Raw genomic sequence first — 72,089 nt, 5'->3', positions numbered from 1 at the left:
GAAGACAAAAGAAAACTTATGCAAGCAAGCGACCCAGAGGGCTATAAAAAGCTCACCTAAACCAGCACTGGCAGAGAACCCACTACCCTGAGGACCCTTACACCCACCAGCCTTGCCCTGGGAACTGGACCAGACACTGGAGGACGCTCCAGAACTACAAACTCTGTGGGACACCGGAGGCCATACATCATCAGACAAGTCCCATCATCCATGTTGCGGAGCATTAAGAGTGGCTGGATCCCTCACCTTTTCTTTCTTCCTTTCTCTTTGCTCTTTTCTTCTCTCCTTCTCTTTTTCTCTTCCTATATCCCTATTTCTTTGCCTCTCCTCCTGTGAGTGGTGTAATAACATAAGGCTCACAACCCTACCTGCGCTGCAAACTCCTTTATGTAAATCCCTTCTCTGTTAAGCTATTCACTAATTAGACCTAAGTAAGGTAAATCTTTCTGCCGCTGAATCATCTATAAATTGGGCCACGTTGCAAATTGCTTTTTTTTTTTTTATAGACCTTAAGTACTGTGTGTACTGTTTTCCAATTGGGGGGACCCACAAATCTGAGTCACCTCTCCCTCCCCCCAACTCATGGCTCTGGGCAGGACACGACATCGTTTTGGGATAGCAAGTAGGGTCCCCTTCTCTTAGAAGGTCCACTAGGAGTCACCAACCTCATAAAAAGAGGCGGGGGGAGCTGGGAAAGGATCTCTCAGCTATACAAGCCAGGAGAGATCCAGGGGGTACCAACTCTCTACCTTGTATATATCTGTGATATATCTGTGCTCGGCTGCTTCCCCAGTTTTGGGAAACAGGGAGTACCAGCTCTCTACCTCGTGGAAAGAGGCGAGGAGAGTTTGGAGGTGACCTCTCAACATTTTTGCTGAGAGAGGTTCAAGGAGTAGCGAGCCATGGCTGATAGTAATTGGCATGACCGAAAAGCAGTGGCGGAAAGAATTACTAAACTTGCTAAAGAGAAAAAGCTGTGGTGAGGGAAGTGAAAAGCCATAGTATGTGCTGTGCTGGGTGCGGCCCTGGTGGCAGCTCAGAGGTCCAGGCACCTGGACAAACAAACCGAGCAAAAAATGATAAAGGTCCTACAGGACCAGTTTGTAGAATGCACTAACAGTCAGCAGTTCCTTGCAACTCTGTCAGATGCATGAGACCGAGAAAAAAATCTTATGGCCTGAATTGGAAGAATATGTGCGGGGCTCAAATGACCAGATCGAACTTGACTCTGTTCTGGACAGTGACCCTGGATTTACCAGCTCAGCACAAATGGCTGAAAAACAAGGTTTTAAACCCTTGTACCCAGATAAAGAATTGGAAATTAGCCGGGGAGCACGCTCTGCTGCTGCTGGAGCAGTGCTGAACTTTGTCGGGATTTTCAAGATTGTGTTTGTATATTTTGTATTATATTCTCTATTTTATTAGTAGCATTAGTAAAACATTTTTAATATTTTCCAACTCTCTTCTCTCTGTCCTTCTTTCCCTTCCAATCACCTTTATTTAGTGGGGAGGGGGGATTAAAGGGGGGGGTTGGGGGGAAGAGGGGGTTAACTAAACATCTGCCATGGTTTATTGTCACCCTGCAATCAAACCTTGACAATATGTTTGGAGTATTTCATTAATGGGGGGGGGATGTTAGTAATAGAATCAATTTTACAAGATGTTCCCTTCTGGAACAGGTGCAAAACTGATCTATGCAATGCAAAACTGATTTATCCTTTGCATATTGTGTTTTACCTAATAAGGGATTTGAGTATATTCTTATCTTATCAACCTAGCATTTATCTTAGCCCAAATATGCCTAGAATGAGAAGAAATATACACAGTATCTCTGGAAATTAAGCTAGTCAGCAGTTATGCAATTATAGAGTAGTGCGCATGTGCAGTACCCAAAGGTGAAAAGGACAGAAGCGATGAAGACTACTTATTTCATCCTGAAGACCCCCTGAAAGACCACCAGAGGACACTGCGCATGATCAAAGTAATTCCAAGGTGTTGCAATCGATGTTGCAATAAATGTTGAGTAACTATTACATATTCTAATGATCCTAAATGAATATATGAATATGTATGTGAATGGACTGTATAAATACTGTGCAACTTAAACTGACCGCTGAAGCCAGCTTTGGGTGCGAACCCCTGGTTTCCCAGCGCTGAAATAAAGCACCGCATATAACTACACCCGTGGTTATGTGTCCTGATTGCTAACAGGGACACCGAATTCAGCTTTCAGAAGAGGAAGCACAAGGGTATTGGGGGCCTGGAGTGTTTCTGACAACTAATGATCACAGAAAGCCATGGTCATTAACTCAACGAGCTGCCTATTGGGTGGGGGGGCTGGACCCTTTAGAAAGGGGAGACCCAGTGTGCATTGAAACCCTACCTGTGCCGCAAACTCCTTTATGTAAATCCCTTCTCTGTTAAGCTATTCACTAATTAGACCTAAGTAAGGTAAATCTTTCTGCCGCTGAATCATCTATAAATTGGGCCACGCTGCAAAATAAAAGGTGTTTTTTTTTTTTTTTTTTTTTTTTGGACCTTAAGTACTGTGTGTACTGTTTTCTAATTGGGGGGGACCCACAAATCTGAGTCACCTTTTCCCCCCATACTCACAGCTCTGGGCAGGACGCGATAAATACTCAACCAGTAGTGAAGCTGAGCACATATCCCGGAGGCACACACAGTGGACCTACACCGAATACTGATAATGCTGGTCACACAGATTGCCACAGACAAGGCGCTGTTGTTGACATCACCCACATATAAGATTCACATAAAAGAAGCACAGCCGGTCAGGTCCCCTTCCACCTCTTTGGCTGGTAGGGATATAAATTCTCTAGTGAAAGCACAGTCACACATGTTACTGTCTAGATTCACAAGCGCATGCACTTTTTTAGATTCCCCCAAATACCAGCATGGACCCTTCTGTCCTCTCAGTATTTCTGCCTGCATCTTGGCCCTTTTTTAACCCTGCACCACCTGGTATATAAGGTGGGGTGTCTGGCGTCACTGGAGGATCAGGATATGGGGGTAGGACTGGTGCAGTAACATGAGGTATTAAGCTTGGGTAGAGAGATTTAGGTGCTGTAGCTGAAGTTTTAGAAGGATCCTTACTTTTATTTTTGTCTAATTTTATCCTTTCAATTTTTTCTTTCATTTTTGCGTTACTGTCTTTTAAGCTAGCTGTAATAGATTTATGCTGATGATTGCTCACCTCCTCACTCCACAAAAACAAAGCATCCATTTCTCTCAGGTTTATTGCCTTCCAGGTAATGGCAAAGTGTCGAGGGTTAAGATTGTGGGGTGACAATCAAACCCTGGCAGATGTATTGTTAACCTCCTCTTCCCCCCCACTTCCCCCTTTTGCCCCTCCCTCTCCCCCCTTCCCACTTAGGACAGGCGATCGGGAGGGAAAAAGGACAGAGAGAAGAGAGTTGGAAAAATTAAAGATGTTTTACTAATGCTACTAATAAGAATAGAGAAAATAATACAAAATATACAAAACCAATCTTGTAAGTGTCAGCAACTGCAGAGCCAGCACCCAAAGTCCTGGATTAGACTCTGTAGCCAACTGGAGCTGGATTCAGTCTCTCACTAGGCCTCAGTTCGCAGGGACAACCAGCAAGGTCCTCTCCTAATGTCAGCCATGAGGAAAAAGGGAAGGAAAAGGCAAAAAAGGGCAAAGGGACGAGATCCTTGTGTTCTCCCACTTTTATATGAAGTATTCACGTGAATGGAATGTTATACACCATTGGTCAGTTTCTTGGTCACTGGTTTCTCCTTGCCCCTCTCGCGAGATGTCCATCCATGCTTATCAATAAGTTAGCATTCCATTTCTAGGTTTACCAAAACATGTATCTGATTCTCCAGGAAAATGCAGCTAATATAAAGGCTTGAGCTGACAGGCAAAATTCACTAAAAGAGAAACTTGTTTTTTAACAAAACCAGGACGCAAGCTTTTAGGATCCAGACAGGAGGAACCTTGATCCATTTTCCCAATTAGTTTTCAACTTTTCTCAGGGAGTATCAAGCTAAGGCCTATGTATTGCAAAGGGATGCAAGGAGAGCTTCAACTTTATCCCCTCAAAACCTGAGTCCAAACATGAGACAATTTGTTGTCACCCACAGAGATTGCGCTGGAGCTCGATCCAAGCTTTCAGAAGTCTCAAACCCAGAAGACATGGTATGGGAGAAAATCACTGTCCTGGTTTTGTTAAAAACAAAACCGGTTCTCTTTTAGTGATTTTTCCTTTCAGCTAAGTGCCTTCTAAGTAACTGTACTTTTCTGAGGTTTTTGCCTGCATATTTTTCCTCGGATGCTGTACTCAGTGCTGATAAGAAGACCAACGGAATGCTGAAGAAGCTCATGTTTAGATTTATTACTATGTTAGCCAAGGAAGATTGATAAGATTTCGCATGTTCTGTCATGAAAGGGGTGTGTTTGAGGAGGGGTGGATGGAACAGGTGACTAGAACTGACCCACGGAAGTATTCCATCCCATAATCATCATACCCTTATATAAGAGGGTGATCACGAGGGTCAAGCTCTCTTCGACCATGGCCGGCATCTAGACAGGACCCTGTCTGTCTGCCTGTGATCCACAGGCCTCAGGCCCTGCATCCCTGCAACCAGTTTCTGGTTTGCTGTGCAGTCCCGCCCATGACTTCCAGGGGTCTGACCTACGCCTGCTGGAGCCACGTCAGCTCCGCACACCCAGATCCGCTGCCACTGGAGTGATACCAACTCCATATCGAGCATTCAAGATTGGATTTGTATATTTTGTATATATTCTCTATTTATTAGTAGCATTAGTAAAACCCTTTAAAACCTTCCAACTTGAAGTCTAAGTCTCTCTTCCTTCCTCCTTATCTTCCTTATTGTCCTTCCGATCTAAAGGAGAGGGTGGAGGGAGGGTAAAGGGGGTAACAGAGAGCGTCTGCCATGGTTTATTGCCGCCTTGCTTTAAATCTTGACAACCACATGTGAGATTTTGAAATTAGGATCTCTTACGTCTTGTGATCTCCCAACTGGTTCCACTCTGGTCACTTCTGCCACTGTGCAACATTCCTTCCCATTTCTGACATCAAACTGTTGGGGAATTTTTATGGTATCCCTTGAGGCAAATTAAACACATATTTGTGCTTAAATAATAATAATAAAAAAAATTAATAAACATTGATGGACTCCCTGCACCACCCACCTGGGTCACATCCGGGGTCTATTACTTTATCAGCACCTTCTATTTTGATGAGGTACCAAGAAGTTGAACATTCTAGAAGGACACATTTTAGGAACTCCTATTCCACACCGTAGCATGTTGTCTCACATTTAGATGGGAATATAGTTTTCCATCTGAGTATGCCCATAACATTCCTTGTGGGGCAGGGTACCATGCAGTATTACATTGGTAACTATCACATCTCTGGGTACCCAAGTACCCTGTAGGCCCCTATCCCACACCTTTTGGTGTTCCGGGCCATGGCTCAGTGGGAGCCATCACAGTTTTTTCCATTTTCCAGGTTCCACTGAACCTACTGTCTAAATTTTGGAAACGAAAGGAAGGATATCCCCAGGAAGTACACATATCCTGTATAAAGGTTCCAAGTTTGGGGATACACCATGTCTCAGTGGGATCAATGGAATTATTCTAGTGGAGAGCTTCAACATATTTCTCATCGACTGGGTGATTAGGATCCATGTCTCCATACGACATTTGTTTGATAGACCAAACCCACTCATATCTAGTTCAATTACAGTCAGTCAGCGAGGCATGCAGCGGTGGCAGCAGCTAGTTCATGCTGCTCAGCAACAGATCAGCTAGTTCCTGTGGCTGAGCGCTAGATCAGGGTGGACGCAGGGCTTCCTGGACGCAGGAAAATTCAAGGAAGAGGTGGCTCTGGCATTCCCGTCAAGAAGCGGCAGATCTCATGAGAGAGGCTGACGTGGAGGGGGCATTGCCAGGAGATTTAAATGACTCCTAGGGAGTGCAGGTGACCAGGAGCACAGTGAACAGGGCCAGCAAACAAGGGTGAGGCAGTTAGCACAGCATTTTGTGTGGAAGGGTGAGCGGGAAGGGTGAAGAAGCTCTGCCAGCTCAAGAGATTAGTTCAGTTAGTGGTTATCACCCTTGCAGGAGAAGCCTTACTATGGTAGTCACCCAGAGGAAAGGTAAGTCCCCTGCATTTGCATTTGCTATGAAGGAGGCAGCAACCCAGAAAGAGCTGCCATAGAAACATGCAGCCGTCCAGACCTCAGGCTGCAGGGAATGCCAGAGTCTCACACTGGCATGGAATGATAAGAGAGAACACCTGTGTGAGGTGTGACCAAGTGGATGACCTGCTCAGCCTGGTGGTAGAGCTAAAAGAGGAGATAGAAAGGCTGAGAAGCATCAGGGAGGTGGAGAAGGAAATAGATTGGTGGGATCAAGTCTCGGCTTCCCTGAGACATGAAAGGCCACCACCAAGTAACCAAGACCAAGAGAGTCAATTACCCTCCCCCTGCCTGACTGAAAATAGTAGGTCAAGGGAAAGGGGTGAATGGAAACAAATCCACACCCGAGGTAGCAGGCAAAACATCCCCACCCTCCCAGGTGCTTCTGTACAACAGGTACAAGGCTCTGAACATGGAAGGCCAATCAATGGCTGATGAAAATGCAGGACCATCTGCACCATCTACACCAGAGATACTCACAGGATCTGAAAGGCCTACCCCTGTATTACGACCACCTCCACAAGAAAGAAAAGGAGGATTATAATTGTGACTCCCTTCTGGGGGGTACAGAGGCTCACCTGTGACATACTATGGGAGGAGACAACAAACAGAGAGGGGGGACGTGAAGCAGGCTTTAAACTCATGAGCTTGGAGGGGAGGGTCCAAAGCGGTGATCCTCACACAATCACATCCAATTGGGGAATATGTCAGGCTAACCAGAGCAGCAACAAATATTCCTTAGCTGCCTCCCAAGACGAGAACCACCAACAACCACCTCAAGGGTACACATGGCCGTAGTGGATCTTTCTGCACCCCTCATGAGAAACCTGCATGCTTGATTACTTCTCTGAAGTGTCTATACACCAACACATGTAACATGAGGAATAAACAGGAAAAATTAGAGACCTAAGTGTGTTCACAGGGCCATGATTACATTGCTGTTACGGAGATGTGGTGGGACAGCTCACATGATTGGAATTACTGGAATGTTGTCATGGAAGGCTATGTACTTTTAAGGAAAGACAGGCCAGCAAGGCGAGGTGGAGGAGTTGCACTTTATGTGAGAGCGCAACTCAAATGTCTTGAACTTTGCTTAGGGAGGTATGATGAATGAGTTGAATCCTTATGGGTAAAAATTAAGGGACAAGCTAACAAGGGGGACACTGTTGTGGGTGTTTACTACAGGCCACCTGATCAGGAAGAGGAAGTTGATGAGGCTTTTGTATGGGAATAGTGCAAGAATGGCGAGGAGGATAATTATACACTCAAGCGACTGCAGCTGGGGTGCAGAAAAACACATAAATCACAAGTAGAACCTCCGTGTTTAGATAACAGGTCTGTGAAAAGGATTGTAAAGGCACCTTACCATACATCCTTGAGTTTCCTGCAGATCAAAGCAGTGTGGTAAACTGTGCCTGCGTGACTCCCTACATACAGGCCAAAATTAGCAGGCTTGTTAATCTTCAGCCAGGGCTGAATTCTGCAGTGCCTGCATCTCCACTTGTGTCACCTCTGCTCGGGAGCTTAACTGCTGTTTCAGAGATCCCCTGGTAGCGAGGTAACAAAAATAAATTTGTTTATTTGCAATTGCATTTGTGGTCTTTTGTTGTTCTTGTGACCTGCCTGCACCAGTTTTCACATTTGGCATGGTCGGCAGTTGCTAGAAACAGCCATGCTGTGGTTTTCAAAAATCTGGGGACAGAGGAAGCCTTGAGGGTGACTCCCCATATTCTGGGATTTCCCAGTACGGAGTGGTGGGCCCCCATGGCTGCTCTCCTGTCTGAATTGGCTCCACTGGAGGCATGGCCTGAGACGGATGATTAAGCGGTGTTTACCCTCCAAGTAATTGAAGCGGCTATGTTAAAGTTTCCATGGAGAGTGACGTCTCACAAATTAGCAGGGAGATTGGGATGGTTATTCGTTACCAGTCTTAGAACTCTTGACGGTGAAGCTGTTGCATTACAGAGTAAAATAATAAAATTGGAAAAGGAAGCTAGGATTTTACAGGATGCAAAGGTGATTGCGCAAGAAGTAATTACTGTTCAAACAGAGCATTGCAATGAGCTGCAAGAAAATGTAGACTCTTTGGTAGCGCATATTACTAAGAAACTGTCACGGTCCACTCGGTGATGGACTTGTGATGGTTTGTTTACCTTGATCTCAGAGCACAAAATTAAGGTGACCAAAAGGCCAAGGGGTTATGATTTAATCAGTGTTACTTTATTAATTTGCCCGTAAAGTAGCACGCGATAGAGAAAGAGAGAAAGAAAAAGAGAAGGGAAAAGAAACGGGGAAAAAGTAAAAGTAAAGATGAGAAGTGAGGTTGCGTTTATCACCAGTAGAGCTTCAGAGGCGTCCCTCTGGTCTCCAGTCCCGTAGAGTCCTGCCGGTCCTCTGTCGTGGTTCGGGATCCTCTGGTGGGAAGATCTCCACAGTATCCATTCGGGAGTCATCTCTTATGCTTCTTCACCCCCCCTCGCTCCCATTGTTTGAGGCCTGTCTCCACATTGATTTCACAACCCAGGTTGGTACTGCTCAGGCGCAAAAGATTCACGCTTTCTTTTGCCAACACTTATGTGTCCAGCATTCAGGGGTCTTTCTCTGGTCCATTGGGTGACCTCAGGACCCTTGGCAAGCTTCTGGGTGTGGTCCTTTTCATTGGCCATTGTTTGGGGGAGCAGGTGGGGGACAGGTGTGACTCAGGCTGCAGGTGAGAACACATCATCTGGACAGCAGCTATTGTCCCTTGGTCAAAGAGACCCTCATAACAATCACTTTCAGGAGGCAGGGGCTGGTTTGGTTGAAGCAGCAGGTGAAGTCCATACAGTAGCCATTGTAAGCAGCAGCCCCCCACCCCGTATCGGAGAAACCAGTGCAACACAATGCTTCTCCTCGGGCCTCTCTCCAAGTCATTGTCCATGTGTTCTTTCTGTCAGGGCCTCAGTTCTCTCAGTTCCTGATGGCAATGTTCAGGCAAATACTGCTCCATCTTTGGACCGACTCTTACAGAAACCAAGGGATAAATATGGAAAAAATGAGTTTTTGAGTTCTTAGGTTTGTACTCTCACCACAAAATGATCTTGGAATCCTGAGAAATGGGATGGAAATATTTGGAGTGACTCCTCAGACTCCAATATTGAGTTTGAATTTGATCCTGAGTTAAATGGCAGGGAGATGGTGAGAGTACAACCCCTCATACAAATGATGTGGCAGCAGGAACACGGAGATTGGGGGGGGTGTCAGATTGCGCATCCTTATGCTCTGAGCGAGTTAAGGACGTTTTTAGAGATCTCTCAGCAGAAGAGTGAGGAAGGAATGCTGGCATGGATTTTTCCAGCTTGGGATAGTGGAGGTGCATCTATGCATTTATTAGTAGATGAAAGATTTATTAAACCCTATAGCCACTGATGATCGGATACAACGAGGATATGCTCAGCTGCAAAATCTCAGAGGTCCTAACGGGGAAGATATTGTTGCACTTATGCTATATCAGTGGTTGTGTGCAGCAGTTTTAACAGGATATGCTGAACCTGTTGAATTGGTGTTGTCCCTTGGGAATTGGTGCACAAGGGAGGAAGATATTGATTTAGTGTGGCAGTTGGGGATGATTTATACATTGATTATGGGATCCAATCCAGACAGGGTGACAAGAAGTATTAAAATGCAGCTTTTGAGACGAGCACCTTCTGTGACAACCTTGAAGTATTCCCCCATCCCAGTTAATACAAAGGATGATGTTATGCCTTAAAAGATAGATGGCCAGAAAAGATAGACGGTTGTGGAGGCAGACACCCTTTCCCAAGGTTTTGTGAAACGAAACATAGATTTTTAAGATAGAGGCAATTAACAGTGTTGCTGTGAATGCCTCATGGCCTAATTGGGATGACAGAGATGAACCATTTGTCAGACAACCAATTACCAGAAGAAACCACAAACCAACAGCTACCCCTGATGGGCAAAACAACTCCCTTCTGGTCAGTACTGTGAACTTTCCCCTAGTTTAAAGACCCCAGACCCATTTCCAGAAGAGTATTCCTAATTAGCATGAAGAGTGAACAGAGGGAGGAAACGAGCTACCCTCTCCTATCTCGCATGTAAATGAACTGGGATAACCCACCTCACACGTGACATGAGGTGATGGCATGTACCGAAATCTTCAATGCGTCCACCCTCCTCCAGAGGTTGTAGTGGGTCTGATCAACCTGTGGAGCGGTGATATCTTACTCTCTCTCTCTCTGTGATATCTTAGTTTTCCTTCTCTCTCTCTTTTCCTTCTTCTTGAACATGTAAAGGTAATCATATCAATATCATTATCATTATAAGCTTTGATGGTAAAGTCTGGTTAAGTTTTGTGATATAATAATATACTTTTGCCAAGTCATTAATCACTGTAATTTGTATTCCACCAAGTGCTTTTAGTAAATTCATAAATGAAATGGACCTCTTGAGTGACTGTCTGTCTTTCACTTCTCATTACCACACAGAAATACCCAGAGTTAACTCACACCTGATCTCACCTGGTGGGACAGGATGCATGGCATGTTCAGAGTTGACTCATCCCTAATCTCACCTGGTGGGACGGGACACCTGCCTCACTAAAACCTGTGATTCTGCCAGCAGTGACAAATGCTATGGGTAATGAAGGCACTCTACCAAATATCTTGAAGGAAACTGGGGCTGTACTTTCAGAACCCTCTCTTTGGGTGGTGAATAAAGGAAAGTTGGCAAAACTGAAAGGAGTTATTGTGGGAGATTTGAGGGATTTTCTTGAGGTTGTTGTGTGGATGGATTTCTATTAGATGGAGATTTATTTCTGAACTAGCCAAAGGAATCTCAAGGCCAGCCCAAAGGCTGAAAAACAGCACCCTGAAAAACAGCAGTGAGACTCGGGTGTGTGGACAGCTTGTGAAAATGGACAACATCCAATCAGCTAATGCATGCTTGGAGCGTGGATGCATGATCACGAAATAACTGCATATATAAGGAGGATTGCTTCTGTAATAAATGGCTTCGCTTGAATTCATATTGGATTGTGTGGAGTCCATGATTTTTCGCCCTCGCAAGTGGTGATTCTGACACGATCCATAAGGAGAATTTAGGGAAGGGGGACGACTGCTGCGGGGAGCGAGCCCCATCTGGAACGGCTCGGCTGGACCGTGACCAGGACGCAGTCTGTGGGCTGCGTGACTCCTGATTGATCGCTATAGAAGCGACAGAGGAGGAATAAAGGATCCAATATCGTTGCAACGGACATCCAAAGAGGTGAGCAACTGGGGGCGAGAGGAGATGGGGCAGAATATTTTTAAAGAAGAAGAAGAAATACTGCAGCTCCTCCCGCATATTCTCTCTAAGAGAGGGGTGAAGTATGAGGAGAGTAACCTCAAAAGACTATTAATTTGAGGTAGAGGCAATGGGTTTCCTGCTGACTTGTTAGGAGCTTTTCAAATAGAGACTTGGGAAAAAGTGGGAACTGTGTTGTGGAAGGCAATCAGTCACAGTGAAAAATATATTCTCGGCCTTGTAACCGCCTGAAAACTGATAATTAATACAGTGAAGTAATTAAAACCTGAAAAGACTGTTATGAGCATTAGTGACTCAAAACTTAACTTGAACTTTGGGACAAAGTAGGGCAGAAATTATGGGATAAAGTCAACAATGGAGATAAAGAAGCTAAATCATTAGTATCAGAGTATCACAGTATCACAGTATGTTTGGGATTGGAAGGGACCTCAAAAGATCATCTAGTCCAATCCCCCTGCTGGAGCAGGAACGCCTAGGTAAGGTCGCACAGGAACATGTCCAGGTGGGTTTTGAATGTCTCCAGAGTAGGAGACTCCACAACCCCCCTGGGCAGCCTGTTCCAGTGCTCTGTCACCCTCACTGAGAAGAAGTTTCTTCTCAAATTTAAGTGGAACCTCTTGTGTTCCAGCTTGATCCCATTACCCGTTGCCCTATCGTTTGCCACCGAGAAGAGACTGGGTCCATCCTAGTGGCACTCACCCTTTATACATTTATAGACATTAATAAGGTCCCCGCTTAGTCTCCTCCAAACTAAAGAGACCCAGCTCCCTCAGCCACCACTCTCTGGCTTCTCTTTAAGCCAGTTTGCAACCCACCTCACTACTCTATTGTCTAGACAACATCTCCTCAATTTAGCTGTGAGGATGCTGTGACAGACTGTGTCAAAGGCTTTACTGAAGTCAAGGTAGACCACATCCACCGCTCTGCCATCATCCATCCACCTTGTTACATTCTCATAAAAGGCTATGAGGTTGGTCAAGCATGACTTACCCTTGGTAAAGCCATGCTGACTGCCCCTAATGACCCTCTTATCCCTGATATGCCTTGAGATGGCACCAAAGATAAGCTGTTCCATTACTTTCCCAGGGACACAGGTGAGGTTGACCGGTCTATAATTACCCGGGTCCTCCTTCTTGCCCTTTTTGAAGACTGGAGTGACATTTGCTTTCCTCCAATCCTCAGGCACCTCTCCCGTTTCCCAAGACTTGGCAAAAATGAGGGAGAGCGGTCTAGCAATGACTTCACCAGCTTCCTCAGCACCCACAGATGCATCCCATCTGGACCCATGGATTTATCACAGTATCACAGTATCACAGAATGTTTGGGATTGGAAGGGACCTCAAAAGATCATCTAGTCCAATCCCCCTGCTGGAGCAGGAACGCCTAGGTGAGGTCGCACAGGAATGTGTCCAGGCGGGCTTTGAATGTCTCCAGGGAAGGAGACTCCACAACCTCCCTGGGTAGCCTGTTCCAGTGCTCTGTTACCCTCACTGAGAAGAAGTTCTTTCTCAAATTTAAGTGGAACCTCTTGTGTTCCAGCTTGATCCCATTACTCCTTGTCCTATCATTGTTTGCCACTGAGAAGAGCCTGACTCCATCCTCGTGGCACTCACCCTTTATATATTTATAAACATTAATAAGATCACCCCTCAGTCTCCTCTTTAAACTAAAGAGCCCCAGCTCCCTCAGCCTTTCTTCATAAGGGAGATGCTCCACTCCCTTAATCATCTTTGTTGCCCTACGCTGGACCCTCTCCAGCAGTTCCCTGTCCTTCTTGAACTGAGGGGCCCAGAACTGAGCACAATATTCCAGATGGGGTCTCACCAGGGCAGAGTAGAGGGGAAGGAGGACCTCTCTCGATCTACTGACCACCCCCCTTGTAATACACCCAAGGATGCCATTGGCCTTCCTGGCCACAAGGGCACAGTGCTGGCTCATGGTCATCCTGTTGTCCACCAGGACCCCCAGGTCCCTTTCCCCTACACTGCTCTCTAATAGGTCATTCCCCAACCTATACTGGAACTTGGGATTGTTCCTGCCCAGATGCAGGACTCTACACTTTCCCTTGTTAAATTCCATCAGGTTATCCCCCGCCCAACTCTCCAGCCTGTCCAGGTCCCGCTGGATGGCAGCACAGCCTTCTGGTGTGTCAGCCACTCCTCCCAACTTAGTGTCATCAGCAAACTTGCTGATAGTACACTCAATTCCCTCGTCTAAATCATTAATGAATATATTGAATAATATTGGTCCTAGTACTGACCCCTGAGGCACTCCACTAGATACTGGCCTCCAACTGGACTCCGCACCATTGACCACCACTCTCTGGCTTCTCTCTTTAAGCCAGTTTGCAACCCACCTCACTACTCTATTGTCTAGACCACACCTCCTCAATTTAGCTGTGAGGATGCTGTGAGGGACTGTGTCAAAGGCTTTACTGAAGTCAAGGTAGACCACATCCACCGCTCTGCCATCATCCATCCACCTTGTTACATTCTCATAAAAGGCTATGAGGTTGGTCAAGCATGACTTACCCTTGGTAAAGCCATGCTGACTGCCCCTAATGACCCTCTTATCCCTGATGTGCCTTGAGATGACACCAAGGATAAGTTGTTCCATTACTTTCCCAGGGACAGAGGTGAGGCTGACCGGTCTATAATTACCCGGGTCCTCCTTCTTGCCCTTTTTGAAGACTGGAGTGACATTTGCTTTCCTCCAGTCCTCGGGCACCTCTCCCGTTTCCCAAGACTTGGCAAAAATGATGGAGAGTGGTCTAGCAATGACTTCAGCCAGCTCCCTCAGCACCCGCGGATGCATCCCATCTGGACCCATGGATTTATGGATGTCCACACTATTTAATTGCTCCCTAACCCAGTCCTCATCGACTAAAGCAAACTCCTCCATTGACCTGGCTTCATTCGGGGTCTCAGGGATACAGGGCTCCCCAGGACAGCCTCCAGCAGAGTAGACAGAGACAAAGAAGGCGTTCAGTAATTCTGCCTTCTCTGTATCTTCTGCCACCAGGGCACCCACCCCATTCATCAGTGGGCCTACATTGCCTCTGGTATTAGTTTTATCTGTTATGTATTTGAAAAAGTTCTTTTTGCTGTCCTTGACCCCTCTCGACAGCAGTAATTCAAAGGAGGCCTTGGCTATCCTAGCTGCCTTCCTACATCCTCTAACAGCAGCCTTATATTCCTCCCAAGTGGTCAGCCCCTGCTTCCATGACCTGTAAACTCTCCTCTTCTGCTTGAGCATACCCAACAGATCCCTATTCAACCACACAGGCCTCCTGGCTCCCTTCCTCGACTTCCTACGTGTGGGGATGCTCTGATCCTGAGTGTGGAAGAAGCAATCTCTGAATGCAATCCAGCTCTCTTGGGCCCCTTTTCCTTCAAGCAGTCTTGCCCATGGGATTTCCCCTAGCAATTGCTTGAAAAGGCCAAAGGTAGCCCTGCTAAAGTCCAGGGTTGCAATTCTACTTGCTATTCTGTTCCTGCCACACAAGATGCTGAACTCCACCATCTCGTGGTCACTGCAACCCAGACAGCCCTCAACCTTTACTGCTTCGACCAGACCCTCTTTGTTAGTGAGGATGAGATCCAGCAGTGCACCTCTCCTAGTCGGCTCCTCCACCATCTGCATGAGCAAGTTATCATCAATGCACTGGACTAACCTCCTGGACTGTGGCTGGCTGGCTGAGTAGTCCTTCCAGCAAACATCAGGGAAGTTAAAATCACCCACAACAACCAGGGCCTGTGACTGTGAGGCCACTCTCAGCTGCGCATAGAAGGCCTCATCAACTTCCTCAGCCTGATCTGGTTGCCTGTAATAGACACCTACAGCAGTATCACCCCTGCCAGCCTACCCCTTAATTCTGACCCATACACTCTCAACTCGCTCCTCATCCGCTCCTGGGCAGAATTTAGTACATTGTAGTTGCTCTCTCACATAGAGAGCAACTCCACCACCACGCCTGGTTGGCCTGTCTTTCCTGAAAAGGACATAGCCATCCATGACCACATTCCAGTCATGTGAACTGTCCCACCATGTTTCTGTAATTGTCACCAGATCATAATCTCCCGACTGAACATAGGATTCTAACTCCTTCTGCTTATTCCCCATGCTGCGTGCATTGGTGTACAGGCATTTCAGGGAGCGAGCAGAGCACACCAATTTCTCCCTAGGGGCACAGGAGGCCACCTGGTCCTCATCCATTTTAGAATGCTGCCCCACTGGGACAAGTCCAGCTACAACCCCATCCCTCTTTGAGCCTAGTTTAAAGCTCTCCAAATGAGCCCTGCTAATTCCTGCCCCAGCGTCCTTTTGCCCCTGCGAGATAAACCTTTCCTGTGTAACACTGTCCGGACTGGAGTCTTATAAAACCAGACATTATCAAAAAATCCAAAGCCCTGCCTGTAGCAACAGTCTTGGAGCAAACCATTTAGAGACTGAATTTTCCCATTCCATCCCACATCGTCACTTGAAGATGGAAGGAATGAAGAGAAGATCACTTGAGCCCCTGAGTCTTTCAACATCCTTCCCAAGACCTTGAAATCATTTTTCATTCCCCTCAGACTACGGGAAGCAGCTTCCTCCCCATCTGTCTAGAAGACCAGCAGCGGGTAGTAGTCTGTCGGGTGCACCAGTCTGGGGAGCTCTCTAGCGATATCCTTGATCCGGGCTCCAGGTAGACTACAGACTTCCCTAAGATGAGGGTCAACTCTGCATATTGGGCCCTCTGTTCCTTTCAGAAGGGAATTCCCTATTACAATCACCCTTCTTTCTTTCTTATCAGAGGCAGTCTTAAGTTGTGGAGTCAACCACCTCTTCTGATGTGATCTTGTAGGTAGACTTGGCACCACCTCCTCACCTACCTCTTCTTCAAGATTCAGGGCCTCAAACCTATTATGGAGGGGCACCTGGGGAGGCAAAGCAGGCAGGGAGGGGGGCTGCCCGTGATGCCGAACTGGAATACACTTCCAACCCTTGTCGTCTTTTAGGTCCCCTACCTCTGCCCGACAGCGACAAGGGTGGGGCTGTCTCAGGACTTCCGCCTCTGTCCGAGAGGGCAGGAGGTCCATCTCCTTTTGGGGGGTACCTCCCTGCTGCTAAGTGGAGAAAGGGGGCCTTTACTCCCCCTGCTCTGTCTTTTTTTTTTTTCCTGGAGTATTGTCATCCATCCTTGTTGTGGCACTGTGTTGCTTCTCGGCTTTGAATCAGGGGTTGTCGGTGTTGTTTCTTTTTGCTTCTGTCTTGTCTCCTAGGTTTTGGCACATCTGGGGAGAGAGCTCATCATTTTACCTCCTTGCTGAGGTTGGTCTTTTTCACACTGGTCAGCTTTTGGGGGTCAGAGTGCTCAGTGCTTCTCTGTGTCAGACTGGTACTAATTTGGGTGTGGAGTGGAGCCAGTTTGGTTTGATGTGGAGTTCGAACAGATTTGTTTTCAGGCTGGGCTGGAGATCCTGCCATCCCAGATGGGGGCGAGACGGAGGTTTTATTCCCCTCCGCCCTCCCCCTCCCATCAATGTTACTGCTAGAGAACTGTAATACTGCATGAAGGAGTCTGAGGGTTGAAATTTAAAGGCATTGCCAGTGGATTCATAGTTCTAATGAAGCTGGGAAATTAAACCAATTTTTTTTTTTTTTAATAGACTTATTCTGTGGTAACTAGTTGTAAGAGACTTCTTAGTAAATTCACCATGCTAGTTTTTGAGGTCATGGGAGAGAATGAAAGAAAGGCTATTTTTGAGACCAATAGAATGCCAAATTTGGAACAAAGTTTTAATACATGAATTCTTGTATTTGCCAGAAAACCCTATACCACTCTTGGGTCAAGATTTGTTAAGTAAATTGTAAGCTCAAATAATGTTTTCTGAGAATTCTGTTTAGTTGCATGTCTTACAAGAAGCTGCTTTGATGGTGCAGATCTGCTTGTGCAAGTGAGGAATCTCCCAGGATATTTCGAATGCTGTATTTCCACTAATATTAACAGCCAATGTTTTGATAAAGCAAATACTACACTGACAGATCTGAAAGAGGACTTCGATCCGGTAAGGGAAAACAATATCCAATAAATATGGTAGCCAAAATGGTGTTAGAAACTTTGAGGAAGAAATTTATGACAATCTTACAGGCTGACTGCATTCAGTCGGACTTGCAGATTTGTCTGTTTATAGCTACAACATAGAAACAACATGTGGCTATTGTGGGACAGTATGATGAGAATGCTAACAGACTGATATACCGATTGTTACTCTGATCAAGAAATGCAGGGAATGAATTTAAGTCTTAATAGGCTATGATCCTTTTGTCATACATGTACCATTTGTGAAACTTCATTTTCTTTTCTTTTTGCAATCCACATCCTTGTAAATTGTACTAGCTGATTTTTTTAACACCACAGCTTTTGACATGCTTAAATGTGAACTGATGCAGAACCTGCAAGTCTTTAACATCAGGTCACAGACCATATGTGTATCTGGTCTGATCTTACATACTCGCACAGTTTTTGTTGATGGTTCTGGGAGAAGTAGGGAAAACACCACAAAACCAATTGTCAAAAGCATTGTATGTGCTGAATCACTTATATCTAAGTGGTGCAGCCCAAATTTGCCCTGTGATGAAACACTTTGCAAGTATGACCCAAAACCATGCTAAATCAGAAAGAACCTACATTAGTTATGGTCAAATCACTAGTTAATGGTAAATGGAAAAGGCCACATCAATTGATAACCTGGGGAAATGGTTATGCTTGTGTCATTACAGGCTGAGGATTGAAGTGGATTCAACAAAGATTCAACAGATGCAGACGGACAGGAGGGAGATAAGTTGTGAGGACTGTTTCAGATGTAAACCATGGATCCTAATTCAGTGTTATGGATGCTCACAGACCTGGTGGTCTAGAAGCCCATTAGTAAGCAGGTGGTGTACCTTCTGTGGAGAACGGCAATTTGAGCAAACAGCAGGAGAGTCAAAAGGGTGGTATTACACTTAGATAGTCAATGCAAAAATTAGGTAAAATTATGAGACATTCCTACCATAGTATGTACTGCACTCCTTCTCCCTAGTCTAGCAGCTGGTAAAGCTTTAGGAGACATATCAAAGTTAAGCTATTGGTCTTTTAAACAGGCTAATCTAACTTCTGAGATACTAACTCATTTAATAGTAGATGTTGATGGTATTAGGCATGTTATACTTCAAAATCATGTTGCTATATGTTGGAATGATAAAGGACTCAGCATTCCGATTCAATGTGAATCACGCAAAGCCATTTATTACAGAAACAAGCCTCCTTATATATGCAACTATTCTCTAATCACGCGTCCACGCTCCAAGCATGGATTCGCTAAATGAGTATCACGGGCAGTCCACACGCTGGAGCCCCACCGATGATAGGTCCGATGACTCACGCCATACTGAGGTCCGGTTAATGAAGAAATGCCCCTCTTTCTCACAGCAGATTCTGTTCTCAGCTTCTCGAAGTGGCCTTGAGATTCCTTTGGGCCTGACTAATTCAACAACATATCTCCATCTAATGAAACCCCTCCACAGCTATAGATTTTTGTTGTTATCGTAAGGACATGGTTGTGATGAATTTAAGAGAAAGATGTTGCATTAACTTGTTTAATCATTCTGGATCTATTGATAGTACTTTAGACAATCTAAAACAGCATGCTAATAAGATTGTCATAGTAGAATTAAGGTTTGACAAATGGTTTAAAAGCTTGGAAATAGGTGGGTAGTTGTTTGTTCTTATTATGTAAGACTTAGCTACATTATATGTAACTGTAATCATTGTTGTTAATCATATGTTGTATGCTGCAGTGTATTTCAAAGATGATTCCGTGCATTGTAAACAAGGCCTGGCTGGTTCAAAAACAAAATGGGGGAATTGTGGGAGATTTGAGGGATTTTCTTGAGGTTGTTGTGTGGATGGGTTTCGATTAGATGGAGATTTATTTCTGAACTAGCCAAAGGAATCTCAAGGCCAGCCCGAAGGCTGAAAAACAGCACCCTGAAAAACAGCAGTGAGACTCGGACGTGTGGACAGCTCGTAAACATGGACAATATCCAATCAGCTGATGCATGCTTGGAGCGTGGACGCGTGATCAGGAAATAACTGCATATATAAGGAGGCTTTTTTCTGTAATAAATGGTTTCACTTGAATTCATATTGGATTGTGTGGAGTTCATGATCTTTCGCCCTCGCAAGTTATAGCATGGGTGATGAGCACACAAATGTGGAATTATTTTTTACAAGCTGGTATCCCACGATTAGAAATAGATCACACCATCAGAAATACTTTGCTACTTGCAAAAGTTAATGCTTATGCAAAAAAGCCAACCAGCCCTAACCCCACCACCAACATTGTACCCACCCTCCACCTCACCTGCCACCTCAATGCTAGACCAGTTTGCCTTTACCTGGCAACAAAAGGAATATACTTTCCAAGTATTGTCTCAGAAATACACACACAGTCCCTCCATTTGCCACCAAATGATAGTAGCTAATATAGCACTATGGTTGGGTATCGTTACTGTTTGCCATTATATTGATGATCTATTGATTATGGCAGTGTCACAAGAAGAAAACAAAGCAACTGATGAATTTCTGAAAGTGCGTTTACAGGCTGTGCAATTAATCTGACTAAAACGCAGGGCCCTAGTGCTATTGTACTATTTTTAGGAATAGTTTGGCATGGACAGCTTAGAGATATACCAGATAAGGTATAGCACACAGTCCAGTATTTTTCTGTACCAGCTGCAGTAAAACAATTACATGCCTTTTGGGGATTTTTAGGTCATTCAAGAACTTTTATCCCTGTATCTTCTGTGGAGGAGTGAAGGGTTAATAGCAGAGCACAACGAAGTTGATTCACTTGAGTCACAAAACAGTAGGGAAGTAGATAGTATGACCTCTGCCAAACTGCATGCTCAAGCTCTAAATGTGCATATAGCTTGTGGACACAGATCAGCTTATGCTGCACATGCATGGGACGATACTCACAATCAAACCCCTTTGCTATTATATACTTGTTAAACATGTGCACGTCATTGTGCTACTTGCACACAGTTATATTTAAGGTCATTATGTAGGCCATGGGGAAAGATGAAACGGGGTCAATGGGCCCTGAATACCTATTAGGTTGATTATATCAGCCCCCTACCCCTGTCTAGGGGATGGCAATATGTATGCACTGCTGCGGATACAGTGTCAGAACTAACTACAGGGGAAATGGAATTATGCACTGTGGCAATTGCACATCCTCCCCGCCCCCTTTCCTTCGATGTGGGAGGTGCATGCACATCCCCCTCTTCCCCATCACGTCCCGTTAACCAGGAGAGGGGAGAGGTACAGAGAAGCCGAGAAGCTTCTGGAATGCCCACAGCCAGATCTGACAAGACTATAAAAATGGGGCTCCTGCCAAGGATTCCCTTTGTGTGGTCCTCTCAGAGCCATGGGTCTGCTGCAGTCGAGAGCCTTCCCCTTAGACTGGGACGTCGTCTAAGGTAACCTCCCGGGACTGGGACTGCCTCATCTCCACGTGTGGGTGAGTGATAACTTACTAGATATTTTCCTTGCTGCATAAACAAGTGTAGGTCCTTTCCGGAGACAGGCAAGTATATTTCCTTGCCAGATAAGCAAGTGTATTTTCCTGGAGTCAGAGACGGCTCTGGTGTTGTTTTCTTGTGAGTGCGGGTAAGTGATAACTTGCTAGATATATCCTTGAATAATTCCTTGCCGGACAGGCAAGTGTATTCCTTGCTGGATAAGCAAGTGTATTCCTCACTGCATAAGCAAGTGTAATTCCTTGCCTAATTCAAGCGAGTGTAGTATCCTGAAGTCAGAGAGCTCTGGTTTTGTTTCTTGTGAGTGTGTGCATGCGCACTGTGGATCTCTGTTATTCTTATTTGCTGTACCCCAATAATTTCCTCAACTGATATACGAACCTGTATTTTATGTTACTGGAGTGCTAGCTAATTGTATAAACCATGTTTCTAGTTGGTTGTTTTGCTGGACTTTTCTGGACAGAATAAAAGTCTGTTTTGGACCTGGTTGTCTGCCTAAAACTAATTTCGGAGTCCCTCCGTAACATGCACACCAGTGGATTGTGAAGTGGGACTGCAGCCTATTGATCTAGATGTAAAAATTCATATACTAACTCCTGAGAATGCTGTGTGATATTTCTACCCTGACTTCTCTTATGTTACATCCTTTGCTCAAGTTCTTGTATTTCAGGTATCTTTGTTGAATATCTGTGCTTTATCTAGAGGAGATAGCATTGGAACAATGTTATTGGTGTCAGAGACACAACATCAAATTAAAATGCAATCTGAACAAACGCAGGCCATGGCTTTCCAGTCTGTGTGGGCATTTACCCCACACCACTTTGTTAAACCCAGAGTAATACTAGCTGAAGGAGCTGGAGCAACAGCATATGTATTACTGGAAGGCAACAACGCTCCTATTAATGAACTTACATTTGTCTTGGTGAACTTAGATTTGTTCAGCCTCTACTGTACCCAAATAATTTGCTTTTAATGTTTAGGAGAAATTAACAGCTGCAGATCTTTTAACAATGTGTTTCATTAGCATGACAACCCCTGTAGCTGTATTACAGAATTGTGCTATGCTAAGGGATTTTGACACTAAGATTTCTTATTGTTGTTTTCGCTGAGTAGGTAGTAGCTGTAAATGCTGCTTCGATTTTGAAGGCATGTGTTGCTTCAACAGAGATGATGAATCAGCCAGCATGGAAAATGACATTTCACATCTTTGGGACTCATGCAGCAAGTGAAACAATCTGGCTGAATGAGTCATTTAATTCCTTGACAAGATGAATGGGACACCTGATTTAAAGTATTATTGTAGAGATAGATACATTTTTCCCTTTTTCTGTATGTGTTTGTTGTGTGTCTCTGTAAATTGCTCTGTGTGACACCTCCCAAGCCCAAATGAACAACTCTGGCTTTGACAGCCCCAGCAGAAGCTGTGTCTTGAACAAGGGGGTGGAATGTCTAGGAATAGCACAAGAATGGCAAGGAGGACATTTGTAAATACGCTTAAGCAACTGCAGCTGGCATGAAGAAAAACACATAAATCACAAGTAGAACCTCCGTGTTTCGATAAAAGGCCCGTGAAAAGAGTCATAAGGGCACATTATTATACATCCTTGAGATTCCTGCAGGCAAAGATCAAAGCCGTGTGGTAAACTGTGACTGAGTGAATCCCTATATACAGGCAAAAATTAGCAGGCTGGTTGATCTTCAACCAGGGCTGAATTCTGCAGCGCCTGCATCTCTGCTTGTGTCACCTCTGCTCGGGGAGCTTAACTGTTATTTCAGAGATCCCCTGGTAGTGAGGTAACAAAAATAAATCTGCTTTTTTGAAATTGCATTTGTGGCCTCTTTTTGTTCTTGTGACCTGCCTGCGTTGGCTCACACAAAAAAGAATACAACAAAGACTATGATACAGGTATAATTTATGACTGCAACACGTTAACAGTCATAGTGTACTCTTTAAGAAGATATTGCACTATTCCACAAAGCTACTTAATAACATATATTATTTGCTAGCAACAAAATTTATCTAATTTCTGTATTAAATCGAGTACACTTTTTTTTTTCTCCTTTTCAGGTGACAGCCTGAAGTAAACCTTTGGTTTACTTTTCCAGTTGAAACTGAGGAATTTACACATACAGCTGTTTATGGGTATATTGTCTGGAAAAAAAAAGGGGGTTTAGGTCACAGGACATCAAAATAATTCCATTAATAAACTGGGTAATTTCTGAAGTTCTATTTTAAATTATTTGGTTTTATTTACTATACTATATAAAACTATAGTCATAGCTATATCAAACAGATTTTTTGCTTTTGGGTTTGACGTGTCATTTCTGATGAGCCTATAATTAAATAATCATTTTTGTAGTGAAAATTATTTTGTAGCGAAAAGAAGCTGCCGAATTAATGTATACTGTGATTAAGTTGCAAAGGATGTACCCATCCTTAATCAATAGACATGATTAATGCTTTCTAACTATCTGCCAAATGAAGGGATATTTTTCAAGTCTTAGATTCTCTTGCACGACAAGCTAGAGGCAGAAGATTAAGTGATATATTGTTTAGAAGCAGAGTACTTAGCTTATGTTTAACTAGAAATTAATAGGTGCACTGTAAGAAAGAAACTAAACAATTACTTATGTGAGCACTAATTGCGCTTGTTCGAAGAGCTGCCAACATGGAGGGGTCAATCAGCAGACACTGTGTACCCCCCAAAAGACACTGTGGTACCGGTAAAAGGACGCTAGATGGCAGCAAAGACCGTAAAATAACTAACTCTAGCTTATGTTTATGTAATAATTTCCTAGTAAAGGTATATTGTACGTTAAAAATTCTTAAAAATTGCAATTAATATGCAATAATTGTACAAATATAAGCAATGCAAGAACATGCAGTCGTTGGAGCACTCATGGAGGATGATCCCCAGAGCTACCCAGCGCTGTCAATAAAAGAATGCCACTTAACAGTATAATTGACTCTGCTGTTAATTTCTCCATTTCAGTAGCTCAGTCAAGAAGATCAAGGTTGGTAGTGAGTACTCGATTAACACTGATATTTCATTGTAAAGCCAGCTCTGATGTTTGCATCTGCAATTTAAGGTTTGCCATCAGACCAGTACATCTAGAATAAAACCATATAACTGATACCTTGAAATCAGTTAATTGAAGAAACTTCTAAAACCAGTGTTAAGGTTTTAAAAGCAAGTATCACCTTTATTGATGCACTGACACACTCATGGGGATCGTTCTGCCTAGGGGAGGCCCCAAAAAATACCCAGACACAGGTTATATCCACATAGATCATACATACTCATTACATTTCCAAGAAATCATTTGCATATGCATTACATTTCTTGTTATTCGGCTTGTAACCTGCTTTCACTGGTGTCACCACCTTATTTCTGAGAGCAAGGGCATTGTCTCCTACCCTCCTTCTTATCTTAACAAATACCATTCTTTTGACTTAACACCTAATAAGTACCTAAAACCTAACATCTGTGAACCTTATTCTCATTAACTTAGTAAATCACAGAATCACAGAATCACAGAATTGACTGGGTTGGAAAATACCTCAGAGATCATCAAGTCCAATACTTGGTCCAACTCCAGTCCATTTACTAGATCATGGCACTAAGTGCCGTGTTCAATCTCAGTTTAAAAACCTCCAGGAACGGTGAGTCCACCACCACCCTGGGCAGGCCATTCCAATGCCTGATCACTCTCTCCGTAAAGAATTTCTTTCTAATATCCAACCTAAATTTCCCCTGGCAGAGTTTAAGCCCATGCTCCCTTGTCCTATTGCTAACTGCCTGGGAGAAGAGACCAATCCCCACCTGGCTGTAACTTGCCTTCAGGTAGTTATAGAGAGTGATGAGGTCACCTCTAAGCCTCCTCTTCTCCAGACTAAACAACCCCAGCTCCCTCAGCCTCTTCCCATAGGTCTTGTGCTCAAGTCCCTTCACCAGTCTTGGTGCTCTTCTCTGGATCCGTTCCAGCACTTCAATATCTTTCCTGAACTGAGGGACCCAGAACTGAACACAATACTCCAGGTGCAGCCTCACCAATGCAGAGTACAGGGGAAGGATCACTTCCCTTGTCCTGCTGACCATGCTATTTTTGATACAGGACAGGATACCATTGGCCTTCTTGGCCACCTGGGCACACTGTTGGCTCATGTTGAGCTTCCTGTCCATTAGGACCCCCAGGTCCCTTTCTGCCTGACTGCTCTCCAGCCACTCTGTGCCCAGCCTGTAGCACTGCAGGGGGTTGTTGTGGCCAAAGTGCAGGACCCGGCACTTGGTCTTGTTGAACTTCATCCCATTGGAATCGGCCCATTTTTCCAGTCTATCCAGATCCCTCTGCAGAGCCCTCCTGCCTTCCAGCAGGTCGACACTCCCTCCCAACTTGGTGTCATCAGCAAATTTGCTGATGATGGTCTCAATCCCCTCATCTAAATCATCAATAAAGATGTTAAACGGGACTGGACCCAACACTGACCCCTGGGGGACACCACTAGTGACTGGTCGCCAGCTAGATGCAGCCCCATTCACCAGCACTCTCTGGGCTCAGCCCTCCAGCCCATTCTTAACCCAGCAGAGAGTGCACTTGTCCAAGCCATGGGCTACCAGCTTTTGCAGGAGTATATTATGGGAGATGGTGTCAAAGGCTTTGCTGAAGTCTAGATAGACCACGTCTACAGCTTTCCCCTCATCCACCAGGTGGGTCACCTGATCATAAAAGGAGATCAGGTTGGTCAGACAGGACCTGCCCCTCCTAAACCCATGCTGGCTGGGTCTGATCCCTTGTCCATCCTGAAGGTGCTGTGTGATTGCATTCAGGATGATCTGCTCCATAACCCTGCCAGGCACCAAGGTCAGGCTGACAGGTCTGTAGTTGCCAGGGTCAGCTTTATAGCCCTTTTTGTGGATTGGGGTAACATTCACCAATTTCCAATCATATGGGACCTCCCCAGTGAGCCAGGACTGTTGGAAGATGATTGAGAGCAGCTTGGTGAGCTCTTCCGCTAGCTCCCTCATCACCCTAGGATGGATCCCGTCTGGTCCCATAGACTTGTGAGGATCCAGATGGCTCAGTAAGTCACCAACTATTTCCTCCTGGAATACAAGGGGGCTATTTGGCTTCCTATCTCTGTCAACCACCTCCAGAGGCCAGCTGTCCTGAGGGCCACCTGTCTTACTGGTAAAAACTGAGGCAAAGTAGGTATTAAGTACCTCAGCTTTCTCCTCATCTTTGTTAACTGTATTTCCCTCAAAGTCCAACAGAGAATGGAGGTTTTCCTTGCCCCTCCTTTTGTTATTAACGTATTTAAAGAAGGACTTTTTATTATCCCTAACAGAACTGGCTAAATTAACTTCAAATTGCACTTTTGTTTCCCTGATTTTTTTTCTGCACGATCTAGCTATTTTCATAAATTCTTCGTAAGTAGCCAGCCCTTTTTTCCACAGTCCATAAATTCTCTTTTTATTTCTGATTTCCTTCAAAATCTCCCTGTTTAGCCAAGCCAGTTGTCTTCCCCTCCGGCTAGCTTTTCAGCACACTGGTATAGGCTGTTCCTGTGCACTCAAAACCTCCTGCTTGAAACATGTCCAACCCTCCTGGGCCCCCTTGTTTTTAGGCATTGTTTCCCAGGGTATGCTCTGAACTAGACTTCTGAATAGGCAAAAATCTGCCCTCCGGAAGTCCAGTGTAGAAGTTTTATTAATGGCTCTCCTTGCATCTCTGAGTATTGAAAATTCTATTATTTCATGGTTGCTATGCCCCAGGTGGCCTCCAACCAACCCTTCTCTGTTTGTAAACAGTAGGTCTAGCGGGGCCCTACCCCTGGTAGGCTCATTTACCAGCTGATGAAGGAAACTGTCCTCTATACACTCTAGGAAATTCCTAGACTACCTCTTCTGTGCAGTATTGAGCTCCCAGCAGATATCTGGTAGGTTAAAGTCACCCACAAGAACAAGGGCTGTCGATTTTGAGACATCTGCCAGCTGCTTGTAGAATAATTCATCTCCTTCATCATCCTGGTCGGGCGGTCTATAACAGACACCCACGAGGATGTCAGCCTTGTTGGACTTCCCCCTGATTCTGTCCACAGGCACTCAACCTTGTCACTGCCGACCTCAAGTTTAACAGTCAAGAGACTCTCTATACATATAAAGCCACCCCTCCACCTCTCTTACCCTGCCTGTGTTTTCTGAAGAGTTTGTAGCCACACAGCAGCACTCCAGTCATATGAGTCATCCCACCATGTTTCCCTGATGGCAAATATGTCATAGCTTTCCTGCTGCACGATGGCTTCCAGCTCCTCGCTTGTTGCCCATACTGCCTGCATTAGTGTACATGCACTTCAAGTGGGCTGCTGATTTCAGTCTTAATTCAGGCTTTCCATCCTTAGGCTGATCTTTGGAGAGCCCAGTTTCAATCCCTTCCCCCTTCAAACCTAGTTTAAAGCCCTCCTGATCAGCCCCACCAACTTATGGGCTATAGTCCTCTTGCTCTTCCTAGAAGGATGAAACCCATCTGATCTGAGGATACTAGGTACCATGGAGTTTGCCCCATGGTCAAAAAAACCAAAATTTTGATGGTGACACCAATCCTTTAGCTACCTGTTAATGACATGGGCTTTTCTACTCCTCTCTCTATTTAGCTCCTCATCCATCTCAGATAGCACAGGAACTGAGGCAAATATCACCTGTGCTCCTGTCCCATGAACTGAGCAACCCAGTGCTTTAAAGTCTTTTTTAATTGTCTTGGTACTACTTCTGTTAATGTCCTCACTGCCAGCTTGGACTACTAACAGAGGATAATAGTCTGAGGGCTGAATTAGCTCCGGAAGTCTTCTATTCATGTCCCTCACCCTGGCCCCAGGAAGGCAGAAGACCTCCCTGTGGGATGGGTCTGGGTGACATATAGGACCCTCTGTTCCCCTCAGAAGGGAGTCGCCGACTACAACCACCCTTCTTTGTTTTTTTCTTATAGCGGCAGTTGCAATCCTTTTTGTAGATGAGGTCCATCCAGAAGGCTCTCCAGGCAGATCTTCTTGGCTGTTCTCTGCCTGATTTTCTGGGTCCAGGGCCTCATATCTATTTGTTAAGGGCACCAAGGGTGGTGATGGTGTTCAAGAGAGGGTTCTTTTACCTCTCCGATCAGGGACCTGTTTCCATTCTCCCCCCATCAATTAGTTCTGCTCTATCTGCCTTATGGCAGGAGGGACAGGGCTTCACCATCTCCTGTTGCACACCCTTAGGGGTCAAAAGGGTTTGACTCCACCAGTCCATTTCCTCCTCACTCTCCCTAATGTACCTCAGTCTCTCCACCTCTTCCTTAAGCTCTGCCACTAGGCACAATAAGTCATTGACCTGGTCACATCGTACACAGGTGCCTCCCATACCATCCTCTGGTACCAATGCCAGGCACAGACACTCTGCACAGCCAGAAACCTGGGTGGCTGCATCTTTCTTGGAGAGTAGTGTCTGTGTAGACACACTCTTTGTATTAACAGCAGCAACAGTTTTCCTTTTTCTAGAAACCATTACTGCCTTTAGTTAAATAAAGACCACCCAAACAAAACCCCTGACAAACTCACCTACAAGAGCTGGTTGTGTCCTGCCTGCTTGCACTGCCACGCCCCAGTCTGTATCACCAGTAACAGGCGAGAGGTCTAACAGCAAGGAGGGACAGAACCTCTGCACCCTACTGCACGAGCTACCACAGTCGCTGCTGCAGCACAGTGTGGGTAGTGCTCACCTGCCTCATAAGCTGGTTCATCTCCCAGCGCCTGGTAGGCAGCGATGCGTCGCTACCCTCCTGGAGGTTTTTTCAAGGCAAAGGGGAGGGGGTGTGATCACCGTCACCGTGGTACACCCACGCCACATCAGCCACCTCTGCAAGGGCTGCCGGGGACTACCGGGTAGCGAAATCGAAAACGCGGCCTGAAACCCCTTTCTTTACCCTCTCCCACCTCTGTAGTGTCGAGACTTCACTCACAGCTCCGGCCGAGCTGGCTTCAGTCAGCTGATCCCAGGAACTGAGTGCTGGTCTGGAATTACAGCCGCTTTTAGATCTCCCGCGTCACCATGGTAACGCCCACGCCATGTCAGTCGCCTCTGCAAGGGCTGCCGGGACTTCCAGGTAGTGAAATGACAAGGTGCAATCAAAAGGAAATTTTATATAACACTGCAAGTAATAAATAAGTTACCCGTAACAAGAATACTGTGGAACAAAATACATCATAATAGTTGAAAGAAGAATTAATTACAAAGTTAGTATATAAACAGTAATGTATCTCAGGCAGAAGTAAACGACAATATGAAAGGAAAGAATTGTGGGCAGAGTTGTTAAAGAGAAACAACATTTACAGGTGGGAAAATGCATCCAAACACAGAGGATGATAATTTAATTATTTGAAGAGAACAAGCACAAGCTTTATGCATCTTAAATCCCACCAAAAAGTAGGGCACAAGAGATACTCAGTTTGTACATAGGTCTTTGGCTTGTCCTCTGGACAGAAGTGTATTTCACTGAGTAAAAAAGATCCCTCTACATCTTCATAATACCTAATTGCAATACAACAGCCACTCAGGCAAAGGATGCTTGCACAAACAGAAAAATTAGAAGAGTTTTCTCAATTTTTGAAGTGACATAAATTCATAAATACATACATTCAGAACTGTTTGGAAATTTAATGAGAAACAGATCACTTGCAAAACTTTGCTAGGGAAAAATTACCGAGTCTCTCAATAAGTAAACAGCACATCTGGCAGACTGAAAATTGACAGCAGAAAACCTAGGTATTAAAAACACACCTTATATTAATCTGGACATAACCAATTCATTCAGACACAGTACTGCTGCAAACTCTTAAGGTCTTTAACCCCACACCATCACAGAAACATGGTGGAATGACTCTCATAACTGGAGTGCTGCAATGGATGGCTATAAACTCTTCAGAAGGGATAGGCAAGGAAGGAGAGGAGGTGGGGTAGCCATGTATTTTAGGGAGCATTTTGATTGTCTGAAACTTGAGGAGGGTGATGATAGGGTTGAGGGTCGGTGGATGAGAATCAAGGGGAAAGACAAGAAGTCAGACATCCTGGGGGGAATATGTTACAGATCACCCAATGAGGATGAAGAGGCAGATGAAATATTTTGCAGGCGGCTGGGAGAAGTCACCTGATTGCTAGCCCTTGTTCTTATGGGGGACTTCAACCTACCAGATGTCTGCTGGAAAAAAAAAAAAAAAAAAAAAACAGCAGAGAGGAAGCAGTCTAGGAGGTTCCTGGAGTGCACGGAAGACAATTTCCTAACACAGTTGGTTAGTAAGCCTACTAGGGAAGGAGTCCCACTGCACTTGTCGTTTGTAAACAGAAAAGGACTCATGGGCAACACGTTGGTTGGAGGTCGCTATGGGTAGAGTGATCATGAAATGACTGAGTTTACTATCCTTGGAGAAGTTAGAAGGGTGGTCATCAGAACAGCTACTTTGGACTTCTGAAGGGCAGACGTAGACCTGTTCAGAAGGCTGGTTGGCAGAGTCCCTTGGGAAGCAGTCCTGAAAGACAAGGGAGTCCAGGAAGGTTGGTGTCTCTTTAAGAAGGTAATCTTAGAGGAGCAGGAGCAGGCTGTCCTCATGTGCCGAAAGGCCAACTGGCGGGGAAGAAGGCCGGCTGGCTGAATAGAGAACTGCGGCTGGAACTTAGGAATAAAAAGAGAATTTATAACCTTTGGAAGGAGGGGGAGGCTACTCAAGAGGAATACAAGAATTCTGTGAGGTTATGCAGGGACAAAATTAGAAGGGCCAAAGCCCAACTAGAGCTGAGCCAAGCTACCGCTGTGAAAGGCAACAAGAAATGTTTCTATAAATATATTAGCAACAAGAGGAGGGCTAAGGAGAGTCTTCATCCCCTGATGGATGCAGGGGGAAATATAGTGACAGAAGATGAGAGAAAGGCTGAGGTACTAAACACCTTCTTCGCCTCAGTCTTAATAGTCAGAACAGTTGTCCTCCAGGTACCCAGCCCCCTGAGCCAGAAGACACGGATGGGGAGCAGAATGAAGCCCAAATAATCCAAGGGGAAATGGTTAGCAACCTGCTACACCACTTGGATATCCACAAGTCTATGGGGCCAGATGGGATACACCCAAGAGTGCTGAGGGAGCTGGCGGAGGTGATCACTAAGCTACTTTTCATTATCCATCAGCAATCTTGGTTAACTGTGGAGGTCCTAGTTGACTGGAAATTGGCTAATGTGACACTCATCTACAAGAAGGGTCAGTCGGAGGACATGGGGAACTACAGACTTGTCAGTCTAACCTTGGTGCTGGGGAAGGTCATGGATCGGATGATCTTGAGTAACATCACACAGCACTTTCAAGAGAACTATATGATCAGGCCCAGTCAACATTGGCTTTATGAAAGGCGATGATATCCTTCGACTAAAAGGTGACCCACCTAGTAGATGAGGGAAAGGCTGTGGATGTTGTGTACTTAGATTTCAGTAAGGCCTTTGACACTGTATCCAACAGCATTCTCCTGGAGAAGCTGGCAGCTCATGGTCTGGATGGGTGTACTCTGAGATGGATAAAGAACTGGCTGGGAGGCTGGGCCCAAAGAGCTGTGGTGGATGGAGCCAAATCCAGTTGGCGGCCGGTCAGAAGTGGTTTTCCCCAGGGCTCAGTATTGAGGCCAGTTCTGTTTAGTCTCTATCAATGATCTGGATGAAGGGATTGAGTGCACTCTTACTAAGTTTGCAGATGACACCAAATTGGGTGGGTGTGTTGATCTGCTGGAGGGTAGGAAGGCCATACAGAGGGATCTGGACTGGCTGGATTGTTGGGTTGAGGCCAACTGTATGAGGTTTAACAAGGTCAAGTGCCGGGTCCTGCACTTGAGTCATAACAACCCCAGGCAACACTACAGGATTGGGGAAGAGTGGCTGGAAAGCTGCCTGGTGGAAAGGATCTGGGGGTGTTGATTGACAGCTAGCTGAATATGAGCCAGCAGTTTACCCAGGCAGCCAAGAAGGCCAACAGCATCCTGGTTTGTATCAGGAATAGTGTGACCAGCAGGACTAGAGGAGTGATTGTGCCACTGTACTTGGCACTGGTGAGGTCGCGCCTTGAATACTGTGTTCAGTTTTGGACTCCTCATCATAAGAAGGACATTGAAGTACTAGAGACAGTGCAGAGGAGGGCGATGAAGCTGGTGAGGGGCCTGGAGCACAAATCTTATGAGGAGTGGTTGAGGGATCTGGGACTGTTTAGTCTGGAGAAAAGGAGGCTGAGGGGAGACCTTCTCAATCTCTAGAACTACCTGAAAGGAAGTTGTAGCATGGAGGATGTTGGTCTCTTCTCCCAAGTAGCAAGTGATAGGATGAGAGAAAATGTCCTTAAGTTGTACCACGGGGAGTTTATATTGGATATTAGGAAAAAAATCTTCACGGAAAGGTTTGTGAGGCGTTGGAACAGGCTGCCCAGGGAAGTGGTGGAGTCACCATCCCTGGAGGTATTTAAAAGGTGTTTAGACGAGGTTCTTAGGGACATGGTTTAATGCTAGAGTTAGGTTAGGTTATGGTTCGACTCAGTGATCCTGAGGGTCTCATCCGATTGAAATGATGCTATGATTCTATGAGTCTATACATTTTTCTAAATACTGATAAATACTAAATATCGCTGAAGCAACAGAAATGTTAAAATTTATAAAATTCCATGATCACATGCAAAACCCACTGAAATATTATTGGAGTGAATTTTATGACAGCCTAGCATCACAGTTTGTAGATCCTTGCTTCCTGGTCTGGAAAAAAATCAAATATAGTATTAAGATAATCCACTTGGATTCTTAAATGAGAGTGAATTCAGTCTGCTTTATGCATGACTCTTGACAGATATTTTAGAGAACAGCTTTAGTCCACAGTTATTTAGATTTGGAAGATAAAGTTGGAGAATAAAGTTATATAAGCCATCGAAATCTAGCCTCCAGATTTGTACAGGAAAAACTCTAAACTATATACATATATTCTTTATATATACACTACACACAAAGGCATCTCTTTTTACATCTGTACATACTTAAAATCTCTACTGCTTTCCCTTCTTTTCATGCATTAATTTCAAGCTTGTCTTACCCCACAGCACACTAAGATGGACCTATTTGTCTTTTCCCTTCTGCACTCAGTCCCTTTTTCTGCATTCAGGGCTCTCCTCTTGTCTGCACCTTTTGGGAATTCTACAAGTAGCAAAGAGATGCTCTAACTAATGTCACCTCCATTTGGTGCACACATACAAGGAAGGGCAGAAATTAAATCATAACACTGTTTTAAGGCCCAACATATCTTAATACTATGTCAAGGTCCTGCTTCCTGGAAGACTGGCATCAGCATCCCATTGATACTATCTGTATTGCTTCTGATGCCGCAGATAGTGTAAGCTTCAGTGGTTCAGGAACTCAATTGTGTATAAAAGATTTGCTATTTTTTCCTCTCTTCATGCTGCTCACATATCTTGAGTACACTGTTGTATATCAAGTTTCATCTCCACTTTTTCAGTAACTTTTTAGAATACGCTGCAGGTACATAGAAGGTTACTTCAAAAGATGGAAAGAGTACCTCCTATTTCCACTGAGAAGAAGGAAATTGCAGCTAAGGAGATTTAGGTTAGATATTAAGAAAATTATTAGTAAAAACTGAAAGACTGATAGAGATTGCTTATCATTACATCTTTTACCAATAAGTTAGACAGCTTTCATGTGCTGTCAAGAATGCCCTTGATGAAATTAATGCATTACTGGGAGATACATTAGATGATCTCAAAGTCCTTTCACATTTCTTATTTTCAACAATTATTCAATTCAAATAATTTAGTCACTACAAACATTTTCCATTCTCCATTATTCTACGTCATACTATCTGAATTACTATAGAGAAAATGAACAGACATTTATAACCATCAAGGGCTTACGTAACTTTTTTTTTTTTAATTTAAATTTCTTAGCATTGCCATCTGTTTTGAGGACTCAGACTCCAGTAAAGTATTCCAAGGACTCCTTTAAAAGGGTTAGTTTTCATAATGGATTATGCATCAACACCACCCTTATGAGGATCTCCCTTATGAGGAAAGGCTCAGGGAGTTGGGTCTCTTTAGCTTGGAGAAGAGGAGTCGGAGGGGTGACCTCATTAATATTTACAAATATATAAAGGGTGAGTATCAGGAGGATGGAGCCAGGATCTTCTCGGTGACAACCAATGATAGGACAAGAGGCAATGGGTACAAACTGGAACACAAAAGGTTCCACTTAAATTTGAGAAGAAACTTCTTCTCAGTGAGGGTGACAGAACACTGGAACAGGTTGCCCAGGGAGGTTGTGGAGTCTCCTTCCCTGGAGACATTCAAAACCCACCTGGACACATTCCTGTGTGACCTCACTGTCCTGGTTTTGTTAAAAACAAGTTTCTCTTTTAGCAAATTTTTGCCTGTCAGCTAAAGCCTTCATATTAGCTGCATTTTCCTGGAGAACCCGACACATGTTTTGGTTAAACCTAGCAATGGAATGCAAACTTATTGATAAGCACGGATGGACATCTCGCGAGAGGGGCAACGAGAAAACTGATGTCCGAGAGACTGACCAACGGTGTATAACATTCCATTCACGTGAATACTTTATATAAAAGTGGGAGATCACGAGGATCTCACCCCTTTGCTTTTTTCCCTTTTTTCCTCATGGCTGACATTAGGAGAGGACCTTGCTGGTTGTCCCTGTGAACTGAGGCCAGTGAGAGACTGAATCCAGCTCCGGTTGGCTACAGAGTCTAATCCAGGACTTTGGGTGCTGGCTCTGCAGTTGCTGAGACTTACAAGATTGGTTTTGTATATTTTGTATTATTTTCTCTATTCTTATTAGTAGCATTAGTAAAACATCTTTAACTTTTCCAACTCTCTTCTCTCTGTCCTTCTTTCCCTCCCGATCGCCTGTCCTGAGTGGGAAGGGGGGAGAGGGAGGGGCAAAAAGGGGGAAGTGGGGGGGAGAGGAGGTTAACAATACATCTGCCAGGGTTTGATTGTCACCCCGCAATCCTAACCCTCGACAGATAATTGGCGCCCAACGTGGGGCAAAGAGAAAGGGGTAAATTTGGAGATTTTTGGCTTTTCTACTGCTCTGACGTACCTTTCAATTTTCTTGGCACGGTGCCAACTCATAGAGTTGTGATACTCGCGCGTCTGTTTGCTTCGGATATTATTTAGTGGTATTAAGGCAAAGTGAATTACATTGATTTAAAGATGTTATGGCAAAAGTTGTATCAGTTATTTTCTACATTGTGCTCGCTGATCCCATATCTGTGTTGGTGTTTCTTTCTGAATCGAAGTATTCACTATATAACAACAAGAAACTGGACAGCGGTCATGATGATTCTGTGTGGTATGGCACTGGTTTATTTCATTATACTGCAGCCGCTAATGAATTTCTACTCGCTTCTGCTTTACCTTGAAAAACCTCCAGGAGAGATTAAAGAGCAGAATGGCTCTATATTTGCTAATTGGTCAAGCGAATCTTTAGAAAGGCTGACTAACAATACTTTTGTGTTTTCGCTAGGACAGTTTGCAAATGTTTTAGAGAACTTTGAATATCCTTGGAGCTTTGATAGAACTGTGATGGTGTTATCTGGTTTGCTGAATGTGTGTCAGTTTGTGTTACTGTTAAGAGAAATGAGGTTCAATAGGAGGTTTGCGTCTCTTCTTAGTCCTGAGATTTGCGGTGCGTCTTCGGAAGCTTTAGCAAAAAGCACTCCGAGCCGCTCGAGAAAAGGCAAAACAGCCAAAGCTGCTGCTGCAGCCACTGCCCCCCCAACCGCGGCTTCACAGGCTGAAGCTACAGCTCCTCCGCAGAGCTCCTCTGCCAAGGTCGCTGCAGATAACGTTACTTCTCCAGCCTCAAAGGCTAACAAGGCAGCCCCCCCGTCTTCACACACTGGTCACTGTTGCTGCTGTAACCACAGCAATCACTGTGACAGTCATTCAGACTCTGGAAATGAATCAGATGATGGTGAACCCATATCAGCATCAGTTGCTGGTTGTAAGAAAGTCACTAGAAAGACTACCCGTGCAGCAGGTGATGGCACAGGGCCAACATCAAACCAAGAGGCATCATCATCAGGACAGGGTGGAGATGAAGTGACCACCACTCGGTCCTTTTCTCCAGGTGAGCTGAGAGATCTGCGAAAAGACTTTAGTCGTCGTGAAGGCGAGAATATTTTAACCTGGCTGCTGCGATGCTGGGACAATGGGGCAGAAACAATTGAATTAGAAGGTGGTGAAGCCAGGCAGCTGGGATCTCTGTCAAAAGATTCCACCATTGATAGGGCAATTTCAAGAGAGTCTAATGCCGCTACTCTCTGGACCCGACTCCTGGCAGCTATGAAAGTCAGATTTCCCTACAAGGAAGATTGTATATCCAAGTTAGGGAAATGGAATACTATGGAGAGAGGTATCCAGTTCCTGAGAGAATTAGCTGTGCGAGAGATCATCTATCTAGGACCAAACAGCCAAGAGGGGACAGACCCAGATAGAATCAATTGTACAAAATCTATGTGGCGCAGATTTGTACAAAGTGCACCACCTGCATATGCTAAGTCATTGGCAGGAATGGTCTGGTCGGCTAGAGGTGTACAAGAAATTAATGAAGTGATTGAGCAGCTCCGGTACTTTGAGGACAGCCTTGCTGGTTCTCTACGGGCTTGTGTCTCCGCTGTGGAGAAACTGTGTGAAAAATCTGATGACCGGTTTGAAAAGCTGTTGCAAGAAATCAAAGAGCTCAGAGAAGACTCGTACCGTTCACGACCTGCACAAACCTATGTTTCAGCTGTTAGGAGAAGGCGTTTCCAATCTCGAGAGAGAAGGCAGAGACAGCCCACAAAAAGAGGTTCACTGTGGTTCTTCCTACATGAGCAGGGAGAAAACATGAATAAGTGGCATGGAAGGCCTACCTCAGAACTTCAAGAACGAGTACGTGAGATAAAAGGAAAAACTCCTAGGAAGGTGGCTGCTCCAGTTTACAAAAGGAGCAGAAGAGATTCTGATGCTCTTGAAGGAACCTCTAATTCACACTCAGAGACTGTGCAAAACAGGAATTAGAGGTGCCCTGCCTCCAACCAGGTGGAGGAAAGGGATAACAGAGTCTATTGGACTGTACAAATATTATGGCCTGGTACAACACAACCCCAGGAGTATAAAGCTTTAGTGGACACTGGTGCTCAGTGCACAATAATTCCTTCTAATTATAAAGGAACGCAATCCATCAATATTGTTGGAGTGACTGGGGGATCCCAGGAACTGACTGTTGTAGAGGCTGAAATGAGCCTAACTGGAAAAAACTGGCAAAAGCATCCCATTGTGACTGGTCCAGATGCTCCGTGCATCCTTGGTATAGACTACCTCAGGAGAGGGTATTTTAAGGACCCAAAAGGGTATAGGTGGGCATTTGGAATAGCAGCTGTGGACACTGAGAAAATTGAACAGCTGTCTGATTTGCCTGGTCTTTCAGATGACCCTTCTGTTGTAGGACTGCTGAGGGCTGACGATCAGCAGGTGCGAACTGCTACCACGACGGTGCATCGCCGGCAATATCGCACCAATCGAGACTCTTTGATTCCTATCCAGAAGCTGATCCGTCAATTGGAAAGCCAGGGTGTGATCAGTAAGACTCGCTCACCTTTTAACAGCCCAATCTGGCCAGTGCGTAAGTCTAGTGATGAGTGGAGACTAACTGTAGACTATCGTGGCCTGAATGAAGTTACACCACCACTGAGTGCTGCTGTGCCTGACATGCTAGAACTGCAATTTGAACTGGAGTCAAAGGCAGCCAAGTGGTATGCTACAATTGACATTGCTAATGCATTTTTCTCTATTCCTGTAGCAGCAGAGTGCAGGCCGCAGTTTGCTTTCACCTGGAGGGGCATCCAGTACACATGGAATCGCTTGCCCCAGGGGTGGAAACACAGTCCTACCATCTGCCATGGACTGATCCAGACCACGCTGGAGCAAGGTGAAGCTCCAGAACACTTGCAATATATTGATGACATCATCGTATGGGGCGACACAGCGAAAGAAGTCTTCGAGAAAGGTGAGAGAATAATTCATATTCTTTTGGATGCTGGTTTTGCCATAAAACGGAGCAAGGTCAAGGGACCTGCACGAGAGATCCAGTTTTTAGGAATAAAATGGCAAGATGGCCGTCGTCAGATCCCAATGGATGTGATCAACAAAATTGCAGGAATGTCTCCACCTACTAATAAGAAGGAGACACAGACTTTCTTGGGCGTTGTAGGTTTTTGGAGAATGCATATTCCTGACTACAGCCACATTGTGAGCCCTCTCTATCGAGTGACTCGTAAAAAGAACCAATTTGAGTGGGGCCCTGAACAACGACAAGCCTTTGAGCAAATTAAGCGTGAGATAACTCATGCGGTGGCCCTTGGACCAGTCCGAACTGGACTAGATGTTAAAAATGTGCTCTACACCGCAGCCGGAGATAATGGACTTACCTGGAGCCTCTGGCAGAAAGCACCAGGAGAAACCCGAGGTCGACCCTTAGGTTTTTGGAGTCGAGGATACAAAGGATCTGAGGCCAACTATACTCCAACTGAAAAGGAGATACTAGCAGCATATGAAGGAGTTCGAGCTGCTTCAGAAGTGATCGGCACTGAAGCACAGCTCCTCCTGGCACCTCGACTGCCGGTGCTGAGCTGGATGTTCAAAGGGACGGTTCCCTCTCCACATCATGCAACCGAAGTTACATGGAGTAAATGGATTGCACTGATCACGCAACGAGCTCGAATTGGAAGTCCCAACCGCCCAGGGATATTAGAAGTTATTACAGACTGGCCAGAAAGCAAAGACTTTGGGATGTCTCCAGATGAGGAGGAAGTAAAACGTGCTGAAGAAGCACCACCATATAATACGCTTTCAGAGACTGATAGGCAGTATGCACTGTTCACAGATGGATCCTGTCGTCTTGTAGGAAAACATCGAAGGTGGAAAGCTGCTGTGTGGAGTCCCACACGACAAGTTACAGAAGCCACTGAAGGACAAGGTGAATCCAGTCAGTTTGCAGAAGTGAAAGCCATCCAGCTGGCTTTGGACATTGCTGAACGAGAGAAGTGGCCAATACTTTATCTCTATACTGACTCATGGATGGTAGCAAATGCCTTGTGGGGGTGGCTACAGCAATGGAAGAAAAGCAACTGGCAGCGCAGAGGTAAACCCATTTGGGCTGCCACACTGTGGCAAGACATTGCTGCTCGGCTAGAGAGCCTGCCTGTGAAAGTTCGTCATGTAGATGCTCATGTGCCTAAAAGTCGAGCCACTGAGGAACATCTAAACAACCAACAAGCAGATCAAGCTGCTAAGATTAAAGTAGCTGAGGTGGACTTGGACTGGCAACATAAAGGTGAACTTTTCCTAGCTCGGTGGGCCCATGACGCTTCAGGGCATCAAGGTAGAGATGCAACATACAAATGGGCTCGTGATCGAGGGGTGGATTTAACTATGGACACTATTTCACAGGTTATTCATGAATGTGAAACTTGCGCCGAAATCAAACAAGCAAAACGGTTAAAACCTGTATGGTATGGGGGGCGATGGTTAAAGTATAAGTATGGAGAAGCTTGGCAAATTGATTATATTACACTTCCACAAACACGTCAAGGTAAGCGTTATGTACTTACAATGGTGGAAGCAACCACTGGATGGTTGGAAACATATGCCGTACCTCATGCTACAGCCCGAAATACTATCTTGGGCCTTGAAAAGCAAGTCCTTTGGCGGCACGGTACGCCAGAAAGAATTGAATCAGACAATGGTACTCATTTCAAAAACAGTATTATAGACAATTGGGCCAAAGAACATGGTATTGAGTGGATATATCATATTCCATATCATGCACCAGCCTCTGGGAAAATTGAAAGGTACAATGGTTTGTTAAAAACTACACTAAAGGCACTTGGTGGTGGAACCTTTAAAAACTGGGATTCACATTTAGCAAAAGCCACTTGGTTGGTCAACACTAGGGGATCAACCAATCGAGCCGGGCCTGCCCAATCAGAAATTCTACGGACTGTAGAAGGAGATAAAGTCCCTGTAGTACACATGAAAAATATCTTAGGAAAGGCAGTCTGGGTTACTCCTGCCTCAGGCAAAGGCAAACCTATTCGTGGGACTGTTTTTGCCCAGGGACCTGGCAGCACCTGGTGGGTGATGCTTAAGGATGGAGAAGTTCGGTGTGTACCTCAAGGGGATTTGATTTCAGGTGAAAATATGCAATGCTGAACTGTATGATGTGAATTGCTGCACTAACAATGTTTAATAAGTGTCTTTCAGATCAAGACAATGGTGATGAAACTAGAGCTAGCTTCTTCGAGTGGCGCCCGACACCTTCTTCGAAGTTGGTGTCCTTGACCCACAAGCAGTGGTCATGAGATGCACTTGTACCATTTTTCCTGCCCTGGGAGACTGTTGTGACAAAATGAACTTAATGAACTTTTCAAAGGATGGTCCACTGATTAATTACTCCTGTGTATATATGCACATATGTATATATATATATAGTAGTAGTGATTAATTAGATTATATTGATAGATTGTATTGATAAGGTTTAAGTATTCAGTGAATGTCATATTATAAGGGGTGGAATGTCCTGGTTTTGTTAAAAACAAGTTTCTCTTTTAGCAAATTTTTGCCTGTCAGCTAAAGCCTTCATATTAGCTGCATTTTCCTGGAGAACCCGACACATGTTTTGGTTAAATCTAGCAATGGAATGCAAACTTATTGATAAGCACGGATGGACATCTCGCGAGAGGGGCAACGAGAAAACTGATGTCCGAGAGACTGACCAACGGTGTATAACATTCCATTCACGTGAATACTTCATATAAAAGTGGGAGATCACGAGGATCTCACCCCTTTGCTTTTTTCCCTTTTTTCCTCATGGCTGACATTAGGAGAGGACCTTGCTGGTTGTCCCTGTGAACTGAGGCCAGTGAGAGACTGAATCCAGCTCCGGTTGGCTACAGAGTCTAATCCAGGACTTTGGGTGCTGGCTCTGCAGTTGCTGAGACTTACAAGATTGGTTTTGTATATTTTGTATTATTTTCTCTATTCTTATTAGTAGCATTAGTAAAACATCTTTAACTTTTCCAACTCTCTTCTCTCTGTCCTTCTTTCCCTCCCGATCGCCTGTCCTGAGTGGGAAGGGGGGAGAGGGAGGGGCAAAAAGGGGGAAGTGGGGGGGAGAGGAGGTTAACAATACATCTGCCAGGGTTTGATTGTCACCCCGCAATCCTAACCCTCGACACTCACCTAGGCGTTCCTGCTCCAGCAGGGGGATTAGACTAGATGATCTTTCGAGGTCCCTTCCAATCCCTAACATTCTGTGATTCTGTGATTCTGTGTTCCTAAGAAATCGGTATTGGGAGGTGTTTTAAAACATAGGAAAGCCCTTGGAAATATGAGGAAGGAAGATCTTGTCAAATATTATGATCAATGGTGGCTGCTGTGTCAGTTAGATGAATGGGAAAAGTGGACGAAGGATAGAACCTTAAAGTATAACACTTTGTTGCAATTAATGTTGTTTTTAAGGCGAGAAGAGCAGGACAAAATAAATCCCTACAAGAGATCATTAGATCATTACAGACAGCTTTACAGGTAGAACGGTTTGAACTTCAACAAACTGAGAGAGAATTAACTGATAACACACAGGTCATAGTAAACTTGCTGAAGTCTGCAAGATGCTTTCCTCATTAACCTGTTTTCTTTGTGGATATCTAAGCATGCTGCAGTTTTAGTAGGTCTTTGTTGTGTGGTACGGTGAGTTCACAGACTGTTAAATAATGAGAATCCATGGACTTAAAATGTGCGTTTTGTGATAATACAGAAGATCATGAGTAATTTAGTTATTTACTGCGTGAATGTGACGGTAAAATTTTGTGCATAGTAGCTGTTACATTTCTTCCTAGCATTCTAGCTTTATTCCAGCATTCAGACTTGCGCAACTCTGTGATAGGCTGTGTCTCATCTTGGTGTACTAAACTTGGTTCTTTTGTATGCACAGTAGGTAAAGAATCCTGTTTTGGGGATAACAGTCGTAGCGCACCAGATGAGTCACTCATAAAAGCCTTGCCCGGTCCAGCTTGCTGCGGTGGCGGGGGCGCAGGAGTCGATTGGGCTCCAGCGCACACTGACCTGTTTTGTCAGGGAGACCCAGCAGCACCTCCACCTGACTGGGCAGTAAGCAGTTCAAAGGTGCAATGCAAAAATTCAGATATTGTCTTGAATAAGTGTAACTGTGATCCATCTGCGTATTTGAACCTGGTATTTGGTTTTCATATCTGAGCTCAGTATTTTAATTTGTATATTTGTATTTGGTACCAAATGAATTTTGTTTGGGGAGATAATTACAAAATGGGAACCGGTTCCACTACTAAAATTCCACCTTGTTCCCCCTTAGGATGCATCCTTACACATTAGAGTAATATTTATACTGTTATCTAGTAATTTTGAGACCAGAAAAGAAATTAAATTGTTAAACTCTGCTTTGCATTGAAAAGAAAAACAACAACAACAACAAAAACAAACAAACAAAAATTCACCTAAATGCTATGATGGATGTGACCTTGGTAGTATATGAGGTTGTGTTTAAAAGCTGCTAGAATATGAACTGATTTGGATCTAGGGAAATGGAATAATGGATTGATGTTTAATATGCTGTTTTTTGACATCTGTAAATTGTAAAAGGCAAATAGAGCTAAGGAATGTAACTATTACTGAGCTACTTGGAATTTGATATAAAGTGTATTATGGTTGGAATGAAATGGGAAAACAAAAAAGCAAAATATCCTAGACCTGTGTTGTACAGTTTGAATATAAATTTCAGACCTGTGTCAAGCTGCACGATAAACTCAGCTCATTGTAACTGTGGCAGGATGCAAATCCCCCCTTTCTCCCCCTCCCTCCTTCAGTATGGAAGGACTAGACACATTGCCCTCTCTCTCTGCTGTTTGAGGCTAACAACTTCTTTTGTTTGGTCCCAGAGCACCCTGGCCAGGGCCATTCGGAGAAGGGAGTGCTGAGGTGCGAGGGATCCACTGGGCACCCGTGGCCAGTGTGTGGGATGTTTGGAAGCTTCAGGGGCACCCCACAGCCAGGGTGGGGGTGCAGAGAAGCTTCTGGAATGCCTACAGTCAGATCTGATCAGCCTATAAAAAACAGGACTCTCGTCGAGACTCCACCCATTGTCGCGGGTCTCTTGGAGCACGAGTGAGATGCTGCCTCGTGTGTGAGTAAAATTTCTCCTCGCAGGATTGCGAGTGTATTTACTTTCCGTGCACATCATATGCACGTGTAACTTTCCATGCTCAATATGAGCATGTGTAAAATTAATCCTCACATAATCGTGGGTGTATTTTCCTCCCGTGCTTCCACATAAGCACGTGTAACTTTCTATGCACATTTGCACGCGTACTTTCCGTGCTTAATACAAGCACGTGTACTTTCCGTGCACATTTGCACATGTAACTTTCCGTGCTCAATACGACCACGTGTATAAATTATTTCCTCGCACAATCGCGAGTGTATTTTCCTCCCGTGCTTCCACATAAGCACGTTTAATATTCCGTGCACATTTGCACGTGTATTAACCCTCGCAGAATCGCGAGTGTACACTTTCCGTACTCACTACGAGTACGTGTATCTCTTAGAAATAATCCCGCACCATGTTTAGGCAAGTGTGTACTCTTCCTGGACTCAGGGACGGCTCCGGTATTGTTCCGGGTGATGCCACGTGCATGCACACTGTGGACCTCCTGAATTATTAGTTGCCTCCCCTCAACTGATATCCGAACCTGTATTCAAGTCACTTTGGAGTGCTAAAACCCTGTTTCTCACTGGTTTCATAAAAGCTGTTTTTGACCCTGTTGTCCCCTAAACTAACCTCGGGGTGCCTCCAGGACAGTAACCAAGGAGTTTGCCAGAGCCTTCCACTTCGTTCCAGCAATTATGCCACCTGCACGGCCTTGGCTATATCTAAATCGCAGCAAGAAGGGAAAGAAAAAAAAAATTGGAAAAACCTGCTTGCCCGCTGCTAGAGCGGAGAAAGGGGGGCTTTATTCCCCCCGCTCTGTCTTTTTTTTCCTGAAGTGTTGTCATCCACACTTGTGGCACTGTGTTGCTTCTCGGCTTTGAATCAGGGGTTGTTGGTGCTGTTTCTTTTTGCTTCAGTCTTGTTTCTTAGGTTCTGGCGCATCTGGGGAGAGAGCTCATCATTTTACCTCCTTGCTGAGGTTGGTCTTTTCACACTGGTCAGCTTTGGGGGGTCAGAGTGCTCAGTGCTTCTCTGGGTCAGACTGGTACTAATTTGGGTGTGGAGTGCAGCCAGGTTGGTTTGATGTGGAGTTCAAACTGATTTGTTTTCATGCTGCGCTGGAGATCTTGCCATCTCAGATGGGGGCGAAAGGGAGGTTTTATTCCCTTTCCCACCCCCCCAGCAATGTTACTGCTGGAGAACTGTAATACTGCATGAAGGAGTCTGAGGGTGAAATTTAAAGGCATCGCCACTGGATCCATAGTTCTAATGAAACTGGAAAATTAAACCAAAAGTTCGTTTTAATAGACTTGTTCTGTTGTAACTAGTTGTAAGAGACTTCTTAGTAAATTCACCATGCCAGTTTTTGAGGTCATGGGAGAGAATGAAAGAAAGGCCGTTTTTTGAGACCAATGGAATGCTGAATTTGGAACAAAGTTTTACCATGTGAATTCATTTATTTGCCAGAAAGCCCTATACCTCTCTTGGGTCAAGATTTGTTAAGTAAATTGTAAGCTCAAATAACGTTTTCTGAGAATTCTGTTTAGTTGCATGTCCCACAAGAAGCTGCTTGGATGATGCAGATCTGCCCGCTTCAAGTGAGAAATCTCCACGGAAATTTCAAATGCTGTATTCCACTAGTATTAATAGCCAATGTTTCGATAAAGCAAATACTACACTGATAGAACTGAAACAGGACTTTGATCTGGTAAGGGAAAACAACTGCTGCAGAACCTGCAAGTCTTTAACATCAGGTCACAGACCATACTTATACTTGGACTGATCCTACATACTTGCACAGTTTTTGTTGATGGTTCTGGGAAGTCTCATAAAGCTGTAGTGGTCTGGCGTGAAGACAACAATTGGCATCATTCTGTAAAAATTATTGAAGGTTCAACCCAATTAGCAGAACTTGGCACAGCTTTACATTACTTAGCTTCTTAAGGAGGAACCTCTTGATTTGTGATTCTGAGTACGTAGTCAAGGTCCAACGCATGTATCTGATTCTGAACTGTTTGTTTTTGGTTTTGTTTTTTTTTAAACAAAAAGCAGGGAGAAGTAGGGAAAACACCATAAAACCAGTTGTCAAAAGCATTGTATGTGATGAATCACTTATATCTAAGTGGTGCAACCCAAATTTGCTCTGTGATGAAACACTTTGCAAGTATGACCCAAAACCATGCTAAATCAGAAAGAAACTACGTTAGTTATGGTGAAATCATTAGTTAATGGTCAATGGCAATGGTCATATCAGTTGATAACCTGAGGAAAAAGGTCATGCTTGTGTCATTACAGGCCAAGGATCAAAGTGGATTCCCATGAAATGGGTCAAGCCATGGCTGAATAAAGACAACAAAGATTCAACGGATGCAGATGGACAGGAGGGAGATAAGTTGTGAGGACTGTTTCAGATGTAAATCGTGGATCCTAATTCAGTGTTATAGATGCTCACAGACGTGGTGGTCTACAATCCTATTAGCAAGCAGGTGGTGTACCTTCTGTGGAGAATGGCAATTTGAGCAAACAGCAGGAGCGCCAAAAGGGCAATATTACACTTAGATAGTCAATTCAAAGATTAGGTAAAATCATGAGACATTCCTATCATAGTATCTACTGCACTCTTTCTCCCTAGTCTAGCTGTTGATATTCTAAACAAGCTAATCTAACTTCTGAGATACTAACTCAATTAATAGTAGATGTTGATGGTATTAGGCATACTATTCTACAAAACCGCACAGTTATAGATCTTTTACTTTTAACACTAGGTCATGGTTGTGAAGAATTTGAGAGAATGTGTTTTATTAACTTGTCTGATCCTTCTGAATCTATTCATAGTGCTTTAGACAAACTAAAACAGCACGTTAATAAGATTGTCATAGTAGAATTAGGGTTTGACAAATGGTTTAAAAGCTTGAAAATAGGTGGGTAGTTGTTTGATCTTATTATGTAAGACTTAGCTACATTATATGTAACTGTAATCATTGTTGTTAATCATATGTTGTATGCTGCAGTGTGTTTCAAATATGATTCAGCAGTTTGTAAACAAGGCCTGGCTGGTTCAAAAACAGAAAGGGGGAACTGTGGGAGATTTGAGGGATTTTCTTGAAGTTAATGTGTGAATGGGTTTCTATTAGATGGAGATTTATTACTGAACGAGCCAGTCTCAAAGGAATTTCAAGGCCACCTTGGAAAGCTGAAAACAGGACATGCTGTGGGAGTGAGGCAGTTCTACAATAACAGGGTGTGGCAGAATGCAAACCCCCCCCACCTCCTTCAGTATGGAGGGAGTAGGCACATCTCCCTCTCTCTGCTACTTGAAGCTAACAGCTTCTTTTGTTTGGCCCAGAGCACCCTGGCCAGGGCCATTAGGAGAAGGGATTGCCGAGGCGCCAGTGAGCCGCTGGGCACCTGTGACCAGTGTGGGGGATGTTTGGAGGCTTCAGGGGCGCCCCACACACGGTGTGGGGGTGCAGAGAAGCTTCTAGAATGCCTACAGTCAGGTCTGATCAGCCAGTATAAAAACGGGACTCTCATCGAGACTGGGCCCATTGTCGCAGGTCTCTCGGAGCTACGAGTTGAAGATGCTGCCGCCGAGACCCCAACTCCCCGGGATGGAGACCCCGCTTGCCTTGCCGCCATGGGTGTGAGTAAAACCCCTCGCAGGACTGCGAGTATATTTATCCTTTCCGTGCACATATGCACGTGTAACTTCCCGTGCTTAATACAAGCACGTATAAAATTATTTCCTCGCACAATCGCGAGTGTAACTTTATATTCCATGCACATTTGCACGCGTACTTTAAATTATTTCCTCGCACAATCGCAAGTGTAACTTTATTCCGTGCACATTTGCACGCGTACTTTAAATTATTTCCTCGCACAATCGCGAGTGTAACTTTATTTCCTCGCACAATTGCGAGTGTATTATACATTTATCCTCGCACAATCGCGAGTGTATTTTCCTCCCGTGCTTCCACATAAGCACGTGTAGTATTCCGTGCACATTCGCACATGTAAGTAAATTAACCCTTGCACAATTACGAGTGTATTATAAATTTACCCTCGCGGAATCGCGAGCGTACGCTTTACCTTTATCTCTTTAAGAATAATCCCACACCGTGTTCAGGCAAGTGTGTACTCCTCTGGGACTCGGGGATGGTTCCGGCATTGTTTAGATTGAAGCCACGTGCATGCACTCTGTGGACCGCCTGTTGTACTAGTTGCTGCCCCTTAATAATTTTCCTCAACTGATACCCGAACCTATATTTAAGTCACTTTTGGAGTGCTAAAACCCTGTTTCTCACCGGTTTAATAAAATTTTTTTTGGACCCTGTTGTCCCTTAAATCAGCCTCGGGGTGCCTCCGTGACACAGGGCCTCAACATGACGTAAATCAACAGACCTATTAGCACTGAGACTCGGGCACATGGACTGCTCATGAATATAGGCAATATCCAATCAGCTAATGCATGCTTGGAGCGTGGACGCATGATCAGGAAATAACTGCATATATAAGGGGGCTTGTTTCTGTAATAAATGGCTTTGCTTGAATCCATATTGGATTGCGTGGAGTCCATGAGTTTTCGCCCTCGCAATTAGGAGCAGTCAACATGGTTTCACTAAGGGGAAGTCATGTTTGACCAACCTCATTGACTTTTATGAGGACATAACAAGATGGATGGATGATGGCAGAGCAGTGGACGTGGTCTACCTTGACTTGAGTAAGGCATTTGACACAGTCTCCCACAGCATCCTTACAGCTAAACTGAGGGAGTGCGGTCTGGACGATCGGGTAGTGAGGTGGACTGCGAACTGGCTGAAGGAAAGAAGCGAGAGAGTCGTGGTCAATGGGGCGGAGTCTAGTTGGAGACCTGTATCTAGTGAAGTGCCTCAAGGGTCAGTACATATATTATTCAATACATTCATCAACGATTTGGATGAGGGAATAGAGTGTACTATCAGCAAGTTTGCTGATGACACCGGGCTGGGAGGAGTGACTGACACGCCAGAAGGCTGTGCCGCCATCCAGCGAGACCTGGACAGGTTGGAGAGCTGGGCAGGGAAAAATGTAATGAAATATAACAAGGGAAAGGGTAGAGTCTTGCATCTGCGTAGGGACAATCCCAGGTTCCAGTATAAGTTCGGGAATGACCTATTAGAGAGCAGCGTAGGGGAAAGAGACCTGGGGGTCCTGGTGGACAACAGGATGACCATGAGCCAGCACTGTGCCCTTGTGGCCAGGAAGGCCAATGGCATCCTGGGGTCTATTAGAAGGGGGGTGGTTAGTAGGTCGAGAGAGGTTCTCCTTCCTCTCTACTGTGCCCTGGTGAGATCACACCTGGAATATTGTGTCCAGTTCTGGGCCCCTCAGTTCAAGAAGGACAGGGAACTACTGGAGAGAGTCCAGCACAGGGCTACAAAGATGATTAAGGGAGTGGAGCATCTCCCTTATGAGGAAAGGCTGAGGGAGTTGGGTCTCTTTAGCTGGGAGGAGATTGAGGGGTGACCTTATTAATGTTTATAAATATGTAAAAGGTGAGTGTCAGGAGGATGGAGCCAGGTTCTTTTCAGTGACAAACAATGGTAGGACAAGGCGTAATGGGTACAAACTGGAACACAAGAGGTTCCACTTAAATTTGAGAAGAAACTTCTTCTCAGTGAGGGTAACAGAACACTGGAACAGGCTGCTCAGGGGGGTTTTGGAGTCTCCTTCTCTGGAGACATTCAAAACCCGCCTGGACACATTCCTGTGTAGCCTCATCTAAATGTTCCTGCTCTGGCAGGGGGATTGGACTAGATGATCTTTTGAGGTCCCTTCCAATCCCTAACTTTCTGTGATTCTGTGATTCTAGCCAGATTTAATTCTAAGGAGGCCTTAGCTTTCCTAATTGCTTCCATACATCCCCTGACAATAGCCTTATATTCTTCCCAAGTGGCCAGCCCTTCCTTCCGTGATCTGTAAACTCTCCTCTTCCACTTGAGCTTGCCCAGCAGTTCCCTATTCAACCACGCAGGTCTCCAGGCTCCCTTCCTTGATTTCCTGCTTGTCGGGATGCTCTGATTCTGAGCTTGATAGGAGCAGTCCCTAAATGCTAACCAACTATTTTGGGCCCCTTTACCTTCAAGCAGTCTCGCCCAGGGGATTTCCCCTAGCAATTGTTTGAAAAGGCCGTAGTTTGCCTTGCTGAAGTCCAGTGTTGCAATTCTGCTTGCTATTCTGTTCCTGTCACACGAGATCCTGAACTCCACCATTTCATGGTCGCTGCAACCAAGGCAGCCCTCAGCTTTAACTGCTTCAACCAGACCGTCCTTGTTAGTGAGGATGAGGTCCAGCAGTGCACCTCTCCTAGTTGGCTCCTCCACCATTTGCATCAGAAAGTTATCATCAGTGCAGTGGAGGAATCTCCTGGACTGTGGCTGGCTGGTTGAGTAGTCTTTCCAGCAAACATCACGGAAGTTTAACTGTGAAAGAATCACAGAAGCAAACTCATACAAAAATCACAAATATTACTGGACCATATCAGTGACATTTAAAAAGTCATGTACAAAATAATGTATACTATTTTAAAGACACAGGTCTTTTAATCTACTGACTTTTAATTTTTGGTAGAACTTATAAAAAAACAACAGAAAAAAAATTCTGGCTATACTGGAATATTTAAACAGACTAATTTCATTCTCTGTCTGAATCCGGAAGATTTTGTGCATATTCCAGAATAAGTATTAGCATAGGATATTAAAAAGGTATAACTAAAATTATTTAAATTCACACATTATTTTATTCCAATATATATTTCCTATGTAAACAAGCACTTCTTTTGCTGTTTTGGTTGTGTTATGTTTGCCCCTTCGTAGGGCTACGAAGTTGGTGAAGGGTTTGGAGAGAAAGCCGTATGAGGAGCAGCTAAAGTCACTAGGTTGGTTCAGCCTAGAGAAGAGGAGACTAAGAGGAGACCTCATCACAGTCTACAGCTTCCTCACAAGGGGAGGAGGAAGGGTAGGCGCCGAACTCTTCTCTTTAGTGACCAATGACATAACCTGAGGGAATGGCAGGAAGATGTGCCAGGGGAGGTTTAGGCTAGACATTAGGAAAAGGCTTTTCATCCAGAGGATGGTGGAGCACTGGAACAGGTTCCCCAGGGAGGTAGTCATGGCTCCAAGCCTGGCAGTGTTCAAGAAGAGAATGGACAACACCCTCAGACACATGGTGTGAACTGTGGGGTTGTCATATGCAGGGACAGGAGTTGCCTATTTCTGACATCTACCAGATTGCACCTTCCATGGGGTTGTTATATTTTAGGTTGCAGTTTTGGACCATTAATTTTAAATCATTATAACTAGGCTCAAGCACATCTTTATTAATCAAAATAGGAACCATTATAATCAACAAATTCTTGCCAACAAGAAATAAGTTTGTTTATTCCTGCAGCATAAAAATCCATGCTTTGGGATTTGACGAACTTTTGGAAAGCATTTTCTGCATCCTGCTGATTGTGGAAGCGTTTTCCCTGCAAAAAGTTGTCGAGATGCTTGAAGAAGTGGTAGTTGATTGGTGAGAGGTGAGGTGAACATGGCAGTTGAAGCAAAACTTCGTAGACCAATTTGTTCAACTTTGGAAGTGTTGGTTTGTGCAACATGCGGTCAGGCATTTTCATGGAGAAGAATTGGGCCCTTTCTGTTGACCAATGTGGGCTGCAGGCGTTGCAGTTTTTGGTGCATCTCATCAATTTGTTGAGCATCCTTCTCAGATGTAATCACTGGGATTCAGAAAGCTATAGTGGATCTGACTGGCAGCAGACCACCAAACAGTGACTGTGGCCATCAGCTTTGATGATTGCTCTCAGTTGGTCATTGTCAACTTCCAATGGCCAGCCACTACGCTCCTCATCTTCAAGGCTCTTGTCTCCTTTGCAAAACTTCTTGAACTGCCACTGCACTGTATGTTCGTTAGCAGTTCCTGGGCCAAATGCGTTGTTGATGTTGCGAGTTGTCTCCGCTGCTTTACGACTCATTTTGGACTCAAATAAGAAAATTGCTCAAATTTGCTTTTTGCCTAACATCATTGCCGTGGTCTCAAATAAAAATAAAGTAAACGACAAGTAATAAGTCAAAATAGTGAGAAAAGCGCATTAAAATGATGTATAAGATAACCACATTTATTTAAGAATGTATTCCAATGTCAAAGGGCAAATTTCAACAATGCAAAAATCGCAATTCCTTTTGCACCAACCTAATACCTCTGCAACAATTTCTATACATACAACATAAAAGTTTTATTAGGAAACTGGAAGCCTGACACCCTGCCCCCCCACTGACATTGGCAGCATAGGAAGGATACCTTACATTATTCATGTAAGGTATGATTGACTCAAATCACACTGCCATGAATATAGCCAAGAGGTGGTGCTACTCTTACCAGCATTCAAACAGCATTTCCACAATTGGTTGTTACTGCCAGATGACCCAGACACCAAGTGTTGGAGCGATAAAGGACTCAGCATTCCGATTCAATGTGAATCATGCAAAGCCATTTATTACAGAAACAAGTCTCCTTATATACGCAACTATTCTCTAATCACGCGTCCACGCTCCAAGCATGGATTCGCTAAATGAGTATCATGGGCAGTCCACACGCTGGAGCCCCACCGATGATAGGTCCGACGACTCACGCCGTGCTGAGGCCCTGTTAATGAAAAAACGCCCCTCTTTCTGTTCTCAGCTTCTCGAAGTGGCCTTGAGATTCCTTTGGGCCTGACTAATTCAACAACATGTCTCCATCTAACGAAACCCCTCCACAACCAAGTGTCCCTGGCAGTCCACCGGTGCTAGGGCATCTATTATAGTCCTGTGTTTGCTGTCAGTGATTGGATGAGTCACTGTATGGGTGCATTGTTGCTCATCTTTCCTACTGCACCCAAAAAGTTTTCATTTCTTGTCAGATTCCATTACCATTTGGACCACAAAGCTCAATGCCACTGTAATTTAATTCAATTGCTTAATGCAACTGTGCAAGTCTGCTGGTCTGATTTTAGGAGACTTTATACAAATCAAACTAGGAAACATTTTACTATGAAAGTAAAAGTTACTTCTTCCAAAAAATCAAATCCGTGTTTTACCACAAGTAATTGTGCTGACAGAATTAAATGGAAAGGTTAGGAAAACAAACTGATAATTTAATTCTCCAAAATGTTTAGTGATTTTTAAAAGCATCAATCAAGGATATAAATAAAACAAAACTGCAACTGGACTGGTTAACATGTCAAAAGACTAGACAACTTCAATTATGCACACTACTGTCAACTTCACTTATAATACAAGGTTTTTTCCCCAAAAAAAAGGAATTGTGAGATAATTTATTTTCTACAATATGAAAATCTCTCTCTCTTAGTAATTCAAAAGCTGCCCTGAACTTTTACAGTAGTTATTTTGGGCAAAGACAAACAATAAAATACTCAGGTCCAACATATAATTTATAGTTAATTTACAAGTATGATTAAGAGTTGAGCTTGTAAAATTATTTACAGTGTTAGTGCAGATTTTTAAAATGAAAATTACTATTATGGACTTCGCCATTTACAGGAAACATTATCTTGTACTTTTAAATATAGAACCCAATACTTTAAAAACATGCAAGGCTTCTCTAATGAAGTCTTACAGAAACTGTATTCGCCCTTTTTTTCTTATCTCAAAAGATAAGCAAACCATGAAGCTGCTTATCAGAGATTCACATTTACAAAGACATGCAGCAGGTCAATCCCTAACCTGTACTCTGGTGCCTGGGGTTATTCCTCCCCAGGTGCAGGACCCTACACTTGCCCTTCCTGAACTTCATTAGGTTCTTCTCTGCACAGTCCTCCAGCCTGTCCAGGTCTCACTGAATGGCAGCACAGCCTTCTGATGTGTCAGTCCTTCCTCCCAGTTTGGTATCATCAGCAAACTTGCTGAGAGTGCACTCAGTCTCTTCATCCAGGTCATTGATGAACAGGTTGAACAGGACTGGACCTAATACTGACCCCTGGGGAAACCCACTAACCTCCAACCAGACTTTACACCACTGATCAACACCCTCTGAGTTCTGTCGCCCAGACAGTTCATGATTCATCTTCACTGCGCATTCATCCAGCCCACGCTTCCTGAACTTAATTATGAGGACATTGTGAGAGACGGTGTCAAAAGCCTTGCTGAAGTTAAGGTAGACAACATCCACTGCTCTTCTCCCGTCTACCCAGCTAGTCATACCATCATAGAATGCTATCAGGTTGGTCAAACATTATTTCCCTTTGGTGAACCCACGTTGACTCCTGAAAACCTTCTTTTCCTCTGCATGATTTGAGATGATGTCCAGAATGAGCTGTTCCATCACCTTTCCAGGAATGGAGGTGAGGGTGATTGACCTGTAGTTTCCTGGGTCATCCTTGCCCTTTTTGAAGACTGGAGTGACGTTGGCTTTCTTCCAGTCCTCAGGCACCTCTTGTGTTCTGCAAGAACTTTCAAAGATGATGGAGAATGGCTTAGCAATAACATCTGCCCACTCTCTCAGTACTCACGGGTTCACCCCATCAGGGCCCATGGATTTGTGGGTGTCCAGCTTGTCTAAATGATCTCTAACCTGATATTCCTCAACCAAGGGAAAGTCTTTCTTTTTCCAGACTTTCTTTCCTATCTCTAGGGTCTGTGATAACTGAGGGTCAGTCTTAGTAGGAAAAATGCAAAAAACCAAAGAAGGCATTCAGTAACTCTGCCTCCTCTGTATCATCCATCACCAGGGAACCCTCCTTCAGTGGACCTACATTTTCCATAACCTTCCTGTGGCTGCTGATGTACTTGAAGAAGCCCTTCTTGTTGTCCTTGACATCCCTGGCCAGATTTAATACCAAGTGGAGCTTGGCCTTCCTCACTGCATCCCTGCATACTCTAACAGCCACCTCGTATTCCTCCCAGGTTGTCTGTCCACATTACATACATACAGATTACATAAACATCCTTCTTCCACCTGAGTTTTGACTCGAGTTCCTTACTCATCCATGCTGGCCTCTTACTCCCTTTACTTGATTTCTTACTCATAAGGATGCATCAGTCTTAAGCTTGGAGGAAGTGATGCTTGAATGTTAGACAGCTCTATTGGACCCCACTACCTTCTAGAGCCCTATCCCATGGGATTCTTCCAAGCAGGACCTTTGAGAGGTCAAAGTTCACCCTGCTGAAGTCCATGGTTTTAGTCCTACTTATTGCCCTGCTTCCTCCACATGGGATTCTGAACTCTACCATCTCATGGTTGATGCTGCCAAAGCTGCCCCCAACCATGACATCTTCAGCCAGTTCTTCTTGGTTTGTTAGGACAAGGTCCAGCAGCATGCCAATCCTCATTGGCTCCTCCACCACCAGTATCAAAAAGTGTTCCCCAGTGATCTGTAGGAATCTCCTGGACCATGCATGCTTAGCTGTGTTGCCCACCCAGCAGATGTCAGGATGATTGAAGTCTCCCATGAGAACCAGGGCATGTGATTGTGAGGTTACTTCCAGCTGTCTGTAGAAAGCCTCATCCACTTCCTTTTCCTGATCAGGTGGCCTGTAGTAAACACCCACAAGTGTCCCCCTTGTTAGCTTGTCTCTTAATTTTTACCCATAAGGACTCACCTTGCTTGTCATCCTCCTCTAGGCAGAGTTTGATACATTTGAGTTGCACTCTCACATAAAGTGCAACTCCTCCACCTTGCCTTGTTGGCCTATCTTTCCTAAAAAGTACATAGCCTTCCATGACAACATTCCAGTCATGTGAGCTGTCCTACTACATCTCTGTAATAGCAATGAGATAATGGCCCTGTGAAAACACATAGGTTTCTAATTCTTCCAGTTTATTCCCCATGCTACCTGCGTTGGTGTATAGACACTTCAGGGAAGTACTCAAGCATGAGGGTTTCTCATGAGGGGTGCAGAAAGATCTACCACAGACATGTGTACCCTTGAGGTGGTTGGTCTTCTGGTTCTCATTTTGGGAGGCAGGTAAGGAATATTTGTTGCTGGTATGGTTAGTCTGGCATGTTCCCCAGTTGGACATGATTGTGTGAGGATCACCACTTTGGACTCCGCCGCCCAGGCTCATCAGTCTAGAGCCTGCTTCACCTTGCCCCTCTCTGCTTGCTGTCTCGTCCCACAGCATGTTACAGGTAAGCCGTACATTTATAATACATTGCACTTTGATCTTTTTATTGAAATTGCTAGTTAAACTTTTAACTGATATATAATTATTGATTTAAAATTCAACAGTAGCATAAAGAATATCCCAAGTTTTTCAATCTCAGTTCATTGTTAACAGAGCAAGCAACATGCTACCAAATTCTATTATCAAGGCAGCTACAGCTTATGAATATTAACTAATTTATGAACCATGACATCACTTGCTGATACAAATAATGCTGCCTGCCAATATACTAATTTCAGTAGATTTACTTTTTCTGAAAGACACATATCCTAATCAAAAGAAGGCAAGAAACTGATCACTAACCTGTGCTTCAGCTGCTTGTTATTGCAGAATCTGTTGTATACAAAGAATGTCCTTCTCTACTTGTTGAATCCTCATCACTCTTACCTGAAATGAAAGTATTTTCATGTTCCATTTTTTTAAAAAAATCAACTTTATGCTTACTGTACAAAATGACAATGAGAAGAGTTCATTGCAAATACAGCTGACTGCAAAACAGAACTACTTCCTTCATGTGGCAATTGCACAAATGTTCTTGACATTAAAAAGCAGGCATAATTGCAAACATCCAAAATATAATGAGTAGTTGGGTTTTTAATAAAACTGACACTAATTTGGAGATAACATTAAATTGTTACGCAGTACAAGCCCAGGTATAGAAAATATTTCAGTAAACTTGCAGTGTTTTTCTATTTCTGAAAGTAACATTCTTTGCAGTTTTTTATTAATTTCATTTTCATCTGAAATGTTTGTTAGACTTCTACTTGCCTTACAGAGATTTGAGAGAGATTTATGCTGGCAGAGTGTTTTGAAGATATAAAACCCTGAATGTCTTTTATTGTTTTCAGTTACTATGATGATTTGTGAAATTTGCCTATGCACACCCTCTGAAGATTTTCTCTTCCTACAAATTCAAAGAATTTACAGGGTTGGCTTCTAGGAGGATCTGTTCAATGTTCTTCCCAGGCACAGAGGTGAGACTGACAGGTCAATAGTTCCTGGGGTCCTCCTTTCTACCCCTTTTACAAATGGGTGCAATGTTTCCCTTTTTCTAGTCACCAGGGACTCCACCTGACTGCCATGACTTCTCAAATATCATGGAGAGTGGCTTGGCAACCACATCAGCCAATTCCCTCAGGACTCTGGGATGCATCTCAGCAGGTCCCATGGACTTATGTATGTTCAGATTCCTTAAGTGGTCACGAAGCTGATCCTCGCAGTTGGAAGGACTTTGTTTCCCCAGTTCCTGTCTTGCAGTCCATTTTCCACCTGAAAAGTGTGGGAAGAGAGCTTGCCAGTGAAGACTGAGGCAAAGAAGTTGTTGAGTACCTCAGCCTTCTCCTTCTCCATTGTTACCACTCTCACTCATCAGGGGGGTATGCTTTCTTTGTCCTTCCTTTTCTGGCTGACATACCTGTAGAAGCCCTTCTTGTTATTCTTTGCATCCATTGCCAAGTTCAGTTCCAGCTGCACTTTGGCCTTCCTGACCCCATCTCTGCAGAACCAGGCAGTGTCCCTATACTCTTCCCAGGCTACCTGTCCTTGCTTCCAGTGCTTGTACATTTCCTTCTTGCCCTTTGATCAGCAAGTTTTGACTCATCCATGCCGATCTCTTGCCTTCCTTTCCTGATTTCTTACACCTGGGTATCACAGTATCACAGTATGTTTGGGATTGGAAGGGACCTCAAAAGATCATCTAGTCCAATCCCCCTGCTGGAGCAGGAACACCCAGATGAGGTTACACAGGAACGTGTCCAGGCGGGTTTTGAACATCTCCAGAGCAGGAGACTCCACAACCTCCCTGGGCAGCCTGTTCCAGTGTTCTGTCACCCTCACTGAGAAGAACTTTCTTCTCAAATTTAAGTGGAACCTCTTGTGTTCCAGTTTGAACCCATTACCCCTTGTCCTACCATTGTTTGTCACCGAGAAGAGCCTGGCTCCATCCTCATGACACTCACCCTTTGTATATTTATAAACATTAATAAGGTCACCCCTCAGTCTCCTCCAAACTAAAGAGACCCACTTCCCTCAGTCTTTCCTCATAAGGGAGGTGCTCCACTCTCTTAATCATCTTTGTTGCCCTACGCTGGACTCTCTCCAGCAGTTCCTTGTCCTTCTTGAACTGAGGAGCCCAGAACTGGACACAATATTTCAGGTGTGGTCTCACCAGGGCAGAGTAGAGAGGAAGGAGAACCTCTCTCGACCTACTAACCACCCCCCCTCTAATACACCCCAGGATGCCATTGGCCCTCTTGGCCACAAGGGCACAGTGCTGGCTCATGGTCATCCTGCTGTCCACCAGGATCCCCAGGTCCCTCTCCCCTACACTGCTCTCTAATGGATCATTCCCCAACTTATACTGGAACCTGGGGTTGTTCCTGCCCAGATACAAGACTCTACACTTGCCCTTGTTATATTTCATTAAATTTTTCCCCGTCCAGCTCTCCAGCCTGTCCAGGTCTTGCTGGATGGCGGCACAGCCTTCTGGCGTGTCAGCCACTCCTCCCAGCTTGGTGTCATCAGCAAACTTGCTGATAGTACACTCTATTCCCTCATCCAAGTCATTGATGAATATATTGAACAGTACTGGTCCCAGTACGGACCCTTGAGGCTCTCCACTAGATACAGGCCTCCAACCGGACTCTGCCACATTGACCACGACTCTCTGGTTTCTTTCCTTCAGCCAGTTCGCAGCCTACCTCACTACCCGATCGTTCAGACCACACTCTCTCAGTTTAGCTCTAAGGATGCTGTGGGAGACTGTGTCAAATGCTTTACTGAAGCCAAGGTAGATCACATCCACCGCCAAGCCATCATCTATCCACCTCGTTATATCTTCATAAAAAGTTATGAGGTTGGTCAAGCATGACTTCCCCTTGGTGAAGCCATGTTTACTGCCCCTAATGAACCTCTTATCCTTGATATGCCTTGAGATGGCACCAAGGATAAGTCGTTCCATTACTTTCACAGGGATGGAGGTGAGGCTGACTGGTCTATAACTACCCGGGTCTTCCTTCTTGCCCTTTTTGAAGACTGGGGTGACGTTAGCTTTCCTCCAGTCCTCAGGCACCTGTCCCATCTCCCAAGACTTGGCAAAGATAATGGAGAGTGGTCCAGCAATGACGTCAGTCAGCTCCCTCAGCACTCGTGGGTGCAACCCATCTGGGCCCATGGATTTGTGAATGTCCAGGTTGCCTAATTGTTCCTTAACCCAGTCCTCATCAACCAAGGCAAATTCTTGCACCGTCCTGACTTCCTCTGGGGCCTCAGCGGTACAGGGCCCCTCAGGACAGCCTCCCGCAGAGCAGACAGAAACAAAGAAGGCATTCAGTAAATCTGCCTTCTCTGTATCTTCTGTCACCAGGGCACCCACCTCATTCATCAATGTGTCTGCATTGCCTCTGGTGTTAGTTTTATCTGCCACGTATTTGAAGAAGCTCTTTCTGTTGTCTTTGACCCCTCGTGCTAGCTTTAATTCTAATGAGGCCTTAGCTTTCCTTGTTGCCTCCCTACATCCCCTGAGAATAGCCTTATATTCTTCCCAAGTGGCCAGCCCCTCCTTCCATGGTCTGTAAACTCTCCTCTTCCCTTTGAGTTTACCCAGCAGTTCCCCATTTAGCCACGCAGGTCTCCTGGCTCCCTTCCTTGACTTCCTATGTGTTGGGATGCTCTGATCTTGTGCCCAGTAGAAATAGTCCCAGAACACTAACCAGCTATCTTGGGCCCCTTTACCTTCAAAGCAGCCTTGCCCATGGGATTTCCCCCAGAAATTGCCTGAAAAGGCCAAAGTTTGCCCTGCTGAAGTCCAGGGTTGCAATTCTGCTTGCTCCTCTGTTCCTGCCGCACAAGATCCTGAACTCCACCATTTCATGGTCGCTGAAACCAAGGCAGCCCTCAACCTTTACCGCTTCAACCAGACCCTCCTTGTTAGCGAGGATGAGGTCCAGCAGTGCACCTCTCCTGGTTGGCTCCTCCACCATTTGCATAAGAAAGTTATCTTCAGTGCACTGGAGGAACCTCCTGGACTGTGGCTGGCTGGCCGAGTAGTCCTTCCAGCAGACATCAGGGAAGTTAAAATCCCCCACCACAACCAGGGCCTTTGATTGTGAGGCCACTCTCAGCTGCCCATAGAAGTCCTCATCAGCTTCCTGACCTTGATCTGGTGATCTGTAATAGACACCCACAACAGTGTCTCCCCTGCCAGCCTGCCCCTTAATTCTCACCCATACACTCTCAACTTGCTCCTCATCTGTGCCCAGACAGTACTCAATACATTGTAGTTGCTCTCTCACATAAAGAGCAACTCCACCACCTTAGCTGGCTGGCCTGTCTTTCCTGAGAAGGACTTAGCCATCCATGACCACGTTCCAGTCATGTGTGCTGTTCCACCATGTCTCCGTAATTGCCACCAGATCATAATCTCCTGCCCGAACAGAGGTTTCTAGCTCCTCCTGCTTGTTCCCCATGCTGCGTGCATTGATGTACAAGCATTTCAGGGAGCGAGCTGAGCATATTGATTCCACTGATGCAAGCCCACCTAGAACCCCATCCCCCTTCAAGTCTAGTTTAAAGCTCTCCAAATGAGTCCTGCTAATTCCTGACACAGCATCCTTTTGCCCCTGTGGGATAAACCATTCCCACGCATCACTGTGTGGACTGGTATCCTATAAATCCAGCCATTATCAAGGAATCCAAAGCCCTGCCTGTAGCACCAGTCTCGAAGCCAATCGTTTATGGATTGAATTCTTCTATTCCATCCCACATTGTCACCCAAAAATGGAAGGAGTGACAAGAAAATCACTTGAGCTCCAGACTCTTTCACCATCTGTCCCAGAGCCTTGAAGTCTTTCTTTATTCCCCTCATACTACGGGATGCAGCCTCCTCCCCACCTGTCTGGAAGATCAGCAGTGGGTAGTAGTCTGTCGGGTGCACCAAGTCAGGGAGTGCCCTGGTGATATCCCTGATCCGGGCCCCAGGTAGGCTACAAACTTCCCGATGATGAGGGCCAACTCTGCATATTGGGCCCTCCGCCCCTCTCAGAAGGGAATCACCTATTACCATCACCTTTCTTTCTTTCTTGTCAGAGGCAGTCTTGAGGTGCGGAGTTAACTGCCTCTTCCTACATGTCCCTGTAGGTGGATCTTGCACCGTGTCCTCACCTACCTTACCTACCTGCTCTTCAAGCTCCAGGGGTTCAAACTTGTTACGGAGGGGAACCTGGAGAAGTAAAACAGGTAGGGAGGGGGGTTTCCCGTGACGCCGAACAGGAACTTGCTTCCAGTCCTCCTTATCTTTTAGGTCACTTACCTCTGCGTGACAGTGACAGGGCAGGGGCTGTCTTGGGTCTTCCACCTCTGCCCGAGAAGGTAGGGGGTCCGCCACCTTTTGGGGGGTATCCCCCTGAGGCCTTTCTGAGTGGCATGCCAGGGAGTTACTCCACCAGTCTATCTCCTTTTCACACTCCCTGATGGTCCTTAGTGTCTCAACCTCCTCCTTGAGTTTGGTAACCATGCTGAGCAGATCTTGCACCTGCTCACACCTCACACAGGTCAAATTCTGGCCTCCCTCCCCCGGCAGCAGCACGCTCTGGCACTCCCCACAGCCAGTGACCTGAACAGTCACGGTTCAGGGTAAGGTCTCTGTTTGAGTCGCCACAGTCTTTTTCAGGCAAGCTCTCTTTCTGGAGGAGACCATGACCAGCAGCAGTCTAGGACACTGCCAATAGATGAGAGATCTAACAAGCAAGGAGGGCAGAATCTTAGTTGATTATATTGATACTTTTCTCTGCAATCTTTTTTTGGTCTTTGCTGATATCTACTGGGGAGGGGGAGCTCCAAGATTGTCTCGCTGTTCCTGCTACTTTCTTTTCTGCTTTTATAGCTTTAAGAGTCTCTGTTACTAAGCATCACGTTGTCATTATTTCTTTTACTGTAAGATCACCTTTGGAAGCATTTTCCCAAATTTAGTCCCTGCGTGTTCCCATGTGTCTGAATCAAAGACTGCTGCTACTGTTGTTGGAGCACCACTTACTTTAAGCCATTTTAGCATTAGCTTAACAATATGCTCTTCATATTTTATTCCCCGCTTTTGTAAAATTTGCAAAAAAGGTTTCACTATGGCTTCTTCTTCTGCAGACAAATTAGATCCCATATTTAACTATCCAGTCACTCATCTGTATTCGTGATACGGTGATTGCCCAGGTGTGTTTCTCGTGTTTCTCAATCAGTCCGGCTGTCGAGATGATAATTCATCTGGAGTCACTCCGGACGCTCACTTCAGCGTTTCTTTGACCCTATCACATCGGGGTCACCATTTGAGGGGCTGACAACATGGACTCCTAGTGCAGGTGAACCAAAAGACCCTTTATTTAGGCAAGGCACTTACATTTATAGCTGGGAGATGTTGTACATACATTTAATTTTCTGTTTCGATTGGTTTATGCTAGGTGTTCATGTGCTTAAAGCTATCTTACGATTGGTGTACTTATCTTGCACGCGCTCTGGCAGTTTAGCGAACACATTGTAAATATCATGCTGACAGGGTTTTTCTGTTTCATTGACCTCTTATCTTGTACAAAAACATCCTGGATCCTCATTCTATTTTAGTCAAGGTTGTTCCAGTAACTCAAGGTGACTGTCTGTAAGATATTCCACACTAATAGAGCTGGAATATGTTACTGCTAAGCTGCTCTCCATTATCTTTGAAAGGTTATGGGGAAAAGGAGAGATGCCTGAGGACTGGAAGAAAGCCAACATCACTCCAGTCTTTGAAAGTTTATGGGGAAAAGGAGAGATGCCTGAAGACTGGAAGAAAGCCAACATCACTCCAGTCTTCAAACATGGCAAGAAGGATGATCCAGGAAACTACAGGCCAGTCAACCTCGCCTCCATCCCTGAAAAGGTGATGGAACAGCTCATTCTGGACATCATCTCTGTGGGAGATTTGAGGGATTTTCTTGAAGTTAATGTGTGGATGGGTTTCTATTAGATGGAGATTTATTACTGAACTAGCTAGGACCAAAGGAATCTCAAGGCCACCTTGGAAAGCTGAAAACAGGACCTGCTGTGGGAGTGAGGCAGTTCTACAATAACAGGGCCTCAACAAGACGTAAATCAACAGACCTATTAGCAGTGAGACTCGGGTGCGTGGACAGCTCGTGAACATGGACAATATCCAATCAGCTGATGCATGCTTGGAGCGTGGACGTGTGATCAGGAAATAAGTGCATATATAAGGAGGCTTGTTTCTGTAATAAATGGCTTTGCTTGAATTCATATTGGATTGTGTGGAGTCCATGAGTTTTCACCCTCGCACATCTCCAAGGATGTGGAGGAAAAGAAGGTTATCAGGAGTAGTCAGCATGGGTTCACCAAAGGGAAATCATGTTTGACCAACCTGATAGCCTTCTATGATGGTATGACCGGCTGGGTAGATGAGGAGAGAAGAGTGGCTGTTGTCTACCTTGATTCAGCAAGTCTTTTGACACTGTCTCTCACAACATCCTCATAGGTAAGCTCAGGAAGTGTGGGTTGGATGAGTGGACAGTGAGATGGATCATGAACTGGCTGGATGACAGAGCTCAGAGGGTTGTGATCAGTGGTGCAAAGTGTGGTTGGAGGCCTGTAGTTAGTGGGGTTCCCCAGGGAACTGGGGAACTCGGTCCAGTCTTGTTCAACTCACTCATCAATGACCTGGACGAAGAGAATGAGTGTACCCTCAGCAAGTTTGTTGATGATACAAAACTGGAAAGAGTGGTTGATATGCCAGGAGACTGTGCTGACAGTGATATCTGGACAGGCTGGAGATCTGGGCAGGGAAGAAGCAAATGAAATTCAACAAAGGGAAGTATAGGGTCCTACACCTAGGGAGGAATAACCTCAACTGCATGAAGTTTAACAAGGGCAAGTGCTGGATTTTGCACCTGGGACATGGCAACCCTGGCTGTACTTACAGATTGGAGAGTGAGACGCTGGAGAGCAGCATGAACTGTAGCCTGTGGGAAGGCTTGTGTTGGAGAAGTTCATGGAGGACTGTCTCCCATGGGAGGGACCCCACACTGGAGGAGGGGAAGAGTGTGAGGAGTCCTCCCCCTGAGGAGGAAGGAACAGCAGAAACAATGTGTTATGAATGGAGTGCAACCCCTGTTCCTTGTCCCCCTGCACTGCTTTGGGGGGGAGGAGGTAGAGGAAATCGGGAGTGAAGGTGAGTCAGAGAAGAACAAAGGGTTGGGGGGGAAGGTGTTTTAAGATTTAATTTTTATTTCTCATAATCTTACTCTGATTTGATTGGTAATAAAATAAATTATTTTTCTCCAAGTCGAGTTTTTCCGGTGATGGTAATTGCTGAGTGATTACCCTGTCCTTATCTTGACCCATGAGCCTTTCATTCTTTTCTTTCCCCTGTCAATCTGAGGAGGAGGACTGATAGAGAGGCTTTGGTGGGGACCTGCCTTGCAGCCAGGGTCAACCCACCACAATTTTACAGCATCACAAGAATATTTGAAGTTAAAAAGCAGTTTGTTTGGGTTAGCACAAAGGTCTGCGGGCCAAATCTCTTAATCCACACAGTGGTCAGCACCCACTGTTGGGATATAAGCACCAGAGATGCCTGCATAATTCATCCTCATCCTCCTTTCAACCAACAGCCATTTCCTGGCTTCCTGAGGTGGAAGTCATAGAATCATAGAATAATTTATATTGGAAAAGACCCTTAAGATCATTGAGTCCAATTGTTAACCTAACACTGCCAAGTCCACAACTAAACCATGTCCCTAAATGCCACATGTACACAGGGATGGTGACTCGACCACTTCCCTGGGCAGCCTGTTCCAATGCCCAACCTTTTCTTCACCTTTCAGTGAAGAAATTTTTCCTAATATACAATCTAAACTTCCCTTGTCGAAACTTGAGGCTATTTCCTTTTGTCCTATCACTTTTTACTTGGGAAAAGAGACTGATACCCACCTCACTACAATGTCCTTTACAGGTAGTTGTAGAGAGCGATAAGGTCTCCCCTCAGCCTCCTTTTCTCCAGACTAAACAGCCCCAGTTCTCTCAACTGCTCGTCATGAGACTTGTTCTCTAGACCCTTCACCAGCTTTGTTGTTCTTCTTTTGATGTGCTCCAGCACCTCAATGTCATGTAGTGAGGGGTCAAAATCTGAACACAGTATTCAAGGTGTGGCCTCACCAGTGCTGAGAACAGGGGGACGATGACTTTCCTAGTCCTGCTGGTCACACTATTTCTGATTGTGGCAGTTGCACATCCCCCTCCCCCGCCTCCTTTCCTTTGATGTGGAAGGTGCCTGCACATTCTCCTCTCCCCTAACACATCCCCCCTCTTCTTCAGTGGGGCAGTTAATAGCTCCTTTTGTTTGCTGTTAGCCAGGGGAGAAGAGGCGTCAAGAAGTCGGGAAGTTTCTGGGTGCCCATAGCCAGAGCAAGGGGGTGCAGAGAAGCCGAGAAGCTTCTGGAATGCCCACAGTCAGATCTGACTGAGGCGCGGAAATGACCTTACAACCCTTGAGACTGTAAAGAAGATATGTATTTACATGGCGCCGGACACACGGGGGATAGCTCCGCCCAAGTTGTGTGTAAATTTACAGTAGCTGTGAGCTTGGTTAAATGCAGTAAAGTGTTACATATTCATGAAAGTTTTAGGAACGCCTATACATATTCATAACCTGTCCCCGAGAAGGAAATTCTTATTACAATGAGTTCCGGGAGACCATTTCCATAGTCTTCACCTCTGGCTCCTCCTGGTTGCAACTGCGCAGTGATCGTGAACCCGGGTCCTCTTTCTCTGTACACGGTCACCTTTGGTCCAGTGTGATGAGTTGGTTAGGTCTCAGACTGCTGAGTTGGTTAAAACTGGCATATCTCCTGTCCTGTGCCCAAGTTTCTGTAATCTAGTTCACCCAAGGATGCACCCAAGGATGCACCCAAGGATTATTATCTTTGCAAGGCATCAGTGAAGTCCTGTTTCTCGTACAATAAGTTACACAGAGCTAAGCAAGGCTAGGCAATAGTGATGTGGGTTAAAGGGTTAGTTCTCTGTTAGTTCAGTTGGAACATCCAAACTTAGATTGGATTTCCTTAATAAGAAACTTGTGTATTAGTATAGAAAGAAAACCTGCAACCATAACTCACCTTAAAAAATGTATTATTTGAAAATAATGGCTAAAGACATTTTATGTAACAACAAGATTGGAGAGTGCAGCCTAAACTAATTCAGTATTGAAAAGAAGCTGCTAAACTAATGTGTACTGTGATTAAGTTACAAAGGACATACCCACCATTCAACCTGGAGAAGAGAAGGCTGAGAGGGGATCTTTTCATCATTTATAAATATCTCAAGGGTGGACGTCAAGAGGATGGGACCAGACTCCTTTCAGTGGTGCTCAACAATAGGATGAGAGGCAACAGGCACAGATTGAAGCACAGGAACTTCCGTATGAAAATGAGGAGAAACTTCTTCACAGTGAGAGTGACAGAGCCCTGGAACAGGCTGCCCAGAGAGGTTGTGGAGTTTCCTTCTCTGGAGACATTCAAGACCCGCCTGGACACATTCCCATGCAATCTACTCTAGGTGTACCTGATTTAGCCGGTCGGTTGGACTAGATGATCTCCAAAGGTCCCTTCCAACCCTAACCATTCTGTGATTCTGTGTCCCCATGGGGGGTAGAATTGAAGATTATGTGCCTTCATCTTTCGAGGTGGCAGATGATGAAGTTTTGGAGAGAGAAGAGGAAAACAGGGAAAAGAAGAGTTTTTAGTCGATACTGGAACATCCTATTCAGTTTTGAATCAGGAATTGATACCATTAGATAAAGATTTTGTAACTGTAGTGGGAGCTACTGGCCAACGAGAGAAAGTGTTCTTTTTACAGCAAATCAAATATAAATTGGGAAAACAAACTGGAATCCCTAAGTTCTTATATTTGCCTGGGTGTCCGAAACTGTTACTATTAAAACAAGTGAAAGCAATAAAAACATTCAGACGAGGTGAAGTGAGACTAAAGAGAAAAGAATTGAGATGTTAAATTTGGCAATGATTCAAACTGATAAGCAAAGCCAAATGCCTCAGGAAATATTGGACCAAGTATTTCCAGGGGTATGAGCTTCAGGAGTTGATGATAAATCAAAGAATGCAGAAACGGTGAAAATTAATTTGAAACCTGAAGCTGGGCCAGTCAAAATCATAGAATCATAGAATCATTTCAGTTGGAAGAGACCCTCAGGATCATTGAGTCCAACCATAACCTAATCTAACTCTAGCACTAAACCGTGTCCCGAAGAACCTCATCTAAATGCCTTCTAAACACCTCCAGGGGTGATGACTCCACCACTTCCATGGGCAGCCTGTTCCAATGCCTGACAGCCCTTTCCGTGAAGAATTTTTTCCTAATATCCAATCTAAACCTCCCCTGGCAAAACTTGAGACCATTTCCTCTTGTCCTATCACTTGCTACTTGGGAGAAGAGACCAACACCCTCCATGCTACAACCTCCTTTCAGGTAGTTGTAGACAGTGATAAGATCTCCCCTCAGCCTCCTTTTCTCCAGGCTAAACAGTCCCAGATCCCTCAACCACTCCTCATAAGACTTGTGCTCCAGGCCCCTCACCAGCTTTGTCGCCCTCCTCTGCACTCTCTCTAGTACTTCAATGTCCCTCTTATGATAAGGGGCCCAAAATTGAACACAATATTCAAGGTCCAGCCTCACCAGTGTTGAGTACAGTGGCACAACCACTTCTCTAGTCCTGCTGGCCACGCTATTCCTGATACAAGTCAGGATGCTGTTGACCTTCTTGGCCATCTGGGCACACTGCTGGCTCATATTCAGATAGCTGTCAGTCAACACCCCCAGATGTCTTTCTGTCAGGCAGCTTTCCAGCCACTCTTCCCCAATCCTGTAGTGTTGCCTGGGGTTGTTATGACTCAAGTGCAGGACCCGGCACTTGACCTTGTTAAACCTCATACAGTTGGCCTCAACCCAACAATCCAGCTGGTCAAGATCCCTCTGAAGAGCCTTTCTACCCTCAGGCAGATCAACATTCCCACCCAACGTGATGTTGTCTGTAAACCTACTGAGGGTGCACTCAATCCCCTCATCCAGATCACTGATAAAAATATTAAACAGAACTGGCCACAGTACTGAGCCCTGGGGAACACCACTTGTGACCAGCCACCAAGTGGATTTGACTCCATTCACCACAACTCTTTGGGCCCAGCCACCCAGCCAGTTTTTTACCCAGATAAAAGTACACCTGTCCAAGCCACGAGCAGCCAGTCTCTCCAGGAGGATGCTGTGGGAAACAGTGTCAAAGGCTTTACTAAAGTCTAGGTAGAAAACATCCACAACCTTTCTCTCAAACACTAAGCGGGTCACCTCGTCACAGAAGGAGATCAGGTTAGTCAAGGAGGACCTGCCTTTCATAAACCAATGCTGACTAGACCTGATCACTTGGTTGTCCAGTAAGTGCCACATGATGGCACTCTGCTCTATAATCTTCCCCATCACTGAGGTCAGACTGACAGGCCTGTATGTCTCCGGATCCTCCTTCAGGCCCTTCTTGTATATGTACATCACATTTGCTAACCTCCAGTCAACTGAGACCTCCTCGATTAGCCAGGACTGCTGATAAATAGTTGAAGGTGGCTTGGTGAGCACCTCATCCAGCTCCCTCAGAACCCTTGGATGGATTCCATCTGGCCCTATAGACTTGTGCATGTCTAAGTGGTATAACAGGTTGCTAACCATTTCCCCCTGGATTATTGGGGCTTCATTCTGCTCCCTGTCTCTGTCTTCCAGATCAGGGGGCTGTGTACCTGGAGTGCAACTGGTCTTACTGTTAAAGTCTGAGGCAAAGAAGGCATTAAGTACCTCAGCCTTTCTCTCATCCTCTGTTACTGTGTTTCCCCCTGCATCCACTAGAGGGTGGAGATTCTCCTTAGCCCTCCTTTTGTTGCTCATGTGTTTATAGAAAGATATTTTGTAGCCTTTTATGGCAGTAGCCAGGCTCAGCTCTAGCTGGGCTTTGGCCCTTCTAATTTTCTCCCTGCATAACTTTACAGCATCCTTGTAGTCCTCCTGAGTTGCCTGCCCCTTCTTCCAAAGGTTATAAATTCTCCTTTTATTCCCAAGTTACAGCTGAAGCTCTCTGTCCAGCCCGGCCAGTCTTCTTCCCTGCCAGCTCATCTTTCCTCTCACAGGGACAGCCTGCTCCTGCTTCTCTAAGATTTCTTTCTTGAAGAATGACCTGCCTTCCTGGACTCCTTTGCCCTTCAGGACTGCCTCCCAAGGGACTCTGTCAATCAGCCTCCTAAACAGGTCAAAGGCTGCCCTTGAGAAGTCCAAGTTCTGCTCATCCTGTTGTCATTAGCACTTAAAAGAATGAATCCTGCTGGTAATTTCTAACCTAAGGATACATAAGTCCTTTCAGTTTTAGGTCACTCTGACAAAGATAAGAGTGACTTGCAAAACACCTAATCATGAACTATATGATCTATATGAACTATACTATTCTTGCAGTGCAGACTTTCTGGAACCTCACAATTAGTTGTCTTGCTTTAACACCTGTCTCCAGACTATTAGATAAAGTGTCCTTTACATGAATGTTGCTTATTATATGCTAAAATGAATATGTAACCAATATGCAAATGAATAACCAACTGGATCTTTTGGACTGTTGTCAAGGTTTGATTGCAGGGTGACAATAAACCTTGGCAGATGTTTAGTTAACCCCCTCTTCCCCCCAGTCCCCACTTTTACCCCCCTCCCCATTAAATACAGGCAATTGGAAGGGAAAGAAAGGCAGAGAGAAAAGAGTTGGAAAATATTTAAAATGTTGTACTAATGCTACTAATAAAATAGAGAATATAGTACAAAATATACACACCCAATCTTGAAAATCCTGGCAAAGATCAGCACTGCTCCAGCAGCAGCAGAGTCTGCACCCAGAAGTCCTGGATTGGACTCTGCAGCCAACTGGAACTGGATTCAGTCTGTCACTAGGCCTCAGTTCGCAGGGATGACTTGCAAGGTCCTCTTCTAAGGTCGGTCATAGGGAGAAGGGAGGAGATCCTTGTGATCTCCCACTTTTATATTATGTATCACATGAATGGGATAGAATACTTAGTTAGTCCGTTTTAGTCACCTGTTTCAGTTCACTACTCCTCGTTGCCCCTCTCGCAGGACGTGCAGCCTTATCTGCAGCCTTGCATTCCATTGCTATGTCTACCAAAACATGTATCTACCTTTCAGAAAACTGCAGTTAGTAAGAAGACTTTAGCTGAAGGGAAAATTCACTAAAAGAGAAACTTGTTTTTAACAAAACTGGGACATTCCACCCCTTATAACATACCATTCACGGCATACTTAGACCTTATCAATACAATCAAATTAATCACTACTACTATATATATATATACACATATATACACAGGCGTAATTCATCATTCTCTTAGTTCATGGACCATCCTTTGAAAAGTTCATTAAGTTCATTTATCACAAAAGTCTCTCAGGGCAGGAAAAATGGTACATCTAATGCATCTCATGACCACTGTTTGTGGGTTAAAAACATCCACTTCGAAGAAGTTGTCAGGCGCCGCTCAAAGAAGTTAGCTCTGGTTTCATCACCATTGTCTTGATCTGAAAGACACTTATTAAACACTGTTAGTATGGCAATTCACATCATGCAGTTCAGTATTGAATATTTTCACCTAAAATCAAATCCCCTTGAGGTACACACCGGACTTCTCCATCCTTAAGCATCACCCACCAGGTGCTGCCAGGTCCCTGGGCAAAAACAATCCCACGAATGGGCTTGCCTTTGCCTGAGGCAGGAGTAACCCAGACTGCCTTTCCTAACATATTTTTCATGTGTACTACAGGGACTTTATCTCCTTCTACAGTACGTAGAATTTCTGTTCTTTGGCCCAATTACCTGTAAGGCTGTTTTTGAAATGAGCACCATTGTCTGACTCAATTGCCGTGTCACCAAAGGACTTGCTTTTCAAGGCCCAAGATAACATTCCAGGCTGTAGCATGGAGCACGACATATGTTTCCAACCATCCACTGGTTGCTTCCACCATTGTAAAGTACATAGCGCTTACCATGACAAGTTTGTGGAAGTATAATCAATCTGCCAAGCCTCTCCATACCTATACTTTCACCATCGCCCCCTATGCCACACAGGCTTTAACTGTTTAGCTTGTTTGATTTTGGCGCAAGTTTCACATTCATGAATAACCTGTGAAATAGTGTCCATACTTAAGTCCACCCCTCGATCACGAGCCCATTTATATGTTGCATCTCTGCCTTGATGCCCTGAAGCATCATGGGCCCACCGAGCTAGGAAAAGTTCACCTTTATGTTGCCAGTCCAAGTCCACCTCAGCTACTTTAATCTTAACAACTTCATCCGCTTGTTGGTTGTTTCAATGTTCCTCAGTGGCTCGACTTTTAGGCACATGGGTGTCTACATGATGAACTTTTACAGGCAGGCTCTCTAGCCGAGCAGCAATGTCTTGCCACAGTGTGGCAGCCCAAATGGGTTTACCTCTGCACTGCCAGTTGATGTTCTTCCATTGCTGTAACCACCCCCACAAGGCATTTGCTACCATCCATGAGTCAGTATAAAGTACTGGCCACTTTTCTCGTTCAGCAATGTCCAAAGCCAGTTGGATGGTTTTCCCTTCTGCAAATTGACTTGACTCACCTTGTCCTTCAGTAGCTTCTGCAACTTGTCATGTGAGACTCCGCACAGCAGCTTTACACCTTCAATGTTTTCCTACAAGATGGCAGGATCCATCTGTGAACAGTGCATACTGCTTTTCAGTCTCTGAAAGAGTATTATACAGTGGCGCTTCTTCAGTGCGTGTTCCTCCCTCCTCATCTGGAGACATCCCAAAGTCTTTGCTTTCTGGCCAGTCTGTAATCACTTCTAAGATCCCTGGGTGATTGGGACTCCCTATTCGAGCTTGTTGTGTGATCAGTGCAATCCACTTACTCCATGTAGCATCGGTTGCGTGATGCATTGAGGGAATCTTTCCTTTGAACATCCAGCTCAGCACTGGCAGTCGAGGTGCCAGGAGAAGCTATGCTTCAACATCAATCACTTCTGAAGCAGCTTGGACCCCTTCATATGCTGCTAATATCTCTTTTGCAGTTGGAGTATAGTCAGCCTCAGATCCTTTGTGTCCTTGAGTCCAAAAACCTAAGGGTCACCCTCGGGTTTCTCCTGATGCTTTCTGCCAGAGGCTCCAGTTAAGTCCATTATCTCCGGCTGCGGTGTAGAGCACATTTTTAACATCTAGTCCAGTTCGGACTGGTCCAAGGGCCACCGCATGAGTTATCTCACGCTTAATTTGTTCAAAGGCTTGTCGTTGTTCAGGGCCCCACTCAAATTGGTTCTTTTTACGAGTCACTTGATAGAGAGGGCTCACAATCTGGCTAT

The sequence above is a fragment of the Patagioenas fasciata genome, chromosome W (genome assembly GCF_037038585.1).
Source record: "Patagioenas fasciata isolate bPatFas1 chromosome W, bPatFas1.hap1, whole genome shotgun sequence".
In the NCBI taxonomy this organism is placed as follows: domain Eukaryota; kingdom Metazoa; phylum Chordata; class Aves; order Columbiformes; family Columbidae; genus Patagioenas; species Patagioenas fasciata.
Note: the sequence above shows the minus strand (reverse complement) of the source record.